Source organism: Apium graveolens, chromosome 2, assembly GCF_009905375.1.
Source record: "Apium graveolens cultivar Ventura chromosome 2, ASM990537v1, whole genome shotgun sequence".
In the NCBI taxonomy this organism is placed as follows: Eukaryota; Viridiplantae; Streptophyta; class Magnoliopsida; order Apiales; family Apiaceae; genus Apium; species Apium graveolens.
In genome coordinates, this window is record NC_133648.1 from 10,407,272 (window position 1) to 10,479,360 (window position 72,089).

Here is a 72,089-nt window from a genome sequence, read left to right on the forward strand (position 1 = left end):
ACTTCATGGATTTAATCAAGGCCTTGTCAAATCTTAAATATGATGAATCAATAATATAAAATCGGTCCATATTTATGAATCAAATTTTAAATCATTAATATGACATGAGATTGAAAACACATTTAAATGACTTAAAAACTAAACTAATTAAAATATAAAATTCAAATTGTTAATTTGAACCAAACAAATCACTGAGTGCGAGCATATGCATTTCTTCTGGAACATTGACAATCAAAAATTACTTTTTAAATGGTGTGCCTACCCATTATTTATATTTTATCATGTATATCATACATGTTAAGCAGCTATTTCTAATTTCTTGTGAATGGTAATGTGTGTACTTGATATTTTTCCTAATTATCCAAAAGTTTATTATTAGACATGCCGCCAAGAGTTGTAGGAATAAATCCTACAAATGACCAAAGAGTAGCTATGACCTTCATTGTGCAACATTGATTTTTAATATCTCCAGTATGAAGATTGAACCCTCCTATTGTATAGGTCACCTAAACGGCTCATTTTAATGTTATTGAAGTAATTACCTAAATCAATGACATAATATTAAGAACAGAGAGAAGTAAACAAATGAATGTCTTCCACAACCTTACTTCACAAAAATGCTTCATGCTCATGAGAATTGTACTTCTCACTTTGTTAATGGTAGTAAAGGTTTATTGTTAATTTATCAACAATGCATACAGTTTCTTTGCATACAATGGTAAGAATTAACTCATTATTCTCATTGGAGTAAAAATAATTATACAAACCTCATGACTCCATAAGCCACAATCACTCAAAAATCTTAGGTGAAAATCATATTTAACTATTTCTTTGTGTAGGTCAAATTATAAAAACTATGACTACGTTTCATATGAATATATAAAACACAATACATATTTTTCTCTTCACTTATGTCGATATTGGATAGTGATTAAATAAAAATAATGTCAACCACTTGATAAGAATTTTTTTTTTATTTCACCCTAAAGTTTCAGGCATCAATCTCAAAATATATACCCTTAATATACCAATAACACTTGCTACTAACACACGTAGATAAAATGATAGCCAATATAGAACTAAATCAATCTATGTCGACACTTGAAGTACATAACATCTTATAAAGTTTGAAATATAATCTAACCGAATTTAATTAATGAACACCAATTCAACCAAATTAATCTATACACAGCTTTGACATATAGATGATGCTAACCATTCCATTGAGAATGCTGGTAGTGAGAGTGAAAGTATGGTTGCTATCGTAATCTTTATACAGAATATCTACATTGTCGCAAACCGCATAACAAATTATAACAATAACCCCCATGATTAGTGAATATACCTACAATGAAAAATATTATGTATTGTGATAGAAAAAGTACTATGGATTTTCTCTCTCTCGTCTTGACCTTTGTACCAACTCTTTTATTTATCCATCCTTATAGTCAGAATATTTTCTGGAAAGTAAGTTATAATTTAAACTTACTACATGATAGTTGTAATCCTGTATGGGCTGGCATTTCATTGGAACACGCTATATGACTACTTAGGCGAAGTTATTAAACAGTATAGTACTTTCCGCCTTCTCAAGTAGATCACTCTGAAATTTTAAAGACAAATACACAAATGCTTGAACACATACTAAAATTCAATTTCAAAAAGTACCTGAAAAGTCAGCATAATCCAAATAAAGAAACAGAATTGCTCATGAGATCTATCTGTCAATGGTTATGAGTGAGGCCAAAAAAGAAAATTTTAATTCACAATAATGCTTGTCCTACACGAAATCATTTAGAATTTATTTATAATATAGATTCTTGACCTTTGCATATTTATCATTCGCCTCAAATCATACTTCTAATTTGTTTTCTTCACTCCTGCTTGATCTGCAACTTGTGCTAAGTTTTCATTTGCCCCATTTCCAAAATGTGTTGGTTGACTTTGCAATGATGGATTTCTGCAATGTATATTAAAAACAAAAATCTTATGTGCAAGTGTAGAAGAACAAAATAGAAATTCAATGATCAAATTTTTATTGTAGCGTACAACTCAGCAGTAGTAGTTCTTGATAACTAATATATTATTGGTTTGTGACACCTATATAAAGGTAAGCCAAAATGAAGTATGGTCAGGAACCCTTAGATGAAATAATATTTAAGGATTAATTTTTTAAAAATAATTTTTCCTATTTTTCACAATTTAAGTTTTTTTTTTACTTAAAAAAAGATCAAAAAATGAACTAAGATAACATATGTAAACACCATTAATTAAACAGGGAAAATGATTGAATATTTTCACAAACATAAGTGTATACCTTTAACTAAAATTGAGTCTGGATCATACTTGTAAGAGATAATAAACCCAAAAGAAATCTCAAACAAGCTGTAAGTTTTAGAACATAAATAACTTAAAATTACTATTCTGATGAAAGAAAGCATAAAATAAAAAAGAATTGTAAGGTCAAATTAATATTTAAATTTAAGATGACTATTACGTGCAATTTGAAGAAGTTTGCATTTGCAAACATTTGCACCGGTATAGAACCTGGAATAACATCACACATCAATAAAATTTTACCGAATTTATAGCTGAAAATAGTGTTCAATACCTTGTATCACTTAACATGATTTCCACTTAAGTAACTGCAAGAATCATTCTTCTCAAATGTGACCAAGTCCATTGTGGCATCAATTGGTTTTCTCTTAATAGGTGCCAGTAGTATTAATCCTCTCTAATATGAATTTGAAAGAGAGACATATAGAAATTTTTACATTCTTGTCGTCCGCAAGAGAGCATGATCCATAATCTCATGCCTATTTGTGACATCAATAATATAATTCCATGTCGATGGTCTGCACCATCAAGCTTTATCAGTAATTGGTTCTAAAAATATCATTTATCTACATACATTGAGAAATCAGACACATAATTAATTTATATGATGTGAACATAGGAACCTGAAATCACATTTGCATCGGGCATTACAGACCAAAATTTTAGCTTCAAATCAGGCATTTCAGACATGAAACACTTCTTTAGAAATTTTTGAGTTACATCATAGCGCAATGCACTATCTTTTGAAGACGTATAAAGGATTACGCTATGTATAATATCCAGACAAAATTATAACCTATTATTTAAGGTGGTGTTCTATGATATAGATCTTTAAGATTATGGTTATTTCAAATATCAAATTAATGTATGATGCCTAAACTTTGAAATATGAAAAAAATCAGTCATATATCTATAAAAAAACTAAAATTAGCTCATTTTACCATACGAAATTAAATAAAAAAATTTAAAATGATCTCATTTTACCATAAATTGAAAAAAAAATTATAATCTTATAACAATACCTCATTCAAGCGGGACGAAGAATATCAATAAAAATATTAGAGGATTAATAGTTGCCTATGCCCTGCAACACATGCCAACTGCAAAACAATTTTAAACCGATAATCAGCCCTAATTGTGTACATGATTGAGTTTATTTATTTTAACTTAAAAAATTGATAATAATCACATAATAAATTAGATACAAAATCAGCACACACATTTGAAGCTATCACATTGGAAGTAGATTCAAGTAAAATATGCAATATTATTAAATTATCTAACACCTATTCTGATTGATATACCAGAGTATTATACTATCCCACAAATTTTTAATGGCTATCAGATTATTCAGCATGACTATGTATTTCTCTTCAGTGCAAACATCATTTGAAAAGTTGAAATACATATATTATCAGTAAAAAGCCAGATATTATAATGTGACAGAGTCACAAAGCTCATACAGTTTTCGTCCAGAGAAATATTCTGAAAAGAAGAAATATAATGTCTTCTGCAACATTTTTTGAGTTGCACTCACATTTAAAAAATAAAACGGTCTCCAAATATCTTGCTTATTCAAGAAGATTTGGTAGATATCATGCAATGACTTTTATAAAATTTAGTATTAGACATAAAGAATGTAAACTCATTAGTTTTTAGGTTAATTTGGAGGGACAAAAGTATAGCACTGACCATTTTATTTACCATTAGTAGACCTTCTTATAAAAGATAGTTAGTCATGTGTCATGGAAGACCTAAAATATGTTAGGGATGAAATTGTCATGGTCAAGAAAACTAACCTGGATCAATGACATTTGTGTTTGGTGATCAAGAGGATCAATGTTAGTCAAATATGGATAATAATCTAGCCATTCAAAGAGAAAAAACATTATCAGTACTCTAGATATACACGCATGGCCTTTGCAATCAGGTCAAATATCATCTGCAAACACCAAAGTTAATTTGATATACAACAAAACTGTTGTTAAATTTCAATTCAAATTAACAAATAAGCTTATTCTTACAGTTGCTTGCATATTTCAGTTCCACAGTTTCATGCCTGGATCACTCGCCTGGACCCCTGGAAAAATGCAACTTTAGTTGATTTATCTCTAACTCTAGCAATGAATGGCACAGAAGAACTCGGTTGAACCACCATCTCAATATAAAAGTTTCACAAAAAATATGGAACATATAGCAGAAATTCAAGTACATTAGAAATAGAACCTCCAATATGTGCATAAATTAAATCTGTAAAAAGTTACAGGATATGAGACATAACATTTATTAAAGCCGCTGGCTGTAATCATCTTAGATTTAAATTCTACATCAAACCAATATAAGATAAACCGGATTATTGATCAAATTTTGTTTAAATAAAACTCAATAGAAGTTCGTACGGAACATAATGGCAGCCTAATTAAAATTAGAACTATTTATTTTTTCTTACTTAAAATTTTATGTACCTTATTGCATAGTAATATATCCTTCGAAAGTGTTGAATAAAGCCCATTTACAACCTATATGACCTGGAAATCAGAAATAAATACATATTGAATACATTGTGCTCCATTTAAAATTAGAGACCATAAAATATTATTTAGTTCGAGCATTTCGTCAAACACGTAATATGCACCGCTAAGTTAAACATGAAAAATAGAAATATATGTCAAATATTAATAGACAGTAGACATTATAGAATCAATAACACGTACAAATATATATACATACACACATACAAATATATATATATATAAATATAAATATAAATATATATATTCATGCTTGATAAAAAAAATATCATTCAAAATAAAAAAAGTATAATAAATTAAAAAAGAATAAGGTGCATAATCTATTATATGTATGTATCACTTCATCCTGCATACTTATTTTTAAAATAACAAATGATGAAAATTGAGTGATAATACAAGTAAAGAAGGAGAACGAAGCAAAAAATAAGAAAGATTAAATGATTTTGTGTGCCATTTTTGAAAGATATGTGAGAATCAGTTACAATTTTGAATTTTAAAAATTGAAATAATGATGTGCTATTCAGTTGTTAATTTGCTGTAATCATGGAGCAGTTAGGTGTTTAGATTGATTTAGTATTTAAAGGTTAGTGCGTTAGGATAAATTTAAATGTAAAAGATCCATGGATATATGTATAATATAAAGTTTTATGTGAAAAAAAATAAAATAGATCATGGGTCATGGGTCATGGGTAAATTTATGGGCAAATCTTATACGGGCAATAGTAGCCTTTAAGATTATATAGATTCGTGTTGTCCCTCCCATTTATTTTTATTGGTTTTTTCATGTAAATCTATATTATAATTTAATATTTTTGTTAAAATATTTCTTTTTATAAGTTTAACGATGAAAAATAATTATATATTTCTGTCATAAAATAAACCAAACCAAAAATAAACATATTCAGTATATCGGGCATTGAGGGGTCTTGGGAGTATAACATATACGCATATCGTTCCCCTATTTCCAAACCGAGACTCGTCAATTTTTCACATGACACGAGAATTTAATATTTATATTTTTTACGCGACACGAAAAAATACACGATACAAGGTACACGGCTGAGGTATTGTGTCAGTTTTGTATTTACCCATTGAATATACGACACGAGATATACAAAATAAATATATTTATAATTAAATGTTAATATTTATTATAAATATGTTTGTTTATATTAAATAAAATTTAAATCTAAATATGTATATTTATAATAAATACTTTAAAAATAATGCATATATTTATAATGTTATAAATGATTTAAATGCATATATTTCACATATTTTTGAATATTTTTTTACCTAAAAAATTAATATTTACATTTATTTATTTATATTAATATTTAACTTTACATGAAACACGACACGAGAACGATACAAAAATGGAGGTACGCCGTACACGAACCCTAAATGGGTCGGTTTTGTATTTGACCTTTGAGTACACGTCACGAAAAATATATGACACGGAAGTATACGTCACGAATTAACAGGTCTACCGAAAAGTGGGGAGGCTGTGAAACCGTAAAGACCCCAATTTAGTACACGACAAATATACTAAGCGATAAAATAAAAAATGTAAATTACAAATATTAATATATATAAAAACTAAATAGAGGGAAATAAAGTATTAAGTGAACAACACAATATATATATATACATATATATATTTGTAATATATAATAGATGATGTCAAAGATTACTGAAATTGACAATGTCATTAGCAATCAGTTAAGCTTGGGGCCAACCCTAAGTAAGTTGTATTATTATCTAAATTTGTATTATGTATTTGTAACACTTAAAGTCTGTAAAAATGTAAAGGAGTAGACTAGAGTTTTTTTCCTAAAACAGTATCAAGCCTAAGAATTCTATCTGGAAGAAGATCAAGAAGATCATGCCTCAGAAGAATTTTGAAGAAGCTTGGAGTTGAATAAATCTGTTTGGAGAAAAATGTTCTAAGTCAAGATCTCTACAAGTCACAGATTTAATGTTGTAGAGAAGTCATTCGAGAACTTCAGAATGACTTATCGAGAGAAGTCATTCAAACTCCAGAGAGTACCGACGGATAAGCAACATCTACTCGACGGATGAGCTATATATCCACTCGATGGATAAATAACATCTACTCGACGGATAAGCAATATCTACTCGACGGATAAGCTATACATCTACTCGACGGATGAGCTATATCTACTCGACGGATAAGCTGTACATCTACTCGACGGATGAACAATATCTACTCAACGGATAAGCAATATCCACCCGGAGTAGAGAAGTCAGGAAAGCTACTCGAGAACTCAAAAAGATATCGAAAAGTCATTTCTTCACTAGAGAACTCAGAGTCTATATCCATTCGAGAACTCAGAGATATCTACAAGTCAAGTGAAGTTATGAAGACTAGAGATCTCGATGAGCTGAAGACCTCTATAAGCCAAACTCATTATGGAGTACTAAAGATCTCGATAAGCCTTAATACTTATCGAGATATCAAGTGTTCAATTGAATCAAACTGGAGATCTCGAAGTACAGTCTCAATGTACAGAATTGCATATCAGTTTAATATCCAAGATAAACAATCATCAAATAATCCAACAGCTGGATTGACAAGTCTACAAAAAGCAGCTTGAAGAGTGTGCAAGATCAATGACAAAGATTAACTAGCAGAGGAAGATTAAAGTAAACACAGGATGCTAAAAATATGCTAAGCCATAAATGAAAGATATGCTTTTCTATAAATAGAAATGACAAGTGACAATTTAGAAAAGCTAATAGCATGTTTATTATCCATTGTGTAAACCAGCAGTTAACTGAGCTATAAAGTTAACACTGGTCCCCTAGTTAGACGTAGCAATTTAGATCAAAAATTCTTGTAACACTCTCGAGAAGTAGCTGAGCTCTTTAACTTCAAAGATCTTGGAAATTTTGTAGCAAAGCATCTTAATTTTTAATACAAAATTTAAGTGAGTTTTGAAGATATGTGTTCTTTATTTTATGCAAGTTTAATTTCTGCATGAACACTTTTCTATACAAGATTTAATTTACTTTGTTCAACCATTATCTTTCTAAAAAAGCCTAAAATCAGAAAAACACATTCACCCCCCCCTCTGTGTGTGATTCATTACCTAACAAGTGGTATCAGAGCAAAATCTGAAAGAAAACAGATTCAAGATCTTGGAAGAATGAATACACTGAAATCAGTAGCATCAAAAATCCCACCTTTGACAAAGCTAACTACACTCTTTGGAAAAAGAAAATGATGTTGTTTATCAAGATGGCCAATCCACTCTACACTTAGATCCTCAAGAATGGACCTTTCATTCCTGTGGTAAGGGTTGAGGAATCTACTGAAGGAGACATTGTTATACCAGCTCATTATGCTCCAAAAGATCCTGCTGAGTATACTGATCCTGAAAATGAGAAGGTTTCCCTGGATAACAGTTTACAATTAATACTGATTGAGTCACTTGACAATGTGATGTACAACAACATTGTTAACTGTGACACTGCTAAGCAAATATGGGAGAAGATTGAGATACTCTGTGAAGGAACTGAGGAAGTATAGATCTAATCAAAAAAGGATACTGATTTCACAGTATGAGGGTTTCATGGCTAAGCCCAATGAAAGCATTACAGAAGTATTTGAAAGATTTAATAAGCTGATAAATGACTTGCAGCTTCATGACAAGTACTATGAAGCTGAAGAAGTGAATCTAAAATTCTTGCTTACTCTTCTTGATCATTTGGAACAGAAAATCTCAGCAATCAGGGAAGGGAGAGACTTGAGCAAGATAACTCTGGAAGTTCTATATGGAATTCTCAAAACCTATGAACTAGAGATGATTCAAAGGCAATCGCTGAGATCTGGTCAAGGACATGTTGTGGATGGCTCAAGTGCTCTAATTGTTAATGAAAGCCAAACATCCAATGATGAATCAAGATCTCATATCTCAGTTGCCTCAACAAGTGAGCAGAGAACAATTGACTCACAGGAGCAAGTCATACTAGAATTGGAAAAGGATGAGTTCTACACTCTTGAAGAACTGGATGGGCTAGATCAGTCAATGGCCTATCTGGCTAGAAAATTCTCTAACATTAGAGTAAGGAAGCCAAGATACTTCAAAAGTAAAGGACAACCTTTTAACAAGGACAACAGCTGGAAAGAGAAAGGGAAGTACAATTATGATAGCAAAAGTGGTTACAAAACTGGATATGTTGACATATCTAATATAAGGTGCTTCAACTGTGATGAACTAGGCCACTTTGCTACAGAATGCAGGAAAACCCAGAAGGCAAAGAAAGATAAGGCTTATCTTGAACTGGAAGCAAAGTATGAAGCTCTTCTGAAGAAACAACAAAGCAAAGCTTATATTGCAGAAGGTAAAAGTTGGGATGATTCTGAAAATGATGAAGATGAAGAACTTGGAAACTATGCACTCATGGCCTTGGAGCAATGAGAATCATCCTCATCTAAATCACAGGTACCAACTCCTACCTCCACTGATTTAAATGTGAATAAATATAAGAAAATTGTTGAAAAGATGAGCACAGAAATGTTTCAAATTCATACAAGCATGGTTGCTGCTAATAAAGAAGTTAGCAGATTAAAAAAGTTAATTGAGAAGCTTGAAAGTGAAAAACAAGAAGCTAAATTTTTGATAGTGGAGCTTGAAGCCTCGAAACAAGAAAATGGATATCTGAAAAACAAGCTCAAGTGTGTAAATGAGATTAAAGCTATGCTAAGAGAAAAACTGGAGAAAAGTGAAGTAAAGTTGAAGTCTTTCAAGAATGCATCTAAATTGGTTGGTCAGTACCATGAGAAAAATAAACCATGTGCAAACATTGCCATTGGTCTTGATTATGATACCTTAAACAGCAAGAAGAAAAATACTGGTGATAGAGGACAAGCAACAAAGATTGAAAATGTTCCAGCAATGCTGAAAAATATTGGGTCACCAGTATATAAGACTTGTGAAGTAAACTTCAGTGAAGAAGAATTGATTATCGAGCAAGAAATTGCAGATGAGGATAATGAAAAGAAGAATGCAGATTCAATTCAATCTTCCAAGGCTGAAGAAAATCTTATGGACAACCAAATTACCAAGACTCTTGTCAAAGAAACAAATATTGAAGATGCAAGAAAGAAGAAGAAAAATAGAAGTGGAAGAATGGGGAAAAACAAAAGCAATAATCTGAACTATATTGCAGATATTCCTGGCAAGAAGTGTGGAATATGTAGTTCTACAAATCATCTAACTCATCTTTGTAAAAAGGGTGTTAGTAAGCCAACTGAAAGAACTTACAAATATAATGAAGCAGATTTAGATGATCCCTACTCATTCTGTGATAAGTTTGATTGCATCCCTTGCAACTTGAAAGTGATGAAAAGTTGTCACAAACTGATAGTAGACCTAAAAGAAACAAAAATTGAGTCTACATCAGAAAGGGAAAATACACAACAATCATTGAACTCTATTTTATCTGAAACAAATCATTTTACTTCTGCTAAACCAGTGAACAAAAAGAAAGTACCCAACACTGTTTGGGTTACTAAACAACTGAATCTCATTGTGTGCGGGGCAAAGTGAAGAAAGTCATATGGATCATTGACAGTGGATTTTCCAGACATATGACAGGTGATAAGGCTCTGTTATCACAGTTTGAGGAGAAAGCTGACCCATTGGTGACCTTTGGAGACAACATCAAAGGATTCACAATGGGATATGGCAAGATTGTTTCTTAAAATATTGTCATTGATGATGTAGCACTAGTAGCTGGTCTTGAGGTGAATCTTATCAGTGTTAGCCAATTTGTAGACAAAGGCTTTGAAGTTTTATTCAACAAAGAAGAATGCACCTTTATCAGCAAAAAAACTGGTGAAATTGCTCTAAAAGGAGCAAGGAAAGGAAGCTTGTTTGTTGCAGACTTGGACTCAATAAATAAAGATGGTATTTGCTGCTTCTACACCAAGGCATCAGAAGATAAAGCAAGCTATGGCATAAGAAGCTGTCTCACTTGAATTTCAAGGCAATTAATAACTTAGTCAAAAAGGAGTTAGTAAGAGACATGCCCAAGCTGGAGTTTGCTCAAGTTGAAGTCTGTGAAGCTTGTTAGAAAGGAAAGATGAAAAGATCTAGTCACAAGTCAAAAACTGTGAATTCTATTAATGCACCCTTGCAACTAATTCACATGGACTTGTTTGGCCCAGTAAATGTCTTATCTATTTCAAGGAACAGATATGCACTTGTGATGGTGGATGATTTCCCAAGATACACTTGGGTAGAGTTCATGAACTCTAAAGATGAAACTCCACATATCATAATTGAGCACATTAAGAAGATAGAAAAATAGGTTGAGGATTACAATTGTGTGAAAAGACTGAGAAGTGACAATGGAACAGAATTCGGAAATGCTACATTAAGTGGATTCTGCAAAGGCAAAGGCATTGTTCAAGAGTTCTCAGCTGCTAGGACACCTCAACAAAATGGAGTAGTTGAGAGAAAGAACAGAACATTGGTTGAAGCTGCTAGAATAATGTTGCAAGATACCAAGTTGCCAACAAGTTTCTGGGAAGAGGCTGTCAACACTGCATGTTATACACAAAATAGATATCTCATTAACAAGGCACATGGAAAGTCACCCTACTCAATCATGTCCAAGAGAAAGCCTACTGTAAAACATCTTCATGTGTTTGGAATCAAGTGTTACATTTTGAAAGACAATTCTGAATATGTGGAAAAATTTAACTCAAAGGTCTTTGAAGCAATTTTTCTGGGATATTCACTGGAAAGAACATCCTACAAAGTCAATATGATTGATCAAAAGAAGATCATGGAAAGCACATATGTGCCTTTTGATGATGACAAGTGTCCAGGCTTGGAATGCCTTGATGACAATGAAGCTAAAGCCCTTGTATTTGAAAACCTCAACATTGATAGTGATTCTGATGAAGAAGATGAAGGTATTGCACAAAAAATGATGAATGAAGAGTCTACCGAACAGGAAAATCATGAGAATGGAAGCTCATCTCAAACACCTGAAGTTGATGACACAAACTCAGGGGGAGAAAGAGAAGAAGGATCTACCAGTCATACCAATAATGAAGAAAATGATGAAGGCACAAGTCAACACACTCACACAAAAAAGTGGGATAGAAGTCACTCCAGAGAAGAAATTATTGGTGATCCTACTGCTGGTGTGAGGACTAGAAGTGCAACTGCTAATGAGTGCATACATGCATGCTTTCTGTCCCAAGTAGAGCCTAAGAAGATTGATGAAGCTCTATTGGATCCAGACCGGATATATGCCATGCTGGAAGAACTGAATCAGTTTGAAAGAAGCAAAGTCTGGAAGTTAGTTCCTGCACCAAAGAACAGAAGCATTATTGGAACAAAATGGGTGTTCAGGAACAAAATGGATGAAAATGGTATAGTCACCATAAATAAAGCAAGGTTGGTTGCTAAAGGCTACTCACACGAAGAAGGACTTAATTATAATGAAACTTTTGCTCCTGTTGCAAGACTTGAAGCTATAAGAATCTTTCTAGCATTTGCTGCACACTCAAATTTCAAAGTGTATCAAATGGATGTCAAAAGTGCCTTTCAGAATGGTGAGTTAGAAAAAGAAGTTTATGTGCAACAGCCTCCTGGCTTTGAGGATTCAGAATTTCCTAACTTTGTGTATAAGTTATTCAAAGCTCTATATGGACTAAAGCAGGCACCTAGAGCTTGGTATGACACACTGTCAGATTTCTTACTGAAGCATGGTTTTACTAGAGGAACCATAGAGAAGACTCTCTTCTACAAGAAATATGGTGAAGATATGATCCTAGTTCAGATTTATGTGGATGATATCATCTTTGGCTCTACTAATGAGAAGTTGTGCCAAAGATTCTCCAAGATTATGCAGAGTGAATATGAAATGAGTATGATGGGGGAACTGAGTTACTTTCTTGGACTTCAAGTCAGCCAAAGAAGTGATGGTATCTTCATCAGGCAAAATAAATATGTCAAGGATCTTTTGAAAAAGTTTGGAATGGTTGATTGTTCACCTGCATCTACACCTATGTCTACTGCAACAAAGTTGGATGAGGATAAAAAGGGCAAGAGTGTAGATATCTCAAGCTATAGAGGGATGATTGGATCATTGCTTTACTTAACAGCAAGTAGACCAGACATCATGTATGCAACATATCTATGTACAAGATTTTAAGCCAATCCAAAAGAATCACATTTGATGGCTATAAAGTGGATTTTCAGATATTTGAAGGGAACTCCAAACTTGGGATTATGATATCCTAAGGGAACTGGTTTTGAAGCTGTTGGATACACCGATGCAGATTTTGCTGGATGTAGGGTTGACAGAAAGAGTACCAGTGGAAGCTGTCAATTTCTTGGACAAAGACTGGTATCCCGGTACAACAAGAAACAACAATCTGTATCAACTTCTACAGCTGAAGCTGAATACATAGCTACAGGGAGTTGTTGTGCTCAAGTGCTTTGGATTAGAAATCAGCTAATGGATTATGGCCTAGTGTTACACAAATTCCTATCATGTGTGACAATACTAGTGCTATATCTATAGTAGCTAATCCGGTTAATCATTCTAGGACAAAGCACATTGATGTGAGGTACCATTTTATTATAGAACATGCTACTAATGGTACCATTGAGCTCATTTTTGTACCAACAGAAAAACAACTAGCTGACATTTTTACTAAACCTTTGGATGAAGCAACTTTGACTAGACTTGTAGGTGAAATTGGAATGCTCAATTCTTATCCTAAGGCAAGAACTCAGCTAATGTTGTGCAACAGATTAATCTCCAGTAAATCAAAATTAATTTGATTAAATTGGAAATTAACTGAAATATAAATTATAAATATTTCAGAAATCTCTGTATATTTGTCTTTTAAATTCATTTAACTTGGAATTTTTCAAATTCTGAGTAAACTGTTTAGGTGTTAATTTACATCCTAATATGTAAAATTAACTCAAGGCAGAATTAAAATAACCAAAAGTATCTAGCAAACTGAGTTCTCGATAAGTATAAATTGACTTCTCGACAGGTCATTTTAGGACTTCTCGAGTGACTTCTCGATAGGTTTAAAATGACTTATCGACAAGTCCTTGCAGAGCTCTCTACAAGTACAATTCTTGACTTATCAATAACTTAGAACTGAAATAATTTAAACTGATAAATTATTTTGGTAAATTACTTATGGAAAATTTATTTTAATTTTATTTTGAATTTATTCAGGTAAAAGTTAGAATTAATTCAGTCCACTTTTTGGACAAACTGGGTATTTATTTGACATTTCGACAAGTCAAGGTTGAGTTCTCTATAAGAGTAATTTAAAATGGCTTCTCGACATGTACTTCACTTCTTTAAATGACTTCTCGATAGACAACTCCAAATGTCTATTTTTGAGTTCTCGACAAGTCATCTACTTTTACTATAAATACCCATACTTCTCGATTAATTTGAACTTGGATTTTTTTTTTAAAAAAAACAAATAAATTTAACGCCTTGACCATACTCGGATAATTTTATAAAAATATATAAAGGTTCAATAAACCTTATTTTAAATCAAATAAATCCCTTAAATCATTTTAAAATAACCAGAGCATATAATCAAGCATTTTTTCAAGCAATAGCACATATTCACATATCACACTCATATCATAACACATTCGATCATAAGAATTTCCCTTTCTTTTAATTAATAACCACTTTTCGCGTAACGGGTCACGTCCCGTCTGACGGCCCGACGCTGAGCGTTTTCAACTACGCTTCTCAATCATTCTCTTTATACCAGCTGACACGTCAAACTGGAATATAATACTCTTTTAAACTTTTCCACTAAACACAATAACACATAATTCACATTTAAATACTTTTAATCTATTTTTAAGACGGGTTCCGTTCTACCTAACGGCCCGACAACACAGCTTATCCCCTAAGCTGACTCATCAAACTGGAACGTGTCATTTTACGTTCCCAGATACTAATATACAATAAAGACAATTAACTAAAAAAATCATTTAACTCTTTATTTAATCACATAATTTATAATTACACCACAGAATTATACTTTATTCACTTAATCATTTCGTAAAATTCCCAGTCGCTACAGTTCTAGCCCTAACAAGTTTTTGGCGCCGATGTCGGGGACTCGGTGTTAATTTTTAGTTTATGTGTTTGTCATCATTGGTCGTTAAAGTTCAGTGACTCAGACATTGTTACTTACTTAATTCCTTGTTGTGTTTCAGGTACTCTAGCGAGCGTGTATGCATACGCGTTCTCGGTCTCGTAAGAGAACACTGGATCAAGCTGAGGAAGAAGTTGTAGTCGAGGAGAAAGTAGAAGAAGAGATCTTAGTTGAGAAAGAAGAAGAAGTTCTTATTGCAATGGGAGAACCAGAGGCAAATCCAAAGGCTTTGATGGACTACTCTCAACCGAAGATCAATGATATTCAGTCTAGCATTGTTCGACCAACCATATCGGCTAATACCTTTGAGATCAAGTCAAGCACGATTCAGATGATACAGAACTCAGTTCAGTTTGGGGGTTCTCCGACAGAAGACCCCAACATGCACATCAGAGATTTCATCAAAATCTGCGATACTTTCAAGTTCAATGGAGTTTCTGAAGATGCTATTAAGTTGAGGCTTTTCTCATTCTCTCTGCGGGATAAAGCAAAGTGCTGGCTACATTCTCTACCACCAGGGTCTATCACCAAATGGGAGGATCTTGCTCAAAAGTTCTTAACTAAATTCTTTCCTATGGCGAAGACTGCTGCGATCAGAAACGCACTTACTCAATTTGCTCAGCAATCTAGAGAATCTTTATGCGAGGCTTGGGATCGTTATTAGGAGATGCTTAGGAAGTGCCCTCATCATGGGACGCCTGACTAGATGATCATTAACTTTTTCTATAATGGATCGGGTGCTACTTTTAGACCCATGCTTGATGCAGCATCAGGAGGAGCCTTGTGGGCTAAAAGCTATAATGAAGCTTATGAATTGATTGAACTGATGGTCGCTAATGAATACCATAATCCTACTCAGAGACTATCTCAGGGCAAGGTAGCAGGAATTCTGGAGTTAGATGCAGCTACTGCTATAGCTGCTCAGCTTAAGGCTTTGACGATGAAGGTGGATTCTTTGGCTAATTATGGAGTTAATCAGATCACTAGTGTCTGTCTTTGTGTTGGTGCCTATGAGACGGAGCAATGTGCTATTTCTAGTGAATCACCTCAGTTCGTGAGCAACTTTCAGAGGCCGCAGCAACTTGTGCCAGCCACCTATCATCCTAACAACCGCAATCATCCTAACTTTAGCTGGATCAACACTCAGAATACGGTTCAACAGCCTTATCAGTAATATCAACAAAGCATTAAAACCCCCTGGCTTTCAGCAACCGCAATATGCACCAAGACAATAACTCCAGCTGCAACAGTCTAATGAAAAGTCTGAATTAGAAGAGTTGAGGCTCATGTGCAAGAGCCAAGCGATTTATATAAAGACCTTGGAAAATCAAATTGGGAAAATTGCCAATGCCTTGCTAAATCATCAACCTGGTACACACCCTAGTGACACTGAAGTATCAGGAGAGAGGGAAGCTAAGGAACAGGTAAAGGCAATTACATTGAGGTCTGGGAAGGTTACGAATTCCGAACACTCTCAAGTTTCGGACGAAGAAGTTGTGGCTGAAGAAGAAGTGCAGAAGGAAGCTGAAGTGGAACGAAGGAAGACTACTGTTGAACACACTCCTCCTGAGGGTAATACAGGGGAGAAACAGATCTATCCTCCACCTCCCTTTTCTAAGAGGCTGCAGAAGAAAAAGATGGATAAGCAGTTTGAGAAGTTTCTGGAGGTGTTCAAGAAACTTCATATCAACATACCTTTCGCTGAAGCTCTTGAACATATGCCTAGTTATGCAAAGTTTATGAAAGGTATACTTTCTCGGAAAGTGAAGCTTGATGACTTAGAGACAGTTGCTCTCACGGAGGAGTGCAGTATTGTGCTGCAACAGAAGTTGCCTCCGAAACTTAAAGATCCTGGTAGCTTCACTATTCCTTGCACTATTGGAAAAGTTTCCTTTGACAAATGATTATGTGACTTGGGAGATAGCATCAATCTGATGCCTTTGTCAATCTTCAAGAAGTTGGACTTACCTAATCCAAAGCCTATTTATATGACCTTGCAGTTGGCCGACCGTTCTATTACATATCCGAGAGGCATTGTGGAAGATGTCTTGGTCAAGGTGGATAAACTCATCTTTCCTGCTGATTTTATAATTCTTGATTTCGAGGAGGATAAGATTCCCATAATCTTGGGAAGACCCTTCTTGGCGACAGGTCGAACCTTGATAGATGTGTAGAAGGGTGAGCTCACCATGCGAGTACTGGATCAGGATGTAACTTTTAATATGTTCAATGCCATGAAATTCCCTATGAAAAATGATGAGTGCTTAAAGGTGGAGTTGGTTGACTCTGTGGTCACTTCAAAACTTGATCAATTGCTAAGGTCTGATGCCTTTGAAAAGGCCTTGTTGGGAAATTCGGATAGTGAAGATGATGAAGGTGATGAGTAGTTGCAATATCTGAATGCTTCTCCCTGGAAGAGGAAGATGGATATGCCTTTTGAATCTCTTGGAATGGAGGAGCTGAACAAATCTCCAAAGTGCCTCAAGTCATCTATTGAGGAAACTCCTACACTTGAGCTTAAACCATTGCCTGAACACTTAAGGTATGCTTTTTTAGGTGATGCATCTACTTTGCCTGTGATTATCGCAGCTGACCTTTCAGGTAGTGATGAGGAAAAACTCTTAAGAATTCTGAGAGATTTCAAATCGGCAATTGGATGGACGATAGCAGATATTAAGGGAATCATCCCTTCTTATTGCATGCATAAAATTCTGCTAGAGGAAGGTAGCAAGCTTACTGTTGAGCAACAAAGAAGGCTCTATCCGATCATGAAAGAAGTTGTGAAGAAGGAAATTCTTAAATGGCTGGATGCAGGGATCATCTATCCCATTTTTGACAGTTCTTGCGTGAGTCCAGTTCAGTGTATGCCAAAGAAAGGAGGTATCACCGTTGTTGCTAATGAGAAGAATGCGCTCATTCCTACTCGAACAGTCACGGGCTGGAGAGTTTGCATGGATTACAGGGTACTGAACAAGGCCACGAGAAAGGATCCCTTCTCTCTGTATTTTATTGATCAGATGCTTGACAGGTTGGCGGGGCATGAGTACTACTGTCTTCTGGATGGCTATTCGGGCTATAATCAGATTTGTATTGCTCTGGAAGATCAGAAAAAGACCACTTTCACTTGTCATTTTGGTAATTTCGCCAATAGAATAGTTTCTTTTGGATTGTGTGGAGCATCGACCATGTTTCAGATATGCATGATGGTTATTTTATCTGACATGATTGGTCAGAATGTGGAGGTGTTCATGGACGACTTCTCTGTGTTTGGTGATTCATTTGACGAGTACTTGCAGAATCTTGGCGACGATCTTAAAAGGTGCGTTGACACCAACCTGGTTCTCAACTGGGAGGAATGTCACTTTATGGTACGACATGGCATTATTCTTGGTCACAAGGTCTCTAGTAAGGGTCTTGAGGTGGACAAAGCCAAGGTGGGGGTCATTGAAAATCTTCCTCCACCAATTTCTGTTAAGGGAGTTCGCAGCTTCCTCGGTCATGCGGGTTTCCATAGACGATTCATCAGGGACTTCTCAAAAATCTCTAAACCTTTGTGCAATCTTCTGGAGAAGGATGTCCCGTTCAAGTTTGATGACGAGTGCCTAGCGGCTTTTGAGTTCTTGAAGAAAAGTTTGATCACGACACCTGTCATAACTGCACCTGATTGGAATGAACCTTTTGAGATGATGTGCGATGCAAGTGACTATGCAGTTGGAGCAGTTCTTGGGCAGAGAAAGAATAACATATTGGTCTACTATGCTAGTAAGACCCTCAATGATGCTCAACTGAATTATACTACTACTGAGAAAGAACTTTTGGCCATTGTCTATGGTTTTTAGAAGTTTCGATCTTATTTGCTTGGGACGAAGGTGACAGTTTTCACTGATCACGCTGTTATTCGATATCTCGTATCGAAGAAAGACTCGAAGCTTAGATTGATTAGATGGGTTCTTTTGCTTCAGGAGTTTGAATTAGAGATCAAGGACGGAAAGGGTACTGAGTACAAGTCGTTGATCATCTCTCTCGTTTGGAAGATCCAAGTGCAACTTCACAGGATAAGACATTGATAAATGAGTCTTTTCCCGATGAGCAGTTGTTTGGGGTGCAAGAGGAAGAACCGTGGTTTGCAGACATTGTGAACTACCTTGTGAGTAATATCATGCCTCCAGACTTGTCGTACGCTCAGAGGAAGAAGTTTCTTCATGAGGTGAAGTGGTACATGTGTGACGAGCCATATCTGTTTAGGCAAGGAGCTGACCAAATCATCAGGAGATGTATTCCGTACAGCAAAATGGGGAAGATCTTGTGATACTGTCATTCGACTGTTTATGGAGGTCACTATAGTGGAAAGAAGACAGCAGCTCGTGTCCTTCAAGCAGGATTCTTCTGGCCTACATTGTTTAAGGATGCGCATCACTTTGTTTTGAAGTGTGATTGATGCCGGCGTGTGGGTAATATGTCCAAGAGGGATGAGATGCCTCTTAATGTGCTTCTCAAGGTTGAGGTCTTCGATGTTTGGGGAATCGACTGCATGGGGTCGTTAGTCTCATCGTGCAATAATCATTATATCTTGCTGGCGGTCGATTATGTATCGAAATGGGTTGAAGTCAAGGCTTTGCTGACAAATGATGCGAAGGTAGTGCTTAATTTTCTTCATAAGCAGATATTCACACGATTCGGGACTCCAAGAGTCATAACAGTGACGAGGGATCGCATTTCTGCAATCGCAAGTTCACTGCTTTGATGCAGAGGTATAATGTGAATCATCGCATTATTACAGCCTACCATCCTCAGACTAATGGTCAAGATGAGGTGTCTAACAGGGATATCAAGTGTATTCTAGAGAAAGTTGTGTGTTCATCAAGGAAGGATTGGTCTTTGAAGCTTGATGAAGTTGTTTGGGCATATAGAACAACATACAAGACTCCGTTGGGAATGTTGCCATTTCAGTTGGTTTATGGTAAGGGGTGTCATTTGCCTGTGGAGCTTGAGCATAAAATGTACTGGGCTTTGAAGAAGTTGAACCTTGATTTGGATGCAGCTGGTAAGAAAAGAATGCTTCAATTGAATGAACTCGACGAATTTCGGCTTCAAGCATATGAAAACAACAAAATGTACAAAGAGAAAGTCAAGTGGTGGCACGATAGGGGTCTAGTGCTCAAGTCGTTTGTGTCGGGACAAACTCTCGTCTCCGTCTTTTTCCTGGAAAATTGAAGTCGAGATGGTCCGGGCCTTTCATAATCAAAACTGTGTTTCCGCATGGAGCTGTGGAGATTTTTGAGAATGATCCAGGCTAAGCATTCAAGGTAAATGGTCAGAGGTTGAAGCACTACTATGGGGATACGGTAAACCGTGAGGTGGCTAGTGCCGTTTTATTGTCTACTCGATCTCGAGATTCTTCGTCAAGCTAATGACGTAAACCAAGCGCTTCTTGGGAGTCAACCCAAGTTTGTTGTACATTAGTAGGTAGAGGAAGCAGAAAGAAAAGAGAAAAACACAAAAAAAACAGAAAATTTCAGGGCCAACTACAGTAGCACGGCGCGCCCGCGCTGTAAAGCGGGGCGGCAATACTGAAATTCCAGAAACTGCGCGCGCCCGCGCTGTCTGGCGGTGCGACCGCGCTGAAATGTCAGAAGCACGGCGCGCACGCGCCAAGGTAGCACGCGGCCGCGCTGGGTCCCTGTGTTCGAAAAAAAAATAGCAGAAAATAAGAGAAAATCGGGGACTTTTTTCCAAAATCAATTCCTACCCGAATTTTACTCACCCACAACCCAAATTTCCCTCTCCATATTAAACTCATTATTCCCATTATTCCCATTATTCTCATAATCAATTCCCACTCCTTTTCCATAACTAATTCTCTCCCAATCTCCTATATATACATACACTTATACACAAACTTCTCCATCACTTCTTAAAATCTCAAACACACAAATCTCTCTTACAAACTTCTATTCCTTAAAATTATTCAATCTCAATGGCACCAAAAAGACAACGAACTCAAGTAAGCAGCAACACCACTGATTCTTCGAGTGCAGGTGGTGTAAGGCCCAGGTTTTCAACTCCCGAGTCTGAGGCGGAGTATGTGAGGCTGATTTCAAAGCCTATAGCCAAGGAGCGTGGTTTTCTGCCATCGGGAAAAGATGGTAAGTTGTTGGAGATGATTTTGGAGATGAGCTGGGTTGTTTTTTGTTGTGCCCATGAGTGTGGTGCGTGAGTTTTATGCTAATGCTAAGGCGGGAAGAACGGTTTCACCGTGGTGAGGGTGATGATGGTAGACTACAGTGCTGAGGCTATTCGTAGGGTAATTGAGCAGCCCGAGAGGAAGGAGGAGCAGGAGACTGAAACGAGAAGACTCCGAAGGAGTTTCACTTGGATTTGATTGTTGCTACCCTATGTGTGCCTGAGACTCATTGGAAGTTCAAGAAGGGCACGAATGAGAATGCCACATTTCCTGCTTCGTGCATGAAATTCTTTTATATGTGCTAACATCATGCCATCTTCTCACGTGCATGAGATTACTGTTGAGCGTGCGCATTTGTTGTTGGGTATTCTTCAGGGAGATTATGTGGATCTTGGGATGGTTATCCATCAGGGTATTCAGAGGTTTTTGTGAGGGAGTACTACGGGTTCGATGCTCTATGCGTCCATTGTGAAGAAGTTGTGCACGACGGTTGGCGTTCGTTGGCCTGCACATAGAGATGCACCCCACCGGGTCGGGCTTTAACCGGACCTTAAAAAGCTCGGGCTTTGACCGGGCCTGGCTTTCCAAAAATGTCAGAGCCCGGTTGGGCCCTCAAGGCGGTCCTAACCAGGCTTTTTTCGGGCCAGATCGGGCCGGGCTTTTTTCTAATTTAAATCGGATCGAGTTTTATTAGAGATTCCGAAGACTACATATGTTAGCAACTAGATCATCATAAAAATGTATTAGTTTACATGGAATATTTTATCAAAACATTACTTCGTTGAAAGCATTTAAGTTCGGCAAAAAAGAAAATGTTTATAGAATAATATATTTTATCATTGTTATCCAAATATATATAGTGTACTTACTATATCTTCTTTCATCATTTATGCAATGAAATATATAAATAATATTATTAATCACAAATATGTAAATATATATATATGTGTGTTTAAAGTATTATTTATATTTATAGTAAATGTGAATTCATAAATATATAAGAAAATATATTAGAATAATCAGATTTTAACCGGCTTTTTTCGGGCTTTTAATCGAGTCGGGCCGGGCCGAAGCTCGGGCTTTTAACCGGGTCGGGTTTTCCTAAAAATATAGGGCCCATCGAGGCCCTAAGCCCGGGCCGGGCTTTGACCAGGTCGGGCTTGACCGGGCGTTGACCGGATCGGGCCGGACCAGATTTTCGAGCACGGGCTTTTTGTGCATCTCTACCTGCACATGAGCAGCTGCAGCTCCCTAGTGCTCCGATTGATAGTTCGACGCTGTTGAATATGACAGAGTGGTATGGTGGGAAGCCCGGTCCTAAGGGGCTTGGATATTCTTATGACCATCTGCCAGGTGGAAGGCCAGCGGATTAGACTTATGCTGGTGGGACTTCTCAGGCTCGTCGAGCAGCTTGGAGAGCTCAGTTGGGAGAGGATGCTGGTCCTTCAGGATCGTAGCAACAGCAACAACAGCAGGATGAAGCACATGGCAATGTTGGTTTGAGTACGACGCAATATAAGTGTTTAGCTAGGAGGATGGATGCGATGCATGACATTCATAGCAGGTTTGCACATGAACTCACCCAGGCGTTGGGGACTGCATTCAGAGTCACGGGATTTGACATCCAGTGGCCAGTATTCGGTGAGGATTCCGTGTATCCGCCTCCAGACACTCCTGACACTCCACCCCTTGAGGGTGATGACCCTGGTTCTGATTAGGTATTCCTGATTCCTTGTTATTACCTTCACCGAGGACAATGAATATTTTAAGTTTGGGGGTAGTAGTTAAGGATTATGTGTTTTGTGTGAGTCGTATGTAGTTTGCATATTCATGCTAGTTTAGTTCATATAATTGCATATTTGCCATGTAGTAGTTTTTTTATTATTTTTATTATTTTTTGTAGTTTTTATGATAGTTTGTTGCATATAGTTTCATGCATGTGCATAATAGCATGATCCCTTAGATGATTTTGCCGATTGATTTGTGATATTGATGCTAATGTAGTGATGTCGTATTTAGTAATGTTAAGTCTTGTCGAGTTGATTTGCATGCTAGAGACAATTGTATTTCACTAAGTCTTATAGGTTACTTGAGGGTTAGATCATGGTCATGGTTTATTTGTTGTCGAAGTTTAATCGCTTGTTTTATTTAGAATTTGGGATATTCTCTTAATGATAAAATAGCATGGATATTTAAAAATTGGAAAAAATTGGATTTCATTGCTAGTTGTTGTGGCTAGGTGTCAAATGGCTAGTAGCCGGCTCAAATTTATAGGAGTAGTCTAGGGTTGAACAAGATGGAGCGAAACACACTCGTTCAGAAATTTGTGAAAAGAGAAAAAAAAGAAAAAAAAATATGTGTGTATGCATAATTGATCACGAGTGGGCTCTTTAGTACTCGAGTTATTAAGTTCTTAGGGGACTTTGTGCCTAGTGACCTAAGGCTTTTTATAGTATGTGATCCACTAACTTAACGCTCGCTACATGGGTATTATTGTATAAGTCTTTTGTGGATATTACTCACTACACGATAAAGTAAGCATATTTGTGTTGTTTATGTGTTAGCAATAAAAACATGAATCCATGAAAACTCTGATATAAGAATTGAAATGTTATAAGTTATTTTGAGTTTAGCTTTTATTCAATTTATAACCTCGCGATTGCTTTGATGAGTAGTGAGTCATGACTATTGATCTAGTTGTGATAGTATATCTGTAAGCATTTGCACACACGCACGTCTCTGGCTTGTAAGTTGATTTTTGGGGCTTGATCTTTATGCGAATAACTGCATTTGTTGAGATGTTGCTTGTTGGTTGGTTTAGTTATTCTATGGGGATCGTTACATTCATGCATTTTTATTTCTCGTTCTTTGAGTCTATTTATGCTTGAGGACAAGCATCGATTCAAGTTTGGGGGTATGTTGAGTGACATTTATGACACTTTATAACGCCCCGTAAAGCTTTGAAGTGGTGTTTTGTACTCGAGTTGTTAGTGTTTTTAACGTATTTTTGTAGTATTTTTGCATTTCAGGCATTTATCAGGAATACAGGTGGATTAGCATTGTTTTAATGCTAATATGGTGTTAGGATGATGTCTAGAATAAAAGCTCGTGAAAAGACCAACTCAAATCAGAATGAAAAGAAGAAGTCAAAAAATTTTGCAGAGAGTCAGCGCGCCCGCGCTGTAGAAGCGCGCGCCCGCGCCCAAAGAGCAAAAACTCAGCGCGCCCAAGCTGGTCAAGTGGGCGGCCACGCCAGGTCGAGATAAAAGAATTCTGTTTCTATTCTAATTTTGATCCAGAAGACTTCTACTTTGCATGGGCTGCTATATATACATAACTTAAGGTCGTTTTTCATAACAAGACGTACAAGGGCTTGAGGCAGAGGCGTAAGAAGACCGTAGAGCACAATTCAGCCAACGCGAATAAGATCTAGTTTATACTTGTGATTCTTTATTTTAAGTTGTAACTTTGGATGCTAGTTTTCTTATTCGTGAACCTATACTCTTGTTTCGTACTTGGTTTATTATTTATTCAGTATAAAGACTACGTTTATTATACCATGCTTTCATCGGAACCCACGTTGATGACGAGTCCGATTATGGGCTAATTATTATCATGGGGTTCTAACGGATTTATTTATAGATTTCTTTAATTGATTCGTTTTGATGGTTTAGTGTGTGGTGATTGTATGATAACCTAGTATTGGTTGTGCTTATTCGTCTTATGAGCGTCGCGAACTTATAAGATAGCGTGTTAATCTTTAATGAAGCGAAAGTGAATTTAAGGGTTTAGAACTTGTCATGCTAGCATAGGTTCACGTGTTTGATATGCATGATTTGTAGGTAATTTTAACCATCTTACTTGTCTTATGTAATCATGATAGATAACTTGTGCGTTAAACCGTTATGTTGTCAAATTCTATAGACATATAGGGTTTCAATATAATTGCTATCTATTCAGTTTCTATCTCTTTTGTGGATGTCTGGTAGTATGGTAATCGTACAACAAAAGTTGGTTTTTATCAGTTTCGTGTTATCTGATTAGTGTCATCACCATTACATGCTAAGGTTAAGAACGGAAAGGCTATTGAATGAAGTATTTAATGAAATTAGAATCCCGTGTTTGTGTCATATAGTATTCAACTCTCTTTACTCTCATAGTTAATATTCTGTAGTATAATCTCTTAGTTAATTGTAGTTATAATCAACCTCAATTTGTTACTCGTCTTAGCATTAGATAATAACCATACCATTGTTGCATAGATACATAGATTGAAATTAACCTAAACCAATCCCTGTGGGAACGAATTAGAATTTATTCTATATTACTTGTGATGACATATACTTGCGTGAATATTAGCGCGTGTTCTAGCCCTAACAATTGTTTAAAAATACTCATATATTCTATTTTTAAAAATAATTATATATATTTTACGACTAAATTTTTAATAAAAATATCAAATAATATAACAGTGCTAATTTATTTTTTGTAGAAGTCTTTAAAAACTGCCTATCCATTAAATTTACTATTGGGAATAAAATTTATAAGGGCAAGAATTTTTTGTTTATGTCATTTGAATTATTATATGTACATACGCTTAATATATAAAAAAAGAAAAAAAATATTAAAATTTTAAAAATTTTCTCAAATATTAAATATATGAGTCTCATAATTCAAAATAATGAAATATATCAGGTTTCCTTCAATTTGAATGCGACTGGAATAGAATAAATTAAAAAAATGAAATGAGAAAGGAATAGAATTAGAAAGTAAATAAAATAGTCATTTCATTTTCATGCACAATTACCATTCTTTTTTGGAAGAGAATTGAATTAGAAATGAAAAAATCTTGACTTTTTAAAAAATAAATATTTGTTTAATAACTTTTGTCCAAAAAATATTTCATAGTAAAAACTCTCACCAAAACAATTTCCCGAAAAATTCCTAAAATATCTAAGATACTATATTTTATAAAATTTATTTGCGATTTTACCAATTTTTGAAAATATTTGCAAAAATACTATTTTAATCTGAAAATATTTGCAAAAAATATAATGGTGCATAATAAATTGCATTTATTTAAAATTGTGCAACTGTTTTAATTTTTATTTCGGGTTGTATTATATATTACATTTTAGATTGTAAATATAGTTATAATTTAAAAAAAGTATTTTCACAAATATTTTGTAAAATTGAAGTTGTAGACGTGGTTGCAAATGATTGCAAAGTTTCCGAATATAATTTTACAAATATTTTTAAATATTTTTAAAAATGATAGTATTTTTACAAAAAAATGTAAAATTTAGGTATTTATAAAAAACCCTAAATAATTTCTCCTCAGAAGATAGATATCCATTTCGTTTCCGCTGATCAACATTTGAGATATAGGGCCTATTTGGGGAACTATTGATAAGTAGCTTATTAACTTATAAGACCGTAAGAAATTATCGACGCGTATTTGTAGGTCTAACTTATAAGTCGAATTTACAACTTATAAGCTCGGTCTAATTTATAAGTCGAATTTACAACTTATAAGCTGAGAAGTTGAATGTTAGTAACGACGTATTTTTTTCAACTTATTTTGATTTTTCACCTTTTTATTAACTTTAGTTTTAAAATATATGTTTTTAATAATATAATTTAAAAATCACGAATTAAGGTAATTATATTTAAAAATAATTTATTTTAGTTCATTTAATATTAAAAAAAATCTGAATTAATTATCCAAACACTTATATAACTTATAAATATTCATCTATTTATCATTTATATATTTTAAGTAATAAGTTATTTATTTTAAGATTTCCACGTACACAGTAAGATTACTCAAAAAAAGGATATACGGGGAATACTCTGCGGTCATCACTGCAAACTGCAAAGATATTGATAAACCAAACATTTAACAGAGTCACGGATTCACAGTCTAACATAGGAAGTAGGAACTAAAATACACATTGTAGCCGTATAGGTAACTATGGCCATAACTCAAGCTCTCTGTATATCATTATCAGTTACTGTTACATGTAAAATTCATCTGTTGTGTGCTGTCATTGTAGTATCTTACCCCTTGCCCTGAGTTTAAAAAAAGGAAAGAAATTAAGTGAAGGGTAAATAAAGTGAAGCATACTTTATCAAGTTATGCCAAACGAGGCTATAATTCGGACATGAATTGGTATGTGCGCGTGTCAGTGTGTACATATATGTATTGTCCACAAAGATTCTCCCAACACGACGTCACAGTAAAAGGCTAATAATGCCTGTGTGGGCACTTGCAGCATCACTACTCGTGCTGCTACCGGAGATTCACAATTATCTGTGAGATGATAATTATACTTTTCGCAGATAATAAACGTGATATTTGCTTAAGTAACTGTCACGTTAAGGAGGCTGGTATTATCTGATTTTGTCTAATCAATTAATTACGAACTTTATCATGATTTGTAACTAGTTATAATCTAGGTATACCGATAACAATCTCGACAAATTATGCTACACCACTCATTTACCTTGATTTGAAACTATTCATTTATAATAACATGTATTTTTCAGAAACCTTTTCTTTATAATCTAATGTGTGTTGCTAGTATATGAATCAACCATATCAGGTCACAAGATTTTATTTTACGTGGTGACAGAGAGTGTGAGAGGGAATCAATGGCTTCATCTCTATTCTTTCTTATGGTTCTTGTCTCTCTCATCTTATGTGAAACAACAATAGAATCAAAACAAGCACCTGCATATTTTCCAAGATCAGCAGCATATTCCTCACAAGAACAAGCTGCCAAAACTCTGAAACATAATAAAATACCATATAAAACTCAATACTACCCTCAGATTCTTGACCACTTTACTTTCAAGCCTGAGAGCTCCAAGATTTTCTACCAAAAGTACCTTATTAACAGCAAGTACTGGCACAAAGGAGCTCCCATATTTGTTTATACTGGCAATGAAGGTGATATCGATTGGTTTGCAAACAATACTGGCTTCATGCTTGACATTGCTCCTAAATTTCATGCCCTCCTGGTCTTCATTGAAGTCAGTACATGCTCTCTCTCTCTCTCTCTCTCTCTCTCTGTGTGTGTGTCTGTCTCTCTCTCTCCCCCTCCCTCTCCCTCCCTGGCTCTCTCTCTCTGATCACTGACACACACACACATTTGTATGTTGTTCAAGAAGTCATTGTATAATATAAATAGTTAAAGCTTGCTCAAGTGTTCTGTTTTTATGTGAGAATTCAGCACAGGTATTATGGGAAATCAATGCCATTTGGTAAAGACTCTTACAAATCTGCTAAGACACTAGGCTACTTGACTTCACAACAAGCGTTAGCTGATTATGCTGTTCTGATTAGGAGCTTAAAACAGAACCTTTCCTCTGAGGCCTCCCCAGTTGTGGTCTTTGGTGGCTCATATGGAGGAAGTAAGTTCTTGAATTATCGTAAATTTAATGTATACTTAGTCACTCATTACATTCCCAGTTCTAGAAGCCTGAATGCTAAATTCTTGGTCTTTCAATTTCTCCAACATTATGCTACATTAATTATAAATAGGAAATGCATCCGACTCATCTGTCATATAATGTAATTTGATGATCTTATAATTATAGTATTAATATCCGTTTTTGACATGACTTGCAATTTTCATTTCCATTGAAGGAAAAGTACTGATTGTTACACAATACACATTGTCCATTTTAGGCTTCTCTTTAGTGGATACAATAATTGTAGTGAGTTTAATGTCACATAAGGAACAACAATTATTAGCTTTGAAGTCTTAGGCTATTATTAACCGTGACCTTGTTATAACATTATGGTTTTGTTTCTTAGTGATACCCTCTTCTTACAGTGTTAGCAGCTTGGTTTAGACTTAAATACCCACATATAGCCATTGGAGCTCTGGCTTCTTCAGCTCCGATTTTGCAGTTCGATAACATAACTCCATGGTCTAGCTTCTATGATGCTGTTTCCCAGGATTACAAGGCGAGACTCTTCAATAAGGATTTTATTTATTCAGAGTTCCAATAATTAGATTTTAATGCTTATTATAATGAGATTGTGACTGCTAACAATCTTGATGTAATGTTTTAACATATATCTCCTATTCTGAGTAAATCAAAACATTACCATTCGGAAAAAAACTTTATTAGGATGTAAGCCTGAGCTGTTATGAAGTCATTAAAGGCAGCTGGGATGAGCTCTTTGCCATGTCAACTAATGCAAACAGTCTTCCTCAACTCAGCAAAACTTTTAAAACTTGCAAGTATGTTACACAATTTACACCTTTGGGCTTTGGCTTTTATTTGGTTACATAGTATTTTTAATGTCGTATGGATTTTAAGCATGATTTTAAACTAGATGGACAACATAGATATGGTGTTCTGTAAAGGAAGTTAGCTATACATATATACATGACAGGTCTTCTTTTCTTTGGAAAATATTAACATTTTCCTTTGATTTCAGGAATCTTGAATCAGTATATGCCGTAAGGAATTGGTTAATGTCAGCTTTTATTTACACAGCCATGGTAAATTACCCAACAGAAGCCAATTTCATGAAGCCACTTCCTGCTTATCCTGTAAAAGAGGTGCTTTTGATTACATTAACAGATATGAACTTCCTAACTGTAGTAATAATTTCAAGAAACTTTAAGTAATATTCTTGTATGGCAGTCACTAATTCACATTTTTTGGTGTGCTCTGGATTTAGATGTGCAGAATTATAGATGGTTTACCTGCTGGAACTCCCAAGCTTATTAGAACTTTTGCTGCTGCAAGCTTGTATTACAATTATTCACGCACAGAAAAATGCTTCGACATAGGAAGTGGCAATACTGATACCCATGGTCTCCATGGTTGGGACTGGCAGGTATGCATTTCCAGTACTGCATTTCTTAGACGATACAAAACCACTTTTAAATTTGATTATATCAAACCAAACCCACATGGTCGAATCTGTATTTAACTATAAAAATGTTAAAAGTTAGAACCTGATTCTGGCTTATGTTAGATTATGTCTCAGTATTGGCATCATATAAAAAAGAACAAATTTTAAAGAAACATGTATGTGGTTCTAATTTACTGTTATTTTACATAAATGGAGTTATTCTAGGCATGCACAGAGATGGTCATGCCCATGACTTGCTCGAACGAGAGCATGTTTCCTCCATTTTCCTTTAGTTACAAAGAGTTTGAAGAGGATTGCTTAAAGAATTATGGAGTGAAGCCCCGGCCACATTGGATCACCACTGAGTTTGGTGGAAGTGTAAGTTTTTATGATACTTCTAATTTCTGGATAATAAAGATGCAGGTTGGTGGAACATATGTATACATCAAGATTAAATTTAATCCTATCATTTGTTATATACAGAGGATTGACCAAGTGCTCAAGAGATTTGGTAGTAATATCATATTTTCTAATGGAATGCAAGACCCGTGGAGTAGAGGCAGGTGAGTCATATCCAACCTCCTTACCAGACTCATTGATCATTTTCCGATTTATCAAACATTTCTTAGAAACTACTTTAGGAATATGAAACATGTAGAGAAAATCAAGAGATAAAAAAATATGTCTGTTTTCCACAAGTTCTCCGAATTCTCAAGAGATGCTATAACTACAAAAATATAAAAAAATTAACCCTACCATTACTGAAAAAAAATTTGGTTTTTATATATGCAGTGTTCTAAGAAATATATCAGAAAGCATTGTAGCACTGGTCACCAAAAAAGGTGAGTCTCTCTATATACTTTTTTGCTTTTGTTTTTACGGTAAAGTTCAATCACAAATCCTCAACATATTGTTATCAAGACGAGTATCTAACAAGGACAATGCTTAGATATTGTATATGCGTTTTTGTAGTTGAGGAATGCTGTTTTATAAATGGCCAACTAATTGTGTTTTGTAGGAGCTCACCATCTTGACTTCCGCTCTGCAACGAAAGAAGATCCAGAATGGGTTACAATGCAGAGGAAGCAAGAAGTAGAGATTATTCAAAAGTGGATTGATCAGTATCACAGTGATATATCCAGTAATGCAGATTCGGAGATGTGAAGCCTATGATGATCTCATATATCAATGTACATCATTTGTGGATGTGAATTATAAAAGTTGAAACAAGTGTTCTTAACAGTTACATTTAAATCTGATGAATTTGTTTCCAGAGTTGTCAGTATATTGTTTCAATATAGATTCAAATAATCTTTAATCTATTATAGCAACAGATATAGGCATTGAGTCTCCTCCTGCAACAGCTTTCGACCTGTCTGAATGCTGATTGTGTACGACTTGTACAAGAGTTCAATAAATAGTTGTTATTATGTTGTTGGATGAACCTGTATACATAAATCATGTGCTTATCACATTTCGGACACAAAGGAGAAGGAAACTGCTGTGCACTAGTGCATTACTCACTTGAACAAGCTTAATTTAATTTTACGAAACTACTTCTGTATATCTCTTTCCTTATTCTCACCGCTCATTCCTTGCCTTACTGTAAAAATTCATGCTATACTGGGTAGATCATCAAGCAGATCTGTAGAAATTCTGAATATGGTCTATAATGAGGATCAAGTATGGTGCCTGTGCAGCGCTGCAATTTCCCTTTCATAAACTATTAAGTTGGCTTAGATGCTAATTTCTGGCACATTAGGATATATGAGTTTATGCCATGTATGTTTCTCTTACTTGGAACTCTCTCTATCCTCAGTTTATATGAAATGCTGCAGAACTTTACGATGAAATTTCTGTTGAAAGAGCTATTACTTTAATTTTTCCTTTTCTTGACAAGGTTGATAGAGCTGTTAAGTAACAAACAATAAGGTCAAAATCAATTCTTCAGTACATTAATCACTTTGTTTTATGTTTTGTCATCCTGGTGCTGTTAGTTTGCGTTCCCTGATAGTACAACACCATTACAGTATTAGCCAAGTTTGCTAAATATTAGTCCAGATCTCAAGGAAGATATGCATAAGCAGTTTATAAACCTTTTGACAGAGGATCTGCAATTGCTAAAGAGTAAAGACTGTTGCTGCATGGTGTGTTTACCAGGTAAACTTTGCATTCAAAGACGACGGAAATTGATTATCATTCTAGTTTCCAAGATAGACCGGAATATGCAACCCTGCCACTAAAAAATCTATACCTTTCGGAGAACAAACCGTACTAAACAAAAAAAAATCATTAAAAACACATATTCAACTTCCACGATCACTAACTATGTTGGGAGCTATTGGACCCATGTCAACCTCAAAAACTAGTTCGTATATAGTACTAAATAAAAAAATCATTAAAAAATATCTATTTAACTTTTACGACCACTAAATATGTTGGGTGTTATTAAACTAATCTAAACCTCAAAAACTAGCTCGTAAATGTCATAACATCTTTCACACTTATTAATCAAGTCTCTCCCTTCCACGACCGACGCATAATAACCTAACAAAGGAGCCATGCAACTATTTTGTACATTCACAAAGTAAAATTTCAGTAAAAAAGAAACAAAACAACAGGATTCAACATAGGCAACTTCAAAAAGAAGTAGTAAAATGATGAAAAAGGTAACACATTTTTGCATGGTTATACTTATACGCGGGGACGAGCGTGATTTCGTTTGATACGGTTTCGACCGAAAATCAAATCGTAATCAAATTCATTTGGTTTGTAAATTTAAAAAATTTAAATCAAACTAATGTGTGATTTCGGTTTTTAGTTGTGGTTTCGTTGGAAATGTACAAGTTATACACATGATGCATCATTTGCAAGTAGAATAAAAAAATGAAATTCAATAAATAGAGCAAATGGGTAGGGTGGTTATTGTCTTCACAAGTTGACTCTTTCTTTACTACACAACACAACTCCATTATAAAATACATAAATTATATACTAGTCAAATACTACTAGCATATGCAGCCTTGTCTTAATGAATATAATCATATAAATAAATAATCAACAAATGCTGCCTATAATAACGCGGTTTCAGCTTTAAATGAAATGAATTTGCAATTAATTGTAACAACCAATACAGCCTGTAATATAAACATCATTATGAATAAAATATTTGTCAACAGATCTAAATGGCCCATATAAACCTACAGATCTTCTTTACCTGGAAGTTTCAGATTATTAGTCTTGTTTTTTGTTTTTCTTAAAAAATTTGAGGTGACCCATTTCATATATAACAACAAATTATGTATTTTGTTTGAAATTTCTTGGTCTTTATTTTCATTAATTTTTGCTGTTTCTAATTTTCAGACATATTAAAACTAGTTTTAGGACATTGTGTTAAGTCTTTCTAAAGATGGAAAGTTCAAGAAGTAATAGGAAAGTGGACAAGAGGGGTTTTGAAGATGCTGGAGAGGATCAAGATGATACTTTGCATCACTCAAAAAGGCCCAAGTTACCTGGTTTAGCAAGGTTTGTTTTTTATTCTGTGTATATGTACTGTTTATTATGTCTAATGCTTTTGTTTTCTGCAATATAGCTGTTAATATTGATTGTTAGTTGTGTATGTTTTTATTGTGTCTGTTAATGTTTATATATTTTGTAAATGTTACTTGCCCTGAGTCCAATCTTTAGTGATTTTAGAATACTGTATTATATATGCCAGCAAAGTCACAATTTTGATTTTAGTGTGTGTGTCACTGTGTGGTATGAATCCAAGATTTACTTGACTCATATTAGAAGATGCAAATCAGAAAGTAAATGCTGCAAACACCAATTTGAGTATAATGCATTGATAAGGTTTAGTTCAGCTAGGATGTAGCTGTTAGGTAGTTAATATTTATGTCCTGTAGTTGGTAAGGCATATAATTACGGGGCACAACGCACAAGATTTGGAAGCGGCTTGGTAAAATATTGTACTTTCTTAGATGATTTATGTAGTTGGTGAGTTACGCGTTATAAAAGATTGAATTGCAAATTTGCAGGTCTACATTCGGTCTCAATGAATTTCTTCGCTGTTATCATTAGTAAAATATGTATAAGTTCTATAAATACTATGTGTTTGATTGTTTTATTTTAAAGCCTAAGGTAGGATTCCACACCCTAGCATTTGCATCTGCAATTACCTCCTAAGGCGAATCGACTTGAAGTAAAACTTCTATATCGTTTGATCTGATCTCGAATGATTTGAGTACTTAAAGTGATATGATGAGCATTAAGGGTTTTTGGTCTAATAAATATTTACTCGTTTCTTTGTTTCCACAGTGTGATTGTAGAGTCTCTGAAGGTTGATAGCTTGCAAAGACTTTGCTCATCCCTGGAGCCCCTTTTCCGCAGAATCGTGAGTTATAGAATTAGTCTTCCCTTTTTTGTACTAGAGAGTTTAGTAATTCTCTGTGTTCGTAATTGAAATTGATGGGAATTTTTCCGTATTTAAATTAAAATCTGATACAAGCACTATATAACTATAATTTGTGTCCATCATAAAAAATGGAGGATTGTCTCGTGTTCAGTGTGAATACATAATTGTTATGATCATTGAAACATGGATAATGGTTGAGTCTTGTGATTGATCTTAATGAATTACATTGATATGGCCATGTCCGGGTATAATTATACTTTTGTAACCCTATAATCCTGTATTGAATTACTTTTATTAAGATAATGGGGCAATTATATTAATGGTAGACTGGGAACATGACAAATAATTTATCAGCATGTAGTGAGGCCTGCATTCTTCTAACACTTGATCTCGCTATTGCAAATCAGGTCAGTGAAGAAATTGAGCGAGCTTTGACGAAATTGGGCCACGCCAATGCAATTGAAAGGTAATATCTTTTATCTACCTACTTTATTTTTTTAATAACTATTGGCCTGAATTTTTACATTTGGATATATGCCTATATAATGTGGCACTGGTATATCATGGATCTGTGTAACATACTTACAAAAAACTCGCGTTTACCATAAGATATATTCTTGAAATTGTCATTCAGTGGAACTTGTTATAAATTCCTGATAGTGAGTGTTGAACTGAATGGCTTCATGATGAATTGTAAGGAAAATCTCTAATTTCTCTGAACTGCTGGACTATAGACTATGGCACTGGTATATCATGAATCTGTGTAACATACTTACTTACAAAAAACCTGCTTTTAACATAAGATATATTCCTTTCAGTGAAACTTGTTATAAATTCTTGAGAGTGAGTGTTGAACTGGGTGGCTTCATGACAAAACGGCCTTAATATTTCACGTGGCATGGATATGATAACTTAAAAGTGGATATAGTTCCTCCTTGTATATGTAGTCCATATACATTATCTTTTCCAGACATTTTGTTAGTAGGTTTAATTTCCTGAAGTTTTTACAAGTAATGTGTCTGTTAATTTTACATTCCACTCTTTTTCATCTGCCCTTACAATTGACCATGTCACAGCAGCGTTCTTGTCTCATAAGTGTGCAAAGATAACACAAAATTTGTAACCATGGGAAACAGGATCACAGTTTTAATCTTCATAATATCGATTCCTAATCATCTAGATTTATAAATTTTCTACTGCATGTTCAATTCAATTTTGATTATGGCAAGCTACTTAAAAAGTTGTATTATAGCAGCAACAGCTCGTTGCCCCCAAGTATTAAAGGTCCAGAGGGAAAGAACTATCAACTTCACTGCAGGACCAGGATGCCACCTCATCTATTCACAGGCGGGAAAGTAGAGGGAGAACAAGGTGCAGCTATTCATATTGTCTTGTTAGATGGGAGCACGGGTAGAGTTGTGCAAACTGGACCAGAATCAGCAGCCAAGCTGAATGTCGTGGTGCTTGAAGGAGACTTTAATGAGGAAGCTGATGAATTGTGGACAGAGGAACATTTTGAAAGCCATGAGGTCAAAGAGCGGGAGGGGAAAAGGCCACTTTTAACTGGGGAACTACAAGTAATTTTAAAGGAAGGGGTCGGAACTCTTGGAGAGCTTACTTTCACTGACAATTCGAGTTGGATAAGGAGCAGAAAGTTCAGGCTTGGTGTCAAGGTAGCTCCTGGATACTGGGATGGGGTCAGAATTCGAGAAGCTAAAACAGAGGCTTTTGCTGTTAAAGATCACAGGGGAGAATGTAAGTTTTTCTCTACAGAATGGAATGAGATGTCCTTTATGGTTAAATTACTGTAATATATTAGTCCAATTCTACTCTTCTGATTAGAGAACCATAGAATTGGCTGAAATTTCATAGTTGGCAATTGACATAGATGATGTCGTGTTGTTTCCCATAATTTTTCAGTATACAAGAAGCACTACCCGCCTGCTTTGCATGATGAAGTTTGGAGATTGGATAGAATAGCAAAGGATGGGGCACTGCATAAGAAGTTGATGAAGTCTGAAATTATAACGGTAGAAGATTTCCTTCGTATTCTTGTTAGAGATCCACAGAGATTAAGAAATGTAAATCTTCTCCGCCTTTCCACATATTTCTGCTTGTTTTTGTTGTCTGCCTAATCTTCTCCGCCTATACTTTACCTGATTTCATAAAGACTGCCCTCATGATATTCTTTTTTATGTGATATTTTCACCGTAGATTCTTGGGAGTGGTATGTCAAATAGAATGTGGGATAACACAGTGGAACATGCCAAGACATGTATTTTAGGTGGGAAACTTTACATCTATTATGCAGATGGAGTTCATAGTGCTGGTGTGGTCTTCAACCACATTTATGAGCTTAGAGGACTAATTACAGATGGGCAGTTCCTCCCTCTAGAATCGCTCAATCACAATCAAAAGGTCACAGATTCTTTTTTTAACGCTTACACTTATTTTACTTTGAAGCACTAGTATTACTTAATTTTGCATGTGTAGTATGAGTGTATGACAGAATTTGAAAAAGATCCAAAATTGCTGAAAATGTAGTGATGTTATCAGATCAAGCATTCGACTTGTTTTACATGTAAGAATTTTATGCAGCTATACCGTGAAGAAGTGGCACCATAATCCAAAACGCAGGTCAATAGAACAATTGAAGTATAAAACTACAAATGGTCTATTGCAGTTCCATTTTCTTTCTTTTTCCATAGAAAAATATCTAAATTGGATGCATACCTTATCTTCATTTAGTTAATTTTTAAGCATTTCAGGAGAGTTATATGTAAGTTTTTTCTTTCTAAAATTTGAAATTACCTTAGCTTCATTTAGTTAATACTTGGGCATTTCAGGGAAATTTATATGTAAGTTTTTTCTTTCAAAAATTTAAAATTGTATAACTTTACAGTACACTGAAAAGTTGTAATTCTTATCTACAGATGTTAGTGGATGCTCTGGTGAAAGGAGCATATGAGAATTGGAATCAAGTTGTAGAATATGATGGCAAAGTCCTAAACGATTTGTCTATTAGTAAGAAAGGAACACAAGCTCTGATTGCACCTGCTGCTGATCAGAACCTTATCACCAATCACTATTATCCAAGTACACAGAGCAGGCAGCAATATATTCCTTCTGAACCAGTCCCCCAACATCATAACAAAATTAACAATCAAATAATTCATCAGTTGATTGAATTTCCATTTACAAGTTCTGATTCAGTGGAGGGGGTAAGTATAAGTACTCAACAAGCTCATCTATCAGGTAACTTAGACTATGGATCAGCTGGAGTATCCGCAGTTGGTGGATCTTTTATCTCAAATGATTGGTCAGCTGCACGTGAAGGACAGGGGTTCGGAGACTTTTTCTCTGAAGATATCCGCCTGAGGAGTTCTGAAATGTTGGAGAGTGATGACATGCAAAAACTACTAAAAAACTTTGGTATGGGGTCTGCTTTTGGCCATTCTGATGACACATCGTACTGTTACAACATTCCTTATGAACAGCATCAAGTGAATAAAGTGTGTGAGCAAGAACGTGGTCGGAGTTCAGGGAAGGCTGTTGTAGGATGGCTCAAGTTAAAAGCTGCTCTGAGGTGGGGAATCTTTGTAAGGAGGAAAGCTGCCGAAAGAAGAGCACATCTTATTGAACTTGACTAACTTCACTCTCCTTGCTATGTCTATGAATAATCGTATCCGTTTTTCTGACATTATATCGTGAGGGAGACATGGGACCGCAGATCTAAACTTTTATTTTCTCGAACTGCTTGTTCTCGAAACCTCTGTGTATTAACAGAAAAAGAAAACGGTGAATGTCTTCTCTTTGCTTTCTAGTTTCATAGGCAGCTTTCATTTTATAAGAAGTGGTCTCTTTTTTTCATACTTGTTTGTGTTTAACCATAGATTACAAGCTCTTTCTCAGCAACACCCTTTTATGCATACTCTGACACTTCATATTTGATTTGTAATTTGAACTGATGTACCAGTGCGGCCACAATGTAAACTACGAAAAGTACTATATTTCCAATAAATTTTCATCAATGAAGTTAACTTTGCTTGTGTGATATTGTTGTTTTACATCTTTTGCTTGTACTCATAATCCTCTATTTCGTCATCATCTTGTACTTTATATGTAACTGTCTCGTCTGTATAATAAAGATCATGTCACCGGTATACATATATAATTTTAATAATTTTATCGCAAACCATTTTAAGTTGCAAATTATCCAAGATCGGGAGATTCTTACGGGAATGTAAAAGAATATAAACATGAATTACGAAACATACTTGCAAGATTCAAACTCTTGTCAATTACATGCATAACTGCTTTAAATTTGATAGTGTACCTGCATAGTTACTGTAATGTGTTCAATCAATACCTAGATGGTCCTCTATATATATTTCGCAGAAAGGACGTTTAAGCACTGTGAAATGTTAAAGCTGAAATAAGAGGGCTATATTTAGCCAGAGTCCCAAAAACTGGCAGTGTTTTGCAACCATATGGGGCTCTGGCCTCTACACAGGTTAAAGTTAAAGAATGTAAATTTAAGCACTGTGAAAAATAAGAGTATCTTCCGAAAATAAATAAACCAAAACCAGTACTTCTTGCGACTGTGATCATAAATTAAACCTCCCAGTAATATTTAGAGAACTACAGATACTAGCTGAAAAGAGACGAAGAACCTACATAAAGATACAAACTCCTGAAGGGAAATTCTATGCTCTAAAAAGCTCAGAAACTAAATGTCATTAATCATATACATGATCCGAATGAGTAAGCATCAAGTCCAAATTCTCCCTCCATCAACATTGTCCCGTCTTGCTCCTGCATCTCACATAAATTTTTACATAAGTCTGTAAGCAAACATATATTATATTGTGGCAGACCAAGAAAGGAGTGCTGAACATAAGAGGAGATGATAAATGCATTTTGCACGCGTGCAATACATAACAGCTATATGTGCTTAAGAGGAATCACGTTATGAGATACTGCATTCGCATACAACTAGATAATGACAGTAGTCCAAAACACCGAAAACCATGGTCACTTCTACTGAAACCGGATTATTATTCTTTGCAAGTTTAACAAATGCTTTCAAAGGCTGTCAAGGAATTTTTTTTTTTTTTTGGTACCAAGGAGGTGATCCAAAACATCTCTAACATATCCAGTTGGTTACCAGAGAAAAGATTTGAACTTTATGACCGCGTACAAATCCCACTAATGATTAGAAAGAGTGCTACAGAAAATATTAGAAACATAATCCTAATTGAACATATTAATTCAAACTTTCAAAACTGTTACACTATACCCAAAACATGAAATGAGCTAATCTTACACAGGTGACTATTACAATTTAAAGTTTGAATAGTTGGTCAAAGCTTATTTTCAAAAGAACTATCAACCAGGTTTATAGTGTATGAAGTTACAAGTTTGTACTTAACTAATAAAAAAGATGTTCTCAACTTTATATATATACCCATGGTAATCTTGGCTACAAGTGTGCCAAGATTCAAATTTGATTACTTGATGTAGAATCTTGATAAGCTTTACGAGATGGGCACAGCATATTTACAACAGAGGCACAAAGGACAAAACTTCACAGTCTTTAGAGTTTTTAAATATTTCTCTGTAGTAAGTATACATTCAGCTCAGCGAATCAATAAGCATGATACATTTTGGCTGAGTCACGCATAATAACCTTTGATAGATCGAATGATAAAAGTCACAGGAACAATTTTTTTTTGCAGACTGTACCGCCAGATTTCAAGCGATTCTATAGGTTAAAATCCATATCCACATGCTTTCTATAAATCATGACATCCTAAGTATGTATCATGTAGCATATTTAAAGGCATAAAAGAATAAAAGGTTAAAAAGTATGTACCCGTTTCATTACAGCATTCATTATATCATCCAATGAATCATAATTATTAGGAACCAAACCACCATGAGATTTTGTTTGATCCAAAAGGTAGCCTTCAGTGGACCTCATTTTCATGTTCATAGGTGATCTGTCAGTTTCACCATGCTGCATGATACTAGAAACACTTCCATTCATCCTTCGATTGTGTCCCACATTATTTTGGTCCACTATTTGGGTAAAGGGAGTCGTGCCACCATTAGAAGTAGAAAGGGTGCTCAAAGCGCTGAAAGCATTATTTGAGTTGTTTGTGTAATCTTGTTTATGTTGCCTGAATCTTTGATTTGGCACTTGGTTTACATTCTGAACAAAATTACCAACCAAGCCACCTTGGCATTCTCCTCTTGAATCTTCAATAGGTGCAGATATTGTAGAATTAGAGGGAAAATGCATTGGGGAGTTCTGAATATGGGTGCTTGGAGACGAACTATTGTATATCATGTTATTAGGAGGCATCTGAGTAGTATTGAAGGGTTCATTTAATGGTAAAGGGTTTGGCGAAAACTTTGATACCTGAAAGGGCCAATCATGACCTCTACCGTCATCCATGATATTAGATGAACCACTGGTACCAACATTAAAAGATTCTGAGGTCAAAGAAGGAATGTTGACAGAGGAATGATTAACAAATCCTAGACCATTCTGTATTTGCTGTGTGTTCCCTTGTAGGAGTAAAGAGTTGCTTGGACCAGTACCTAGTAAGTTGCTTGAGCAATTTACTCCAGCTCTTGTGTCCGCAAAGGTATTAGTAGCAGCAGAAAAACTTCTGTGGCTGTCAATGGCACTAAAGTCTCCAACCTGAGAAATAGACTTGGTCTGCTGGAACTGATCAAGCTCCAAGGACGATGGAATTCCTTGAAAAAAGTTTGGATTTTGGTGGCCTTGTGAACCAATTGTCTGAAATTTCCCAAAAACAGGGTTGCTCAGGCTTTGTGCATGGTTTGGCTGGATACTAGTAGGAGAAGTAAGGCCACGGAGGCTCACTCCAGCAGGACTATTCAATCTTCCGAGCAATCCAGAGGGAGCATAAGAGGGCAACCCAGTGCTTGGAAGCCTTCCTGATCCAGCCAATGTTCGATAATCTCCAAACCCATCAAGAGATCCCATGCGCAGATAGGAGGCATCCTTACCACCTAGTGCAGCAACCATGTTAGCTTGCTGGGATGCTGCTGAACTTATCCTTTTTAGGTACAGCCGGTATTTCTGTAACACAGTCCAAAGTAATTTAAGGTGCACGGCAAACAATAACAAACAACACAAGTCACAAAGTAGTACTAATTTCGTAATTTTATGAACTTGTACGTAAAATAATTGGTCACTTAAGTAGGGCTCACGCTACTCTAAAAGGCGGGGAGGGGCTTGCAAAATGGTTTATCTTTTGACTAAATAAACTCCGGATTAAAGATTTATAGATAAATTTATTAAGCACTTATTTCTTTAAAAGCTTCTTTAAGTTTGTCAACTATTTTTATGTAGCAAACCTAAGTCATTAATAGAATAATCTCAAGATGCCACTTTTTTTCTTTATGCTTCTGATAGTATATCATAAGGAATCATAAGTAAAACTATAGTGCAATTAAGACATTGCCCTAAAGATATTTATCTAACAAGCACTTCAAGTTTGTAACTTTTACTCTTTTGGATCACCAACAGTAATGTGGTCAAGGTGGCGATAGTTTCAAGGTTAGCTACCTAATGAACTCCAAGGAGAATACATGTACCTTATTGCACCCTCATGTTGTTGAAAAGAATCAGAAAGGAAGCTAATGAAGTACCAAGTAAAATATTAACCTTTGAATCTAACCATAATGACCCTTACTGTTATTCATATGATATAAATATACTATATATACATGGTCAACTATCTAAGAATGTCCGTTACGTAACTACTGTTAATCTTATGCTTATATCAATAGCGTAAGGAGGCTAGGTTGCACCTGAAGATGGCTAGCAACATTTTCCCTTGTGAGCCCATCAACATTCATAAGATCAAGAATTCTTTTCGGAACAGCTTCTGTATTAACAGGACAATGATTGAGCATTAATGAATAGGTCCATATTCGTGGCAGAAGATACTTAATCCTTTGGCACTAGGGACTTACTTTCAAGGCCTAGCTGATTAACAGCTGCCACAAATTTCCGATGAAGCTCTATAGACCACACTACCCGAGGTTTCTTCTGTGCTGATGGATCGACCTCGTCCTGGTCATTCTCTTCATCGTCTTCTTCCTCATCCTTTCGTTTCCTACTCATTTTTCCATCCTGGTCCACGTTACCAGTCACTGCAGGTCCTTGTCCGCCTTCGCTTCCCTGCTGATCTCTGTCATAAGATGAGTTTGATTTGTCTCGTGGCTTAGGGTCAACCTTCTTCCGGACCACATGTTGCCATATGTTCCTGAGTTCCTCAACTCGAACAGGTTTTACAAGATAGTCACAGGCACCATGAGTAATCCCCTTCATCACAAGTTTGGGGTCACTGTTGGCGGACAACACTGAGGCAGATTCACGTGTCAAGAAATTTTTAATGAGAGAAAAAATCATCCATAACCAAAAAACTATTGGTAAAAACAACAAAATACCTACTTTATATAATTTATAGAATCCATACAATGTTTCGGACAATTCAGACCAATAAAAGAAAAACCTATGTACGAGAGATAAGAAATGCTCGCTTACTGATGACAGGAAGGTCCATTTCAAGTCCAACAAGCTCCAGTAGCTTAAAACCGTCCATGTCCGGCATATGCACATCACTAATAATCAGGTCAAATCTGTCTCTGTTTTCTCTCAGCATATTTAAGGCTGTTCTTGCCTGATTTGCAAGTGTAACTGCAATAGCAGAAACAATAATAAGCTAACCTTTTAAGCAATAACTAGATAGAGAGAACAAAAGCCATAATTATGGGAATAAAATTAAAAATGTGTGTCAGCAAAACCATGTCGTGCTCTACTGAATGAAATCAAAGTGACAACAAATCTTATAAAGCTTAAAAAAGTTTTTGATTCACAATTACTTGAAGCCTTGTGATTCCAATCTTATAAAGCTTTAAAAAACTTTTGATGCATAACTGATCATGTAATAACATAAAGAGTAGTACCCTGCTAACTGAAATATATGATAAACACATCCACAAACTGTAAGGTAATAATTGTGTTGAATAATCACAAAGCCCTTTCAAGATTAGTCAACACTAATTATGTCCACGCTTGTACTATATCAAGATAACAACTTTTCTGGAATCATAAAGACTATAAAGGACACGTTTTTAGCATTTAACAAGAAATCACATCAAGTACTTGAAACTCAATGACCAAAATTCAATCAAAATGACTAATTGGTAAGAATTACTAGATCAGGTCATAAGCTTAAGATAAAATCACAAAACACATCATTAAATTCAAACCAATTTCAAGATCTTAGAACTTCTAATGATAAACATATATTTATGTACATATAGGAAGAGCAATCAAACCGAAAGAACAATGAATCTAACCATGATACTGGCATTTCCGGAGAAGACCTTCTAACAACTTCAAACAAGTAGGGTCATCATCAACAGCAAGAACACGCATACCCTTTGGAAAATCATCAAAATCATTTCCAGAACTTGCTCTTGTTTCCTCAACAGTCATGTTTAGAATCCAAAAACACAAAGGCCCAGATGAAAATCTTGCAGAAAAACAAGATGGCAAAGCAAAAAGATTAAAACTTTAGCACTAAAGTTTCAATCTTTTTCAAGAATTCCAAAACCCCAGAAAATAAAAATGAATAAAGAATTGAAAGGAGATCAAAGAAGGATTGTATGTGCAGAGACAGATAAGGACTTTTAGTAAGTGAAGAGGTACATATTGACAATGATGGTGATGGCCAGAGCAGAGTGAATGGCTTCAACCCAACATTTACAACCAATCATATACTATTTTACTCATCTCTCTCCATCTCTCTCAATCTCTCTCTCTCTTTTACTTTCCTTTTCTCTCTTTCCTCCTTGCAGTATTAAAATGAAAATGCCACTAACATAAACATCCCATTTATAAGTCTGTGTATGTATAAAATATTGCTATAATGGAGGTTTTTGTAAGTACCCTTCTGGAAAGACTTTTGTAGTTTTGTGTTATAACTTGCATTAAGGCAGAGGCATTACAAACTAGTAAAAATAAGACCACATGGGCCAATAAAAATCGAAATTAAATCTCGACTATCCAATGAAAATCGATATTAGTCTTGGCCGTTCATTTTTACTAGCAAAATTACCATAATCCCATGATTATATTCCAAATGATTCCACAAATCAATTAAAATATCTTAATTTCAGTTACAAGAGTTGTTTTCAAAAAATGGTCCAATTTAGAACACAAGATTAAGTGGATGAAGTCAATTATAAAGCTAATTAAGGAAAGAATAATATACTAATTAGTATTTGCTGGAACCAGATGCCAGATTATAGTCAATATCTTTTAACATGGTATCTTTTAAGATACTACACTATAAATGCTAATCATATATTCATGGTACCTTTCTTTATACAGTATCTTTTCATAAATAAATCTTTTCATAAATTCGGAAAGTAGCAATATGTATTTATTAATTAAATGCTAGGTTACTTTATTAATTTTTTCAAAAAAACATGTGACCGGTTTACTGCATTTGAAAAATACAAGAACATGGACATAATTTGTTATAAATTCAAATAATGATATGGCGATGGTAATATTTGTCAAGATATGTTACCATTTCTCATTGATATTATTTTAAAACTGTTTATAATTTTGTGTTTAGTTACCTTTCTGGATAAAAAACTGATAGAATAATTAAGGGAACATTAATCATACCATTTTCATAATTAAACAAATTAGTATAACTAGGTGCTCAGTATATTATAATTTCCCATTTTGCACAGGATGTTAATTGTTGTAAATATATCCATTGTATTGAATCCCCTTATTGAACGGATGCATGATCCCTTACACTAAGCAGAACTAAAATAAAATAACTAGAGTTGATAATTAAAAAAAAAACATAATCTCATTTGAAATTGCTAGCTTGCTTTCATGTGTAATTTTATAAAAATTGTCTAAGAAACATATTTTAAAAAATATCATGCAAAAATTCATAAAAAGTAGTATATATAGTAATAGTATATGGATCAGACAAACAAATAGCTGTTGTTTATCATTTTCACTATTTTGCAAAGATCATTTTCAACTCGACTACAAAACTTTTGAAAGCATACTTTATATTTTGCAGTGTAAAAAATCTAGCTAAAGTTGAGATCAGCTTACAATAAATTTCAAATTTACATGTATATTTGTCAGCAAAAGAAATATATTCACTCCATTTGATGTCACATTTATATTTAGATCTCATTAGAAAAAGTGGATAAAATATGTGTTAATAAATGTGATTATACCAAAGTATCATATATAGAGTAATATAAAGTATAAATTGATAAAAAAAGTTATATAATATAAATATTTTTCCTAGATATGAAACGTGATAGAGGGAGATTATTACTATCTGACAACTCAACTTTTGGATACCGTATATTAAAATGACTATGTCATTACATGTCATTGGTTAATTATTTTTTTAAAAAAATGGTCATTTTTACTATAATTTTTTACTTTTTAAATATTAAAGTGCTAAAATGAGTATTTAAATCATTTAATTTCTAATTTTTGATCATATAATTATGAATAAAAGTAATTATGACTCAAATTATTAAAAAATTATTAATATTTTAGGGGCACTTAATATTTTTTAATATAAACACTATATAAAATATATATATTTATTTTTTAATTTTTTTATAAAAAAATACCAATCTATAAATTTGTTAAGATATGTTTTCCCCTTGACCCCTAAGTTTTACTAGATTACAAATACAAAAATAATGGATATAATGTACATGATCATTACATCAATGTAATGCAGGAGAGACCAAGTATTTTGAATTTTCACTTAAACTTATCGCAATAATAAACATGTTAATATTAATAAATTTTGCAGCTCACTAAACATGTGACATTTGTACATAAAAAAACATATAAAAGCCCAATTATACACGTATTGTACCATTAGTCAAGTATTGCGGCAATACACTATTTTTCACAAGTTTTAATTTGATAACATAATGAAAGTTGCCTGTAGAATATGCATTGCCACTTCCACACAAGTCACAGTCAGAAGGCACTAACTATAAAACTAAGTTATCTATCATATATTTTTAAAAACTAAATCTAGTATATTTCTCTTTTTTATTTTTATCGTACATAACCCGCAATCGCTATTTTTTGAGTGTCCACTGCCTACGGGCTCACGGCGGGCTCACACAATAACGTGTTAATCACATGAACTAAGATAAACTGTATTTAAACGATAGACTCTGACTCAGGAGGTATAATCATAAATTCTACTTCTGTGTAATTCGAATCTATAACCAAAAATATAGTGATCCCTTATTTAACCAACTGAGTCAATATTGCGGGCCATATTTTTCTTTTGCGAAAGTCATTTACAATATTCAAATAGTATAAAGTAAACATCCTAAAATCTATATAGGAATATTAGGGTAAAATCTATATAGGAATATTAGTGGGCTAAGGAAGATGATTTTACATATCTATATTGTTAAATTTGAAATATATCATTTTTGATAATCAATTAATATGATATTTAATTTTTAAATCATTTTTTGAGCTGAAAAATTAAAATAATAAAATTTTTACTTAAAATGTTCAAAATACATGTAGTCGGTAATGTTCACCCTAAATAGCCATCATATATGTACGTCAGACATCAAATTTATTTTTTAAAATTTTGTAAACATTTATTGTATAAAGTGATCAAATTTTTTAAAAATTTTGTAAAATTTCATTATATATAGTGATCAAATACGCATCTCAAACAAACGTCAGTGCATATGATATGTATTCTTTACAAAAATTTAAAAATCGCATACACACGTCTCACGTGTGAATACATTGAATATTTAGAGCATACGTTATCGTTTTCGCTATTTGGGCACTTGAAGACCAAAAGTGATATATTTTGAATATTTTTTTTACTTCAATGTAGTTACATAGGTATATCTATATTAATTATTATAAAATTTTAGGATAATTAAAATGATTATAAAATAATTATGCAATGCAAAAAAATCTTAAAAAAGCGAAAGAAGATATACTAGGAGGGAGGCAATAATTAGGAGGAAAGAAATGAAATGCAGTAGGAGTGAGTTTAGCATAAGTTACGATGGTCTCACGTTGTCAGTTAACAAAATATTAAGTACAGATCTCTTTTGAGGTACCATATTCGTCCACGTTTCGGATTATGATTGGACATCAAGTACAAATTGTGGGACCACGCGGGGCTTTTGTAATTGATTTGATGATATTGACACGTCAAACGCAGGTAATCAAATTTGCAGGGGCCACGCCTTGTCAGTGAAACTCTCTGCATACGCCTATAATTTTGGTCAGTTTATTTTGAATTTTTGTGTAAAATGTTCAAAGTACACATTTAGTCACAAGATTCACACTTGTCATTTCTGGTACTTTTCTGTTTTTGGGGTTTAGTACATTTTTTAAGATCAATTCCAATTCTACTTATTTGTCTGTTTATTATTCATTGAAATAAAAAAAATCAATTGTATCAAACGCTTTTATTAATTGCATACGGTATATTTTTTCATCACTAATTTTTGTTTTTAAAATATATGAAAATACCCTTATAAAATTTAAATTATAGAAATGTATATTTGAAATTTACCCGATATCCCCGTAAAGAATAATTCATGATTTCGTCCCTGACCGAATACGTACATTTCACTTCTCATTGCAACCTATTTTCGGTAAAAATAATTGATTTAAAAGCAAAATTATCTTTTAAAAAATGTTAGAGGGTTCTCAAAACCGTTTCAAAATTAGGACTGTCAAACGGAAAATTCGGATACGAATCTGCCATTTGTATCCAGATACGAATCCGAAAATCAATATCCGTATCCGAATCCGGAAATTTTTAAAGGATAATATCCGAATTCGGATCTGACGGATACTATCTGGATATGGATAATATCCGGATCCAAATCCGATTTTCAATCAGATTTTTATATTTTATTTTAAAAATTGAAAAAAAATGAAAAAATATAGTAAAAATTAAAATTTTATTTTTAAAAATTAAAATAAAAGTTAAAAAGATTTAATCATATTATAATTTTTCAAAAACATAATTTTATTTATCTTTTTCAATATAATTATTATTTTTAAATTGTTGAACTCAAATAATTTTTTTATATGTACATAAAATTTGTAAAAACATAATATTTAATATATATATACACATACACACACTATAAATTTAATATAATAAATTTTAAATTATTTAAATATATAAATATAATATATATTTATTCGGATTCATATATTATCAGATACGAATATGCCTATATGTGTATACGTATCCGCAATCGTCGGATTCAAATACGGATAATACTCCCTCCGTCCCAGTCATTTGTATACAGATGGTTTGGGAACGGAGGACAAGAAATATAATAAAATATTACTTTTGTTAAGATAGTGGGATGAGAGATAAAGAAAAAATGTAATTTAATGAAAAAAATATAAAGTTGGTTAAAGTGGCGGGACCATTCAATATTTAATGAATAAAGTGAATGTAGTGGGAGAAACTAGTGGGTGTAGTTAATTTTTATATTATAAATTTTTTATTATTTTTGGTAAATTTGAAATGTACAGAATTGAATGTGACATCCAAAAAAGAAAAGTGTATAGAAATGAATGGGACAAAGGGAGTATCCGCTTTGTTTCGAATACAGATAATATCCGTTTTATTTCAGATACGAATGCTGATTTTTCAGACAAATATCGGATTTTTCAATTTTTTTTGACAGCCCTATTCAAAATGATGAGTTATCAACATATTATTGGTAATTCACTTATAAATAAAATGAATTACTCGTGTATTAGTATGAATTTCACGAATTAAAAGATAACATAAATTATTTAAAAAATGTTTTTGAATTATTATTTTTGAATATGCAGCACTGCTCTTTTCTTTTCCAAGTTTATGAACATCTTTTAAGCTCTTTTGTACTTTTCGAATTTGATTAAAAATAAAACACTTAATTAAGTATTGGTTCTTAACTTTGCATAAAATCTTAAAGAAACTCCAATTAGGAGATAAGGCTATTGCATTTGATACAATAGTAATGTTTGTGGGTGACATATTACAATGATTGCCAGATAGAAATTAGATGATGGCCAGGCCTTTTAATACCTAACCGTGCCGAGGTTCAGTGGTTGATTTTACATGTAATATATATTTTGCAAACAACTTTTAAACCCATCTCTCAAAACTCCTATTTCTGCCGTACAGACTAATTTAGTTAGGGTATAAGTACACCAATTGTCAGGCTTAACTTATGGAGTATTTTTTCGGAATTTTTTTTTATATCACTAATATATTGTTTCAGTAATAAAGATCTTGATTTTTTTCCTAGAGGTCAAAGCTTCGACTTCAAAAATATACTCCTATTCGTGCTTCCAACAATCATAGTTACAAAAATAGTCAATTATTTGAATATCACCTACAAATCACTTAAAAGTTAGTCAAAAAGTTATCCCCTTAAATCGATTCTTGATAAATTATCATATTTTTTTAAAAATCGTCCAATAAATAACAAATTGATTCATCAACTGAATAGTTTCGATTTTTGAAATTTGTAAGCATGACAACTATTACACCCATTTTTTAACTTCTATTCCTGTCATAAAGACTAATTCAGTTAAAATTAATATTCAGAATGAATGGCTTATTCACTTTTTTTAGGAACAAAAATTAATACCAATAAATTGTTAATTCAGTGAACGAGATCTTCGAGGATTGGACTTCTAAGATGTGTTTGAAAAATACTCTGGTATAAATTTTAGTTACCAAACCATATTTTTAAATAGGCATGTGCTTTTAACCTCAATCTTCCTAAGATGGAGAATCTTACATTTTAAAATAGGTAAAATGCTAGAATTTCTTAAACTGTTAGTAAAACTGTTCGTAAATGATGATATGTCATTATATTATTGATGAATAATTTATAAATAAAATAGATTTCAGTTACAAAAATAGGAGTTTCACCAATTAAAAACCTTAGCATTGCTTTTTTAAATGTATATAGGATAATAAAATGAAGAAAAGACGGTGAAGGGAAGTAGGACAGTGAATTCTCAAAACTTTTGTCCTGATTTCGGTTAAGATTATAAAAGCTCATCCATGTGAAAAAACCCTGACATTTTCTCTAGTAATTTTGTATTCTCTCACAGTGGGTATAGTTTACAGCTGGGAATAGTGTGACAGCTACGAACCTTACCGGCCTACCTTACAAAAACAATATTCCCTTTCCCGTCAATTCTTTACATTTAATTTGTGCATCGAAGTGAAAAAGAGTAAGAAAAGTGGGTGAACTGATATGACCCATTGATTTTTAATATATAAAAGGAAGATAGTGGAGTAAAAATAGTGTGAAACGGAAGGTAAAGTGGGAAATTGCTGGGATCCATGAACTATTTTTGGTAAATTTTGAAATATAAAGAATTGGATGAGAAATTTTAAAAAGGAAAATGTAAATAAATGTTTGGGATAAAGGGAGTAACTAAATAACGCTTTTTTTTAATTATTATTATAATAAAATTATGTGGGTAACAAGTTTAATAGTGACAACTAATAAACGCTTGGTCGGCCCCTTAACAATGCGCAGAGTTGTTGCAGTGATTTAAGTCTAACAGAATCACTAGCATGCATACATAATAATTATTAAATTTAAAAATAAATGCATGTATGTGTTAGAGCGCACTATTAGCACAAAAGCTGAGAGAATATTCTCATGTCCTTGAAAGTTATATGTGGGTGAAGATTGTCCCCAATCTTTTCCAAAATTTATTTGGTCAATTTCGTCTTTCTGCCCTTTCAAAATTCAAGGGCCTTTTTCAAATATCAAATATGTATATTTCATATCTCATTTGAGAAACATTAAAAATTTAAATTTATCTATGTTATAAAAATGGATTTCATTTCCGCTCATTTTGAAACATATGGATATTTGCAAGACATATTAATATAATTATTTTTAAAAAATATATTATTGAGCACAATTAAATATATTTTTTTGTATCAAGTTTCACGTTCAATTCTTAATCAACTCCGAGATTATGATATTTGTAAAAACATATACTCATTTCCAAGATCTAAATCATGTAAGCCTAACCAGTCAAAAAACAGATTATTGATAATTTAGTTTTGTTTTTGTCGAGTGAACAATAACTTAAGAAGAAATTTAAGACAACCGACTTTTGTGATAGAAAAGAAAGGATTAAAGGAAGAAAGTCAAAATACCGGGAAGCTAGGCAAAGGTATCATTAGGCCCGGAACCATTGGGCTGTGCACCTTATTACTTACTCTTCCATACTCTACTATTTTTGCACCTAAAAAGTAAACGTATTATTTATTTATTTTAAATTATATACCGTTATTTGCTTTTCTTATAAAATAAATAACACTAGTACTACAATTAAACCTTTTTTAAAGTAATATGGTCGGGAACAAGAAAAATAATTCTTTTTTATTATTTTAACAAATTTATTACTTTACCGGGAGCAGTCATGAGCAGTTTTCACTTTTCATGTAGGTGAAAGGTCATACATCACACAATGCTAATCATAATATATTTATTTATATTCCAAATACAAATTATACACAGATAATAGTACTGTGTGTAACGTGTATCAGTGTTGTTATAGAAGTAGGATATAGCCGACCCATGTGCAAGAAAAGGGGAGACATATCCCTTTGTCTCCGGCATATAAGTTGTTTAGTAACCCAGTTTGGCCTCACCTAGCTACAAATGTGCCTTAACAATCACAATAAGCTCATATGAGCCACCCTAACAGGAAAGAACAACTTATAATATGATAGTTAATGGTAGAAAACATGACAGCTACCTTGTTGATGTTATGTTTGTAATCTTGTATTCAAGGTTGTTAACAGATAGGGCAAATTCAGCATCACCAGCATAGTAACATGCATTGGTTAGTATACAAACTATACAGCTCAATCAAGATTAACAGGTTTTCTCTACATTCTTACATATATCCCTTAACAAACTATACAGCTGAATCAAGATTAAATAATTTGAAGGATTTTTCCTTGATCCCGTGAAACAAACGTACCCTTGGAAGTAAAGAGTTCTCGTAACAGATACAGATCTACGAGGTAATATGCAGAAACAAAGAGGGAAAAAATGAAAACAAACCACGAAATTGGGATTTTCATTGAAAGTGCCATACAGTGGATCTCAAAAATTAGCACAGGTGAAAAAACAGAGGGAGGAAAGACATAAAGATCGCTAATGATAAAATGTATTCTAAAATAATATACATTACAGGGGTAACTAGGACTACTAGACTTTATTAATGTACATGAAAGGAAGATTAAGTCTATGGATTGATCTAATACTTTCTGCTAATGGTACACACTGCCACGAGAACAAGAAGATAATCACAGTCGCTCTCTACTTCAAAATATGGTTAACTGAGGAGGATTTGGTTCATATAAGAGCATTACGCATACCAGCTTGCTAAGAAAAAAAGGGCAGTAATGCAGCAAGAAGCATCATTCCGTGCCCAGGAAGATGCATATAGCAAGATTCCAGCTACTATGTGCATTACTCTGAAATGTCAAGCGTAGGAAATAAAGAAGATCTCATGATGATGTTATGATCTTCCAAACATCAAGCACTTGTTGTGCTTTGAATCTGCTAAACCTGGGTCTGAATTCTGTCGCTTGCTACGCCTTGAGAAGGATATCTTTTCCATTGCATTTACAAACTTGCGCAAGTGCTTTATGTACTCTGGATAAGTTTCAAGATTACAATGTCCTCCACCCTGTACCCATAGTGGGTCATATTTATCTTTAGCAAGTTCCCATAATCGCTTGCCGTGATAGAAGTCAACAGTTTCATCATTTGTCCCCTATTTACATTTTATAATCATAATATTATCGGAGTCAAAATTAAAATCTGGGTAAAAAAGATAACTATGCAAGACAAAACATACAGCTATCAATATCAAGATAAACACATGACAAATTAGTTTAAACAATTTCATTAAGGTGTCATACTCGTCTCTTCCTTCTTTAGACGTCTAATTTCGTTTGCTCCTCAAACTTACTCCCAGTTACTTGAAGTTCTTTTTTATTACCAGCACTGTGCCGTAATGGTTAACACTTAATGGGCTTCTCAGAATATTTTCTTTCGGACGATAGCCACCCATGTGTAGATTTATAATTAAACTAAACACTTGCATGTGCAACTTACTGAGAATCTACGGAATAAGCCTTAAATGCAAAGCACTTGCATGCACCGGCATAATCACCCACAAAATTCAAAACCGTGGTTCGGAACCAAATTAATCTGTTCTTCTGTGGATTGGTTTGGTTTCGTTTAAACATTTACTGGTCCGGTTTGGTTTTCACAAAAACTTTTACACTGATTTGGTTAAAGAAGTAGGCCAATCAGACCAAACCAATCCAATAACCCCTTTAAGGGAAGATAGATGTGAATATCTTCTCTATAAGAACAAATCCAAATATTAACTTGATAGAAAAAATACCTATTCAAAACCGTGGTTCGGAACCAAATCAATCCGTTCTTCTGTGGATTGGTTTGGTTTTGTTTAAACATTTACTGGTCCGGTTTGGTTTTCACAAAAACTTTTACACTGATTTGGTTAAAAAAAGTAGGCCAATCAGAGCAAACCAATCCAATAACCCCTTTAAGGGAAAACAGATTTGAATATCTTCTCTCTAAGAACAAATCCAAATATTAACTTAATAGAAAAAATACCTATAAAATTTGGCCAAAAAAAAGGAGAAGAGAAGAGTGCCTATATAACTGCAATAAAACAATTACTAATGTAGTATAGCCAACAAAAATAATAAGGTATTATTATAAAGAAATACTACATAAAGAAGGTAAGGATTATGTTGTAGAATACCTAATATTTTCACTTATGTGTACATAAAGAAGGTAAGGCTCATGTAGTTTTGGCCTTCGGTACACAATCATCCTGCCAGATCAGTTTATATGGAATTCATTTTATCAATCCTACAGAAAAGCAATAGAAATAAACAAATATAATATGATAATTTTATTATAGATCAGATCGCCGGCCATAATAATAGCTATTTCAATGTTGATCAGCTAATATGCTTGTTACAAATTACCTACAAACCAAATACCAGTAAACGGATATCCATATTCACTAGAGTTACCGTAATTGTCTATATGATTTTCTGATATCAATTATCAAATCTTAGACCACAGTCTTTGTAGCAGATGCAGCACCAGATCCCCAATTTGTCTAATCATGTTTCTAAATCTGATAACAAAATTTTTTATTAGATTGTAATGTTATTAAGAATTTAAGATGTTAACAGTCAGTATCTTTTTATAAAATCCCTCCCGATTTTATTTCAGTGCGAGGCTTCTTCTTAAGTCACAGCTCTCATGTGGCTCCCATTCCCAGTACTAAACTATCATGTAAGACCGCTTGGAGACCGATCTAAACATTACAAATGCTAGATAACAGGGCCAAGATATTTTCAATATAAATAATCCTCCTATGTATTTAATATAATTGCCCACATAGTGCAAGAAAACAAACATAACATAGAAGGAAGCATGCATCCAGAGCAGATAACATGAGGAGCGGGGAGCTCTAAAGTGATGCTCAAATAAGGGGACAAGTGGAAGTTTGTCAACAATATTGTAGGATTGGCCGAAGTCAGCAAAAAAACATAGCATTTCTTCTGGGAAATCCTATATTAACTAATAAAATGATTAATATTAGCATATTGTCAAGTTAATGTATTAGCATGTGTTCACGAAGAGTTTGCAATAAAATCCCAATAACAACTTCACCACAGATAAAGTGATATGTTTTAAAAGGTTGAGAGCCAGTCCAAGATGCGATGTGCAGCTGCTAAGGTGCATAATGAAAAAAGATATTCTCAGAAAAGGGCACCCATATTTCTCGGAAGGTCAAAATGTTATGCTAATAACCTAAACCATAGCACAGCTGTCAAATAAGTTTACATTTCAAGCAGAACATCCATTTACAATTTTGATTTAGAAAATTATTCTTTAATTTCAAGTTTGTCAGGTCCAAAATCCAAAATTAACCCTCCATGATCACTAGATCAGCCAGAATAAGGACCACGCATACTGTAAGTTAAAATACGTTAGCGATGATAGAAGTGAAGAAGATTACATTTTTTTCTAATGTTCAACTACAGAGCAGAAATACTTGCGGACTTCATAAAGACTAATTCCTCTATGTGACCGAGAAGCAACTACATGCAAGGGATGATACCAAGAACATACTGGTACGAAATATATTACTTAAACAGTGACCTGTGAGACTCGTGAAAATTCACTAAAAAAGCAAAAATAAAAAAAACATACAATGGAAGAATCCAGCAATGTTGAATGGTGCGGAGAATGAAACAAAATAACAAATTATATTGAGATCAAAATAAAGAATGAGGGTATTTTCTTACATGTATTACTAGAACTGGACAGCTAACATGTCGTATCTTGTCAATATTCTGCAAACATAAATAGTCCTTCATTATAAGAGCATGTGCATAGAAAAACAGAAGATATCAGAATAAGAACAGTACAAAACTTACTTTAAATATGTCAAACCAGAATGTCAACTTAACATTATATATAACACGTATTCCTGAAAGAATGGCACTATGCAGAACAACACCTCTCAACCTCGGCAAACGAGAAGCCAGGTGTAATGTGGGTCCACTTCCAACCGATTGGCCATACAAAATCACATCCTCTTGCATGATTCCATAATCATGATTCAAACAGTTGTACACAGCTTCTATGTCATAGTATGTGTTGAACTCAGATGGCTATCCAAATTGAAAACTTATAAGTTACACTGTCATTATGAGAACATGAATTTCAAAGGGAATTACTTTATTTAACCTTACCTTACCGGTTGACCCTCCATATCCTGAATAATCATAGCTGCAGTAAACAAAAAACAAAATTAGGTAAGAAAATGAATTGTCTTTTTACAAATAATTACATCATTCTAAAATCTGAAGCAAAGACAACCGCATAACACATATAAGTGATAGAATATACACACAACAGGGAGACCATACAACATTACATGAACAGAATTACCCAATTAACGAATTAAGTTAAAAAAGACACCTACCATTTAAGCAAAAAAGTAAGCCCAAAATAAAACATAATGCAAGTTTTTTTAAGAGAGAACATAAATGCAAGTTAATTAGGTTCGAATACATCAAAAACGCGAATTTTGTATAGAAAGGTCAGATTTTAGCCAAACTGCAAAAACCAATTTCAATAACATCAATATTAAATAATTGTAGCTGCAGTAAAAAAAATAGGAAAGAAAATAATTATCTTTATACAAATAAATGTGTACATCATTTTAAAATCTGAAGCAAAGACAACCGCTTAACACATACAAGCTATAGAATATACACATAACAGGGAGATCAGAGAACAGAACTACCCAATTAACGAATTAAGTTAACAAATACACCAACATTTAAACAGGAAGTGAGCCCAAAATAAAACATAAATGCAAGTTTTTTTCTTTTTTTTGAGAGGGAACATAAATGCAAGTTAATTAGGAATACATCAAAAACTTGAATTTTGAATAAAAACATTAGATTTCAGTGAAACTGCAAAAACCAATTTCAGAAACATCACAAAATCCAATTTCAATAACATCAATATGAACGAAAAACACTGAAATCATATATAGATAATCATTAAAGCATAATCAACCCAACAACTTAAATTTTGAAAACATTATATTTTAGCCAAACTGCAAAACCCAATTTCAATAACATCAATATCACCAAAAAAATCCAAATCATATACAAATAATCATTAAACCATAATCAACTCAACAACATCAAAATTCGACAATCCATGCCTTTACAAAAAATACCAATTTCATCAGCAAAAATTCATCTTTCATTACCATCAACAATACCCATATCAAGAATTGCATAATCATAACTAAATTCCACAAACACATGTAATCATACACACATACAAATATAAATATACCTCATAATATTGACACGAAGATGAGCTCTAAGCTCAATAAAAAGCTCCTGCATTTGGCCCAAATCAGCAGCATTTCCATGAGAATACAAAAGGGTAAATCTGCCAACAGGGTGTTTCCAGAATGTAGCAACAACTTTATTCCCACCCTTTGTATCTAACCAATGCACATCAGCATTTTTATCAGGTGTCAAGCCAGTAAATGAAAGCTTCCCTGTTTCTTCATCATTTCGAATACTATAAGTGGGAGGTTCAGGAGGAAAAAAAGCAAATTTTGCAGCAACATTTGAGGTTATATTCCCCATTTGAACAACCCCCCCGAGCAAAATCCAATCTTGATGAGAATTTAATGGGAATTTAGGTCATGGGCTTGTGTTTTTATTTGGGGGTTTCAAGAAAGTTGAAGAAATGAGATTTTTTTTTAATTTGGGAGATGATAATAAGAAAAAAGAATAATTAATGAAATTAGGAGTGGGAAAGCTGGCTGGGGAGAGAAAGAGATCCGATCTAGGTGGGATGAACTTAACAATGTCCCCAATAGAATTAATGGATATTGTGTGTGTTGCTTCTTGTCTCCCAAATATAGCATCAACAAAGTTTGCATTTTTTTCCCTAAGCAACTATATTTTTTTTCTAATTTATTACTAACGCACGCGAATTGTAGGGCTCCCGCGAGGGATACAATAGCCGCACCAACACTTTGTTAATAAGTAATTAGGTTATTTGACGGATATCCGCTTTAACTAATATCGGAATTGAGCAAAAACCGAAACCAATTAAGTACTTATTATTACTTGAGCAATCTCATTTCATAAACGACGCAATTTGATAAATTAATAAAATTCTCGAATGTTTGTATTTAGTTTTATAATTTGCTTCAGTTTACATAATTTTTAAAAACATTATAGTTTTATAAATTATTTTAGAAAAATGTTTGTCGAATAATTTTGTGTTTTATGAATAAATTGAATAAATTCGAACTTGTTTGATATGATCTATGATCCATAACCAGCCGATAAATTACAATTAGTTTAAACATGAGTTTATTGAATAGAATGTTAACGTCTGCTGACTTGATTTGAAATTTTTTATTTATCAAAATTACTTTTTGTTCGATTCGAGCTCGTCTCAACAATTTCGTAAAATAGATACTCGTGAGATTATAAACTATGTTACCATATCTTCAACCAACGTCCGGAACTTCAAAATATACAAATTGAAATGGCTTTTACTAACTATATTTGAAAAACTCGGTCTATCTTCATATCAAGTAATGGTATGAGTTTGTAATTTGTAGATGAGATCTAATTTGCTAAATTATCTATATATACTTGCATAATAAATCAAAGAGCAGGCCTGGTATGAGCAATAAACAGAGGTAAAGGGTAATTATAAATAATTTTGATGAGCAAGCAAGCTGTACTGTTACAAGAAATTGGGGAAAACAAGGTTAAATATAAATTAGTAATTTATAAAACCAAGGGTGAAGGCAGGTTTCATTGGACACTGGCAAATGCCAAAGCCTCTTTTAATAAAGTGGTTTTATTTTTATAATTAGAAAAAAGTAAAGTGTGATGAACGTCTAAGATTCGGTCAAAGGTTCTGATTAGACCAGTGAACTGTACAAAATTAAGGAATCTGAAAATAACAGATTTTGTCAGTGGTCAGACATTCCTTGCTTGCCTTTGCTCCGCTATGTGCCAAACATTTTAACTCTGGGAAAAAAAACTTACATAATTTTCCCGAAAAATACAAATTTAAATTTTGTCCGGGAAGAAATAAATTACACTGTAAAATATTTCTTGCATGATTGATGCGGACCAAATTATAAAAATCAAACCCTCATCTATTGCTATCAAGTATCGACACTTAGGCAGTTGTTTTACGCTAAAAATATATAAATTTTTCAAAATGATGTCGAGTCGCATACTTAGACATGTATCCATATCCGACACTTTTAGCCGAGTCCGATTTACGCAGCAAAAAAGAGTAATAATTAAAATTTGCTATCAAGTAGATAGAAAGATGTAATTCACTAGCACTATGTCCTCCATAGATTTATTGATCATCTAGAGAAAACTTAAACATAGCGCAATTGTAGGTAACAACATTCTATTATTGTAATCTGTTCAGGTGTTAACTACTTAACCAATTATACCAGCATTTTAGAGTAATTTGTTTCTATTGGAGAAAAAGGTTTGATGCCAAAGTTGTACCAACTACTGACTACATAGTTAGCAATGTACCAGCTAATGCAAATTTCATAAGAATAGACCAAAAGTTAGTGGGACAGGTTGTTATCTTTGATTTTACAGAGGGAGGATGAAGCTTTAGTATTATAGACCGAGTCAAAAGGCCATGGGATGCTTAGGAGCCAGTGCACTGATAAAAGCGAAGTGTTAAAAAGAAGATTAAAGACAAGTTGTTTAAACATCATACACATCTGAAAGATAGGGGCACACAAAAGACAGTCACCTAGGAACATTTACTAGCTCTGTTGAACATGATTTGCTTTAATCACTACTATAGTTATTATCTATATTATTGGACCATATCTATTTTATAATGGGTCGTCACTTTAATAGTAAATTCACTTTCTTATAGCATATAATAATACACTTAATAAGCTTGTTTCTACTCTACGCTAAGCTTCAACTAGCAAGTACAGAAGGCAGAATGCTCAAAACTTAATCCAGATTAGGCAAGACAGTGTTAAAAGTAGGGCCGTATTAAGTTTGATTAGTTGTATATATATTTGTATGGGATGAGTGGGAGCCGGAGTGAGGAATTGAACCCAGGACCTTTATCCCCGGGGAGGGTTGTCTTCACCGCTAGGCTTGGAGACACTAGGTCCACTGCTAAACAATATATGCTCCTCGTGTAATGCAACTTTGTCTCCCATGACCGAAACCCAAGTTTCTGCAATCTTCTCCAATCTTCCACCTAAGATTTCTACTAAAGTGAAGGCTCGTTTTGTGCCTACTACCGACTTTGTAGCAGGGTTTTCGCTAGTTCCATTTTGTTTAACAACCAGTTTTATCACCCTGGGGACTATAGCTCCATTCAAGTATATGCTATTGTCATCGCCTACTACAACCATCTTCCGAAGACCATTTCCATCCGCCAACTTTTTATGCATGTGACCAAACACAACCAATGGAACTGAGAGTTTGGCGGTTTCTTTCAACTGAGAGAGGGCATCAGCTAAATCTGTCCATAAAGTACTGTCATAAGCTTTCATATTAACCGTAATCGAATGCCAACCATTAGCGCAACAGCAAGATCGTGAGACTATGGACTGATTTTAACCATAATATTTCATAGTAAATGCCACAACAGCAAAGTATGTCAAGATCCGTCAAAGTGAACAGTCATAAACTACCGACACATGACCAAATTAGCAGGAGTATAAGCTCACAAATTTATTACCTGGATCACCATGATCACCTCCTTCAAATGTCCAATCTCTTCCACAAATGTCATTAACTTCAGAGCCTAGACCTGCGTATAATATATCCTTTTGGTTATATGGAGGAACAACTTTTTGTCTTTGAACCTGAACAAGATACAAAATTCGTCAGAAGAATATACCTGTGGGTCCATTATGAGCAAGGAATATAATAGAGTGATCTTCTGGTGTTCCTAGAGCAGATTTATAAATTCTTTTTGCACTTTCTTCCATGCTTCTGATTCCATATCTACAAGGTCAAGGAAACTGTACTAAGCAAACAAGAGTTGCAATCAAGGAATATAAGCATTCATCAATGTTAGGTAATCTATTGTGAATTGCACTTTGTACTAATAATCATATAGAGATTTTTGCAATATGTAGGATTCTAAAAGACAGAGGTAACCTTAAAAAGTTTTGAAGAATTTATTGGGGATCATTTTAAATTGAATTATACTGCATTATGAACTAGCCAGCCATTTTAGCAGTGAGAGCATTCTCAAGTAAAATTAAAAACAAGAAACCAGACAGGCCCCTTTTATCTTCTTGAAAATTCCATTAGCATTCTTGAAATTGCAGAGAACATGTGTTTTTCTAAAGAAAACTTCAACCAAGAAGGCACTACCCTAACCTCATAATGAAGTTGACGTAAAATAATTTTCCAGTTAAACAGAAAACCAAGGTACTTTACTAACCTTTTAGAGAGGAGTTTTGGTCGAAACAATCTATCACCTCCAGTAGAAAATGGTCGTCCCCCAACAACGCTAAGTTTTAATGTAGGAAAGTCCAGACGCCTGTAGCCAACATGCTCCATGCCTAGACTGATCATCACCAAAGAATATCCCATATACAACATAATTGACTATATATTATAAAGATTGAGCACTACAGCTACACTCCAAGAAAGGTTTTTACATAAGTAAAACTACCTAAGGAACATATAAAAGTCCACATTTCAAACTGAAAACCACTACTTTTATTTTGTTGGATCCTCTAACTTAGCTGAGTTCTTGTTGAAACCATTTAGATCTTGTGGACCACAAATACCCAGTCATTTTTCTAGTTTTCATTCCCCTCCCAACTCCCACCCAAAGGGGAAAAAAACGGTAACATGCCACAGATTTCGAAACATCTGGTCTAGGTTTTACGCAAGGCAACACGAGAAAAATCGACTATAAGCACAGTAACAGATACTCTACTTGCTATGTTCAATTCTTTCTATTATGTTGACATTTGGAAAAGCTTACCAATCCAGCTGAAGTTGGACGTCATCCTTCTTCCTACGAAGTTCAACATACATTCCAGTTAAAATATAATTTGGAAGTCATTTTATAGGAAAGAAAGGCTAAAAGCTTTATACAATTTAAACCATGTGTACATAAAAATATGAGAGACAGGAAAATGCACAAAAAAAACTGACAGAAAGATGGACAAAAATTGAGGGGACAAGATATGGTCCTATAAATCATGAAACTGATGCTTCTGGATGAATGTTTCACATAATTGAATATTATTTCAAACGAATATGAAGTATGCGATACATCCTCTTTCACAAAAAAAACACAAACAATTTGCAGTGAGTTTTTGTGTCTCGGTATCTAGTATATGATACTGGTTTAGATCAACCCTGCCAGTTTTTGCTAAATTCCCCGGGACTAATGGAAAGAGTTGAGACGGATTTTGACAACCAACATAAAAATGTCTCATACAGGCTTTGTCAGATGCTATTTTCTCAGTGATGCACTGCATCAGGTCCCACGTGTAGAATAAAGCGGACCAAAAAACATAATGAAACATGGGGAACAAAAAAGACCTATGTGTCGTAAGGCTTATAAAAGATGAGGATTAACATGTGTTAGGTAGAAGACACCAGACCGAGAAAAAGAGTCATCATGTTGTCCAGTAGTGGTTTCAGTCAAGATTTATACGAACTGAATAGACAAGCACATAAGTATCAAAAATCATCAAGTTCAAGACATAGATGGAAAACCAAAAAGTGCACATCTCTAGATGATCATCTTGAGCATAAACAAGACTTCTTACCGAAATATCATTCAACGCCATGTTACCAGGTAGAGGCTATAATTAATTGCATCGCTATGTTTAAGATCTCCCTCACGGTAGTCTCCTAGACAACACTATTAAAATCAATAATTCCAGGATTGATTACTAAACACCACGGACTGGCTCAAACTATATTGCAGGTTACACTCAAGGAATAACAAATATAGTGTGACATGCTTTCGCAGAAGTAATCAACGTTAGGAACCAGAATGCAGATAATTTTCGGTAAGAACATTAACATGGAATGCTAAATAAGATTCAGAGAGGCATTGTACAGCATTGAAAACAACACTGGTAAAATATAGCTTGGTGAGTCAATAATATATACCAAGAGGCAATTATCTGTGCATTGATATTTATACAACTCTAAAAACCAGAACATAGTGCAAGTACCACATTTAAAAGAAGGATATATGCCCACAGCATTGTTGTACAAGTTACCTGCTAGAAAATTTTGAAGTATTCCAAGCGTCATGATTCCCCATTATAGCAGCTTTAGCAATCGTTAGATCAGCTATGCTTTTAACAAGTTTGGCATTCTCCTCGTTACCAAAATCACCTAGAACAAACAAGAAAAGACAAAGCATTTAATGCAGGTAGAATAAGAAATGACTATGAAGCTTATAAAATCTCATCTGCCTGAATTTCACAGACAGGGGAACAAGAGTAGAAATTTAAGAAAATGTATTGCGATGAAGAACATGCCTGTAAACAGCACCAGATCCGGCTGCATTTCCAATGAAAATAACATTAGATACGAGTATACGACAAAATTCGTAAAAGGATTATCAGAACAATATAAAATAAATGCCTTAATAAAAACCAGAAACTGTTATTAGACTATTAGAGATGATGCCGCCAATTATCTAGAAATTTTGAAGAAGAAATGCATACACTTAACAAAACTGTATTTACATATATAATCATGATGATGATCAGCACAGGGGTGGAACTATTAGGGGTCAAATGGCCTCAAATTGTAGGTATTGCCATTTTAGGTGTCCTATACAAAACCTAACAATTTAAGCTAGCAGCAATTGTATTACATTATTACTACATAACAAATTATTAGTAGCCAATTATGTGAACAGTGCATAACTTGGAAACAGGGAGTCTAATTTTGTATGAGGTTAGGAAAATCATATATATAACAAGGCATTAAAAGGCCCAAGTTTGAGTCTACTAAGGGTACTTATATTCAACTTGAGACAGGCCCCATATGGACCTCGGGTACATCAGCTCATAAACCCGTGGCTCAAATCCCTTAATGATTCTGGAGAAGACGAGGCTCTTATACAAGCTAAGAGTCCTAGAAGAGGCAAGTACTCTACAAAAGGCAGAAATCCTGAGTCTCTGCAGTCCTTGTCTGAAGGAGTTGGGATCTCCTACAAGACTCCTAACCCTAGTCACAATCTGAATATATCCAATAACTCTACAAATAGGGGTCTTAGACTCTTAGTGCACATTTTTCAGCTATCTTCTCTAAAGTCTATACTTAAGTTATATATGTGAAATAAACAGACAAATAGTCGAGAATGAGAACCGCCTCTGTTTGAAACCCGACATACACTTCTGGTGAAAAGTCGATCATGAGAAGGTGTTCCTATAAATCTTGCTTCACACGATTACTCCGTTACATTCTCTAAAGTTATACTACCAATTACAGTCTATATCCACACTATTACAACCATCACCAAATACATAAAACCAATGCCTGGTTTAAAATTCTACAACGTAAGGGGAGAGACGAATATAACAAACATTATCGCACAATAGTACAATTTCCTTTTCCAGTTCCACCTCAAAGTTCCATTACTGCAAACCAAACGGCACACGCACTACAACATAAAGCAACATTTAATTCTACCAGATAAAATTATTGCGCATAAACCTTAAAATTAAACTCGAAACAACATAATACAAGCAGCAGTGAGGGCGCGATAGATAAAATACCTTTAAGAGTTCAAGTGCCTTTGTATCCTCCTCGAGATTCCAGTAATCATGCTAACAAATAAACAAACACATTATCATCATTAATAATTAACAAACTAATATATTACATCAAAAATAAGAAACAATCGTTCTCGCTGTTCTCAAACTTCCAGTCATCATGCTAACAAATAAACAAACACATCATTTTCATTAACAATTAATAAACTAATATATTACATCGAAAACCGAAACAATTGTTTTCGCTGTTCTCACGCAAAAATGACTTCTCAAATAAATACTACACTATAATGTACAAGAGATTAGTGCTAACCACGTCACCAACAACAGCGATGCGAACAGAAGTAGCCATGGAGAATCGATTATTTTTCCCGCCTTTTTTAACTCTCCTTCTCTTATTTGGTGGAAGCGAAGAAGAAGAATTGGACATGGAGTAATGTGTCGGAGCTTGCAACAACGCGCCGATTAGCATCCAATTTGCTGCTATACTAATTGATTAATTTGATAGATATTAGGCTTTGATTTTATAGTGGTAAACCCTAACTAACAAGCCCAGAAGTTCAGAATTCTGGATAAACTTGGCCCGCACTAAAAGCGTTTCATATTTATGTTCATACACGTTTACCGAAGAATACTAATATCTTTAATTTCGTATTAGTATTAAATATAAAAACTACATTGTATTAAACACATAAATATAAATTCAACAATATCATTTATAACTATATTTGATCTTATAGATTACTATATAAACATAAATTAGCTCGTAACGGAAGGAGTATTAGTTAATTGACTGACGACACTTATGTCTGTTTGTGTTGTGTTTAAAAAAAGAATAATTATTACTTTGTTCGATTATTGACGATTAAAAATAACGGTAAACACGGAAGATTATAAGTTTAGATCATTTTTATTTATTTTTATAATAGTGTAAATTCATGTACATACATAAAGGCTAAATTAATTAAAATGATCCAAATTATAAATCTTTGTATTTATTGTGTGATATTGGTACACTATAGATATGAGGGAGACGGTCATTATCAAACATTTGAGAAAAAATTAAAAAAAAGCCAATTTTTTTAAAAAATTAATCAAAATAGTCATTATGAAAAAATGGTAAATTTTAGTCAATTTAATACTCCACTGTCAGTTTGAGTATCCCAATTTATATAAGATACTCCACTGGCACTTGGATATTTCATATATAATATACTCCACTCATAATTGGATATCTCATATAAATTGAATACTTCTTGAGTATCTCATCGGCAAAAGTTGACCAACTTTTCAGAAATTGGTCATTTTTGTTAATTTTATATAAAAATAAGTTAAATTATCCTTCTCCCAACATTTGACAGGTATGTGTTATACAACAAACAAATTTTGAGCCGACACATTTAATGATTAAAAAAATAGCCAGCGGTCCGGAAAAATTATTTTTTTGCCCCTGTTCACCGATTGCGAACATTGTTTACGGTTGGGACCTATTTTATTGGAACACAAAATAACAAACACAATAGGCTCAAAAAGAAACAAATTTAGGAGTTATAGGTTCTTCACTAATAATTAATTCATCAAGATGAAAAACATGATCAACACTCCTTTTTTATATCTTTTTACTTTTATGATGAAATATACGAGCAAGTAAATTATCGGCCATGACAAATGAAAAATAAAGAGAGGAAATACACCTTAAATTTGAGAAAGTTGCTTGAATTTCTTCAAAGTATCATCTAAAATTGGAGCCTTTGGGCAGCTTATCTTATATGGTTGAAATGAGTACAAATGACGGAGAAAAGGGGACCGTTTGGGATAAAGGAACAGGTCCCAACCTCAGACAATGTTCGCAGTCTGTGACCATGGATGATATAATATATATTTATACATATTTTATATGATTTTATTCCTCATATTTATTATATTTTGCATTTAATTGGATTTTTATTAAATAGATTTCAATGTTGTATTGTAGGAAGTAAAAAATCCTAGACTTGGAAGGATTGGGGAATAAAAAACTGATTTTGAAGATTTATTATAATGAAATTAGGATTTGTTGGACTACACGTGCATGCTACACTGTTTGGGCCCTATCTTGAGTTCCAGAAGTTCAAATTGGATGATTTAACAGCCCACGCGAAGATAATGAATTCTAAGGTGGTCCAGAGAACAAAATCCATCTAGAGCGACCCAAACTTTCTAAAAAAAAGTCAACTACGGATTTTACTTGGAAAATATTTATAGTTTGGAAAACTTATTTGTATTTTTTCTCAAGACATTAAATTACATTAATTAGATATAGATATATATCAGATTTTATTATTAGGTATTAAGTTCCTGGAGAAAGGAAGAGAGGTTACTTAAGAGGGAAAAAGTGGAAGAAGAGGAGATTGCTGCATCTACGGTTTTCATCTTTTCTCCTTACTTTTTCCACTATGTTTATATACTCTTGTGTATTGTTTTCTTTTGAGATGATGAACTAATTTTCTCTCTAGGCCTTTAATGGATTCTTTCGTTAATATATAAGTTGTATTCTTTTCTCTCTATTTTTGTGGTCATATTAGTTGTTTATATTGATTTGTGTTCAATGTTTCTCAAAGATTGATCATTGAGACTGATTTCGTAATTTAGGTGGACTTGGGAGAGAAACCCTAAGTTTAGACCCAATCAATATATCTTATGATTAATATTTATATTAGTTTGTGGTTATGATAGGAATTTACCTTAACACCCTAAGGAGTCCAATTAAGACGAAACTTAATGATGTCTATGCTTTTGAATTCTACATAGGAATATGGGGGTTATTGCATAAATTAGAGTCACTTGAGATTCAGAAGGTCCTTGTAAATACATGATTGTTACAAACTAGCACTCAGACCACGAGAATAGAGGTTAAAGAAGAAGCTTGTTGAAAAACGTAAGATGAAGTTAAAGGCCTATTTTTCATTCTCTTGGAATGTATTCTTCGCTTTTGGGTTAGTTTAATTATTTAGCGATAATTTAGTAAAAACTTCACTTGATTTTTATTTGACTTAAATTGAAAGAAAAATAGTAATCAGTATTTAACAGCTTATTAATAGTCTTCGTGGGAACTAATTTATATACTACTTGTTGAGATACGTACTCTTGCGTTAAGGTTATAAAATCGACAACAAATTTTCGGCGCCGCTGCCGGAGACTGTTTTAAGTATTCTAATGTTAATATCAGTATACTATTTAGTATTTTGAGATCAAGTTACTTACCATTGAGTTTTACAGGATTGATAGAGAAGACAAATTGAGCTTTTGAACATATATGCATTATAACTCATATTTTAATTCATCTGATTTGTTAGAACGCTACCCATACTTGCATGAAGTCAGTAATTGTAATTATCGTATGCTTGACTATATGATCCAAAACGAGTCATCATTACGAGATGGGTCAATAGGTTGGTATGTTCTTAATAAATTGAAATATGACGTGTTATGGGAAGAGGGATCAATAAAATTAAATTTTAGTACAAAATATAACAAAGATGATGAACATGAAATTCCGTCATGTATTTGTCCCTCTACTTATCAAGAAAATATTTTAGTTCCTAAAAGTTCTTGTGTCAATGATGAAGTTAATGTTTTAGTTGATCCCTTCATGTTGTGTAAAGTAAAAGATAATTCGGTTGCATTAAAACCGGAATTTGATGTGGTAGCTCTAAAATTCGATGAAATTGAGTTGGATAAGGTTAATATAAAAGATCGTGATTTGTCTTATGTTGATCCAGTTTGGGAGGCGTTTTTGGAGCTAAGTACTTAAATATTCATGCTAATTTTTTTGAGTATTTCTCCATTCTGTATTTCTTTGAGCATGATGTTAGAATTGTCTCCCAATATTTAGATGTTTTTGTTTGCTCTATGTACTTAAATAAATTTAGAGTATTTAAAAATGGAAGATATGCTAAATTATATGCTTTTACACCTCATTGATAAAATCATGTATATGAACTTATCTAGCCAAAGCCAATAAATAAGGCGCTTCTTGGGAGGTAACCCAAAACTATAGTTTTAGTTAGATTCTGGTTTTTTTTCTCCCACAAGTTACAGTGATGTACTTGTTTGAAGTGGTTGCAACATGCGTTGAATATTAAAAATTCGCATAAAATTTGCTGGTTGTGTCAATTACCTTGTTTTTTAGTTTTCCGAAGTTTCAACGGTCGTAACATACTGAATTTTGGACAGCATCTTCTTTACTATGATATATAACTCTTGAACGGTGGAGATCGGATTTGGAGGTCCACAAGGTGAGTTTCTTAAGGGAAGAACATAAGCTATTCACACCGCGGTGAGGGCTGAACTCCCCGTGGTGAGGGGACTTGGATTGGACTGACTCCCCGTGGGGAGAGCATGGCTACCATTGGTACAAAAAGTTGTTATTTTCGTACGCATTTGGATACCCATAACAACATCCAACTTTAATCTTGGGGAGTTTTCTTTTCTTTTAGTGCAGTTTTATGATGTGTGCATAATTGCGTGTTTTAGTGTAATATGTAAAAAAAACATCAAAAAAATTATATAAAATTACTTTGTCTCAAGAGCATATTAGCATGGATAATTAAGTACCCATTGTGTAGATTAATTTTGAGTATCATAACTATGAAAATCATTTGATGCTTGATAATTCCTTGTGTGTACTTGCGAAAATTTAAAAACTTGAGATGCTTATTAGTTAATTTCAGCGAGCCGAGCATACTTTCACCTTGTGAGGACTTGAGCCTAATTTATGATTGATACATTCTTTATCAATCCATTTTTTTATTGTGTGATGTTCATCATTATGCGTGTTGCTCTAGAACTTGTTTTAAACCATTTCGAGGTTACATGATATGTGTGTGCATTATTATGAAAAAGGCACTAGGATTAACCTCGTTTACTTAAACAGTAACCATGAGAAATTTGTTCTTAGTGAACCCACTTGAGCTTTTATATCTATTTTTTTCGTATATCACCAATCTAAAATTCTTGAATCTACTTATTTATTCATGTATTGATTTACTGGTAGAGCATATTGATTCAACTTCAGGGTTGCTGAATCTTAAGTGTGGGGATTTCTTTTGTTGAGGTAATATATTTTGGTGGGATTCAACATAAAATAACTATTTGATCTTGAAAAAATGAAATGAAAAAATGAAAAAATATATATCAAGTACTCCTTTGAGATCAATGGGTGGCAATTGCAATGTCATATGAAAGGGACGATCTATTAATGTGCTGGTATTAAGTGCAGTTCTTGGTGACTTTTTTATACTGCCCTTGATTACTGGTGAATTACTTGATTTTGAAAAAAGAGAGAAAAAATATGAGAAAAAACGGGAGTTTTTGTTCATTTGTTGTTACAATATGAAAGTGGGGAAGTACATGGATCATTTGTGCTTTGTGGTTTAATGCTTTTGAGAGATTTATCATCTCTTACACGATATAATTCATGTTGGGTGCTTTAATTAAAAGTGAACACTATGCTCTATCGGTTTATCAAGTTTAGCCACTTGTTATCCAATTTTCTTGATATCATACCCGTACCTAAGCTTCATTACAAGCTTTAACAAAGACCTTTTAATTCATGTATGCATGTATATGAAGTAGTGGAGATTCGGTGGACAACCGGGCATATGGTAGAAAATGTACATTGATTGAACTTGAGTGAAACACTTACACCTTACGCTTGTGTGAGTTGAGAGTCAAATGATATCTATATTTGTAGCGTGCTCACTTACAAATTGCAACTTTGATGTCTATTTCATGATATTTTTGTCTATTAGGGCATTGTGTGCAGACTTGGATTGTTTTGTGTTAATTGATGCTTAAGTGAGAGTAGATGTACTTTCAGATACTTTCAGGTTATTTTGTGACTGAGGTTTATAATGTGTGGAGTACTATGACATGTTGCATGCTTGAGAGACTTGGTGATTGAAAATATTTGATTTTATGGGTATATCTTCTATAAGCCCTCACAAGATAAATCTCGTCCTACTTAGGCTGCTTAGGGGTTTAACGACTTATTGCATGTGCTCAATGCAATCGTGTCATCTACGAAAGTGAAATTTATAATACCCCGACTTTTCAGACAATAAATTATACTTAAATATCAAAGTAAAACTACCAATTTTATTCATGCTTAAAATAAGTCTCAAATAAGCCTGCACGGTTTTTAATCCCAAACATAAATAACATCATATAGCTGAAAATAAAGCAAATTCTGGGAGATGCAGCTCCAATACAAACATAATTACTAAAACATTATTTCAAAGCAAACTCGAATCAAGTTCACCTTTAAGATGTCCCAAAAGCTAAGCACCTGAAAATTTGTAAGTAACGAGCCAAAGAGCCAAGCAAGAAGACAATTCTACACTAGTGGATCAAGTATCATAATTTTATAAAATCAAAATCATTGTCCAAAAATCCATATGACATAAAACATAATTTAATTCCACAGCTCACTAAGGCCACAAATACCCGGTGACACAATATCAAAAATCATAATTTCTGTCAATAATGCACCTCTTATTAAGATATCACAGAGTGTGCACTCCCAAAGGCATTATAAGTAGCACTCCCTAGTAAGGTATCAAGGGCTAGTTCCGGAACTGTACGTAATTACTAACTAGTTCATAAGTCAGAGCTCACTAAAAATTCTTATTTTTAAAACAAGGTACTAGATCCATAAATTTTAAAACAAAAGCAGTGCAAAAATATTTAAAAGATTTCAAATAAAATACAAGTGTGAAAAGTTAACTTACCTTAGCTGAAAAAATCACCAAATACACAATTCCTAGATATATGCTAGAAGATAAGCCTAAATTAAACAAATAAACAATCTTTATTATAAAACTACATACTAAAAGCAAAAAAAAAAACATGTAACGGACATCAAATTAACTCCCAATAATTAATAACATATATATAGCTAATAGAATATTAATTATAGAATTTCATCTAGTCATGTGGA

General features: G+C 33.8%; 5 protein-coding genes and 1 non-coding gene across 10 annotated transcripts; 2 read left to right on the top strand and 4 right to left on the bottom strand.

Annotated features, from left to right (window-relative positions):
- Positions 1 to 15,655: 15,655 nt before the first annotated feature.
- LOC141710324 (small nucleolar RNA R71) lies at positions 15,656 to 15,762 on the bottom strand. The gene has a single exon (XR_012570850.1). It is a non-coding gene; the product is annotated as a small nucleolar RNA R71 (small nucleolar RNA).
- Positions 15,763 to 27,760: 11,998 nt separating this feature from the next.
- Positions 27,761 to 31,572, top strand: LOC141706917 (uncharacterized). Its single transcript, XM_074509804.1, has 10 exons — positions 27,761 to 28,285; positions 28,486 to 28,666; positions 29,092 to 29,225; positions 29,393 to 29,505; positions 29,706 to 29,829; positions 29,952 to 30,110; positions 30,354 to 30,506; positions 30,612 to 30,691; positions 30,921 to 30,970; positions 31,147 to 31,572. The coding sequence occupies exons 1-10, from the start codon at positions 27,905 to 27,907 to the stop codon at positions 31,290 to 31,292; spliced, it is 1,521 nt and encodes a 506-aa protein (XP_074365905.1). The 5' UTR covers positions 27,761 to 27,904; the 3' UTR covers positions 31,293 to 31,572.
- A 1,679-nt stretch (positions 31,573 to 33,251) lies between these two features.
- LOC141706919 (calmodulin-binding protein 60 E-like) lies at positions 33,252 to 38,598 on the top strand. 3 transcript variants are annotated; one of them, XM_074509806.1, is made up of 8 exons: positions 33,252 to 33,398; positions 33,492 to 33,653; positions 34,446 to 34,521; positions 34,950 to 35,008; positions 35,795 to 36,297; positions 36,463 to 36,623; positions 36,757 to 36,960; positions 37,476 to 38,598. In XM_074509806.1, the coding sequence occupies exons 2-8, from the start codon at positions 33,538 to 33,540 to the stop codon at positions 38,190 to 38,192; spliced, it is 1,836 nt and encodes a 611-aa protein (XP_074365907.1). In that variant the 5' UTR covers positions 33,252 to 33,398; positions 33,492 to 33,537; the 3' UTR covers positions 38,193 to 38,598. The 3 variants fall into 3 exon arrangements, with proteins under 3 accessions (XP_074365907.1, XP_074365908.1, XP_074365909.1); XM_074509807.1 differs by having other exon boundaries at positions 35,798 to 36,297; XM_074509808.1 differs by having other exon boundaries at positions 35,804 to 36,297.
- Positions 38,599 to 39,117: 519 nt separating this feature from the next.
- Positions 39,118 to 44,543, bottom strand: LOC141706918 (two-component response regulator ORR22-like). Its single transcript, XM_074509805.1, has 7 exons — positions 44,300 to 44,543; positions 43,948 to 44,123; positions 43,130 to 43,282; positions 42,556 to 42,945; positions 42,391 to 42,467; positions 40,418 to 41,656; positions 39,118 to 39,357 (listed from the first exon to the last, which is right to left on the bottom strand). The coding sequence occupies exons 1-7, from the start codon at positions 44,365 to 44,367 to the stop codon at positions 39,286 to 39,288; spliced, it is 2,175 nt and encodes a 724-aa protein (XP_074365906.1). The 5' UTR covers positions 44,368 to 44,543; the 3' UTR covers positions 39,118 to 39,285.
- Positions 44,544 to 52,861: 8,318 nt separating this feature from the next.
- LOC141706920 (uncharacterized) lies at positions 52,862 to 58,254 on the bottom strand. 2 transcript variants are annotated; one of them, XM_074509810.1, is made up of 5 exons: positions 57,652 to 58,254; positions 56,529 to 56,565; positions 56,211 to 56,447; positions 56,079 to 56,126; positions 52,862 to 53,404 (listed from the first exon to the last, which is right to left on the bottom strand). In XM_074509810.1, exons 1-5 carry the CDS (start codon positions 57,951 to 57,953, stop codon positions 53,234 to 53,236), a joined length of 795 nt encoding a protein of 264 aa, XP_074365911.1. In that variant the 5' UTR covers positions 57,954 to 58,254; the 3' UTR covers positions 52,862 to 53,233. The 2 variants fall into 2 exon arrangements, with proteins under 2 accessions (XP_074365911.1, XP_074365910.1); XM_074509809.1 differs by having other exon boundaries at positions 52,862 to 53,491.
- A 1,950-nt stretch (positions 58,255 to 60,204) lies between these two features.
- On the bottom strand, positions 60,205 to 65,680 carry LOC141706921 (uncharacterized). Of its 2 annotated transcripts, none has more exons than XM_074509812.1 (9): positions 65,424 to 65,680; positions 65,114 to 65,164; positions 63,866 to 63,887; positions 63,602 to 63,719; positions 62,344 to 62,376; positions 61,792 to 61,890; positions 61,240 to 61,346; positions 61,078 to 61,149; positions 60,205 to 60,858 (listed from the first exon to the last, which is right to left on the bottom strand). In XM_074509812.1, the coding sequence occupies exons 1-9, from the start codon at positions 65,580 to 65,582 to the stop codon at positions 60,452 to 60,454; spliced, it is 1,068 nt and encodes a 355-aa protein (XP_074365913.1). In that variant the 5' UTR covers positions 65,583 to 65,680; the 3' UTR covers positions 60,205 to 60,451. The 2 variants fall into 2 exon arrangements, with proteins under 2 accessions (XP_074365913.1, XP_074365912.1); XM_074509811.1 differs by having other exon boundaries at positions 61,792 to 61,917; positions 65,424 to 65,679.
- Positions 65,681 to 72,089: the final 6,409 nt, after the last annotated feature.

Coding starts and splice junctions, on each gene's coding strand:
- LOC141706917 (XM_074509804.1), top strand. CDS start 27,905: ATGGCTTCATCTCTATTCTTTCTTATGGTTCTTGTCTCTCTCATCTTA. Junction 30,111..30,353: donor TCCATGGTTGGGACTGGCAG/GTATGCATTTCC, acceptor GAGTTATTCTAG/GCATGCACAGAGATGGTCAT. Junction 30,692..30,920: donor GACCCGTGGAGTAGAGGCAG/GTGAGTCATATC, acceptor TTATATATGCAG/TGTTCTAAGAAATATATCAG.
- LOC141706919 (XM_074509806.1), top strand. CDS start 33,538: ATGGAAAGTTCAAGAAGTAATAGGAAAGTGGACAAGAGGGGTTTTGAA. Junction 33,654..34,445: donor AAGTTACCTGGTTTAGCAAG/GTTTGTTTTTTA, acceptor TTGTTTCCACAG/TGTGATTGTAGAGTCTCTGA. Junction 34,522..34,949: donor AGCCCCTTTTCCGCAGAATC/GTGAGTTATAGA, acceptor ATTGCAAATCAG/GTCAGTGAAGAAATTGAGCG.
- LOC141706918 (XM_074509805.1), bottom strand. CDS start 44,367: ATGATTGGTTGTAAATGTTGGGTTGAAGCCATTCACTCTGCTCTGGCC. Junction 44,124..44,299: donor ATCACCATCATTGTCAATAT/GTACCTCTTCAC, acceptor TTTTTCTGCAAG/ATTTTCATCTGGGCCTTTGT. Junction 42,946..43,129: donor AATGGACCTTCCTGTCATCA/GTAAGCGAGCAT, acceptor AATCTGCCTCAG/TGTTGTCCGCCAACAGTGAC.
- LOC141706920 (XM_074509809.1), bottom strand. CDS start 57,953: ATGGGGAATATAACCTCAAATGTTGCTGCAAAATTTGCTTTTTTTCCT. Junction 56,448..56,528: donor ATGGAGGGTCAACCGGTAAG/GTAAGGTTAAAT, acceptor CAATTTGGATAG/CCATCTGAGTTCAACACATA. Junction 56,127..56,210: donor TCTGGTTTGACATATTTAAA/GTAAGTTTTGTA, acceptor TTATGTTTGCAG/AATATTGACAAGATACGACA.
- LOC141706921 (XM_074509811.1), bottom strand. CDS start 65,582: ATGCTAATCGGCGCGTTGTTGCAAGCTCCGACACATTACTCCATGTCC. Junction 63,888..65,113: donor AGGCACTTGAACTCTTAAAG/GTATTTTATCTA, acceptor TTGGAAATGCAG/CCGGATCTGGTGCTGTTTAC. Junction 63,720..63,865: donor GGATCTGGTGCTGTTTACAG/GCATGTTCTTCA, acceptor TGTTTGTTCTAG/GTGATTTTGGTAACGAGGAG.